The following is a 58,823-nucleotide window of genomic DNA, read 5'->3' as shown; positions in this document are numbered from 1 at the left end:
ATGAGAAGGGATACTTCCTACAAGCTTTATTGAGTAAAGTAGGTTTTAATTAAATCATAATCGTATTACGCAAGTAAGATTCAATATTCAATACTTATTATGTTCTGATAGTTCTCAAATAGGTCCCACTTTTTTTGGATTGTCAAATTTCTATGGTAGGAAACGAAAGCATTAAACCTTTTCAATCATTTAGGTTTGGGCATCAGATTTCTGTATATGTTTCGATATGAATGGTGTCCTCCAATAGGCAAAAAGATGATCTGTCTTCTGTGCTTGAAAGATGCCGTCGACTCTATTTTCAAAAAAAATATCTACTTACCGCAAAGAACGGCCGTTGATTCACAATCTTGTACTAGAATTATATACGTAAGTCTTGAATACATATCTCGTTAGAGTTTATCTTAACCAAGAATTAAGGCACACAATTGTCAGTCGTAACAATATGGAGAAATTGTATTGGTTTGGTTGGGTTTATACATTGTCTCACAATATTTCACAAAACCCTACTATATAATTATAAATTGAGGACATAACTATTAGGTAACTAATAAATATAATTATAACAAAAAGGTATAAATAAGAACATTGACTGACAAAAATACGTGTCGATCGGCTGAGTATTTTTATAATATTTTGTATCATCCGCATCAAATTGTATTATAATATAATAATGTATTTAGTCGTTTGTTTATGTATAAACCATATTTTCCATCATACATCTCTCTCATATGATTAGTTTATATGACAAAAACTTATGCACTTCATTAGCTATCTACTAAACTATTTAGTAAGTATCATTATTGACGTTCATAACAAATCGAGCCTTACATTTATTATTTTTATTTTTTATTTTTCATAGCATTGCTCTTAAGTTATTGTCAGGCGCTCATTTTTCTTGTAGCGGAACTAAAATTCATTTTTTGCATGTATTTTGCGTTTTACATTTATTTTAATACGAAAATACGTTAATTATAACGAAATATTATAATATTTTAACATAAAATTGTTTTATCTTATAATATGAAATATAACTGATTTGAACAGATATTGAACGAATGTTCTTCTACTTTTCAATGTTTAGTTTATTTATATATTTTTTTTAAACTGACTTTCACTTGTCGTTCACTTCTCTAACAACCCCTCCATTGTATGCGTCGTTCGAACACAAATAAGCGGCGTAACTGATGATGATATTTTTCCCCTGACCAAAGGGGATGTGAGGAAATATTTGAAGAAGCGGGAGGGCTTCGACTTTTGTTTAAGTATTCATTGTCGTTTGTTCAAATGTTCAATTTCAGTTTTCTTTTTCTTTTGCTTTATAAATGAACTACGATTTCTGTTTCACATATTTTGTTTATTGATGTAGTGTGTTTAGGCTTTGTGTATTGTTTATGTATATAATGTATAAAATATATTAAAAACAAAGTTCTGATTTATTTTTTAATCTTAAAAGGAAGCGAATACTTGTTGTACTTGTTATAAAAAAGGCTTACTTGGAGTAAAATACTTTAGTATTAGTCTCATTCGCGCCGACAGCCGCACGCGCAGGCGCCGACACTCCGTCCTTTTTTATAAACGGCAATAACTATTGATATTGCTTTTAATCAACAATAAGTCACGTAACCGCTGTGTTTAATTATTAAAATCATTATAAAGTTGCCATCGTCGAAGCAAGTGTCTTAGAAATAGTGGAAAGTGCAAAATATAAGGTAGGTTTTAATACTAAAGTTAGTTTACAATTACTATAATACAAAGGATATATTTATTTACATTATCTTTTAGGTTTATAATACATACATTACAGGCGAAGATATCGTTTTAAATGACCTATTCATTACATTTATATTTTAGGTTTAAAATGATCCTAAAATAATCACCAGGAACGTCCGCGCGCCATAGCCAGCTGAAGATAGGTAAATTAGATAATTCCGCCAATCAGTTTTATTGACTTTCCGTGGTTTAACAATACTCATTCAAAGTTTCATGTAAACGATAACAGTTAATATTTTATTATTTCATATCACTCAATGTCAAGCGTAAATATAATTATTAAAAAACCAACCATAATAAGAATAATTTCATAACAATTCTATGAGAATTTGTATAATGTAATTTGTATAAGAAATAAGTGAAGTCAACCCCAACACAAATATCTCTGACTACTTACGGCGGCTGTCTCATATTAATGTATTAACGTAACGTATTTATTTATTTATTTATTATAGTACTTGAAATAATCATTTCATTGACTTCAAAGTATTCATAACAAAAATCTACTTTGAAGAGAGTGAGATTAATGTACTATAATCTAAATTTAATATTAATCTAATTGCTATAATAACGACTATTATGTGAATTTATTTGTCTCCGGCAATACTTAATGGCCCTTATTGACGGATATTCATTGTCCATAATTAAAATTGCGACAATTAAATATCATTATTTTCAATCACACCGTTTTGCAACGCTTTAAATAAGTGTTTTACAATAATCGAGTGATATTAAACCTAAAAACTATTAGTTGGCAATATATATTTACTATAGTGTATATTTAACTAGTCGCCATAAATACTGTTTCACATAAAACTTTTTTACTTTCTTCAATATAATTAAAAAGATGAAAATATAAAAAAGTACAAAATAAAAAATTACCTTGTATTTTAAAATCTTGTTTTGATTTTGCCCTATTGCTCATATTTGTTCGTGTTCATTATCAAGTTACTATATGGAGTGGGCTGTTAAAAAAAAGGTTTGATGTGACCGCTTTGCACAAAATGGGTATGGGGCCGTCGGTCATATTTCAGACACTTCAAAAGCTTGGTAACAGCTGTATGTTCGTATTCCGTACTATCAACAGATACAACATTTGGTCTGCCGAAGACCAGAAAACATCGCGGCGGCCGCGTGCTGATCGAACTACAAAAGCTGTTTATGTTGTTCACGATTGAAGAACACTCCAATAAACAAAATTATAAAGTGTACGTTCACCGTTCTAAAGAAGCTGCTCAAGTTTCAAAAGGTAGAACGTGGTCATCATCCTGCGTCAGTGATTTTTTGGTGGGGCTTGCATTATCATGGAGTCACATAACTGTATATTTGTGGAAAACGGGTGCAAATTTCAGCCAGTGTATCAGGATGCAGTTTGATTATGTTGTGAAACCTCTCAGCAATACACTTTTTAAATATTTACCGTGAACTTTCCAATGGGATTCTGCCCTGGTCGCAAAGGCACTGGCCCTCATTTAGGCCAGACCTCAACCCTTTAGACTTCAAATTACGGTCGTTTTAGAGGATATGGCTTGTTCTAAACAACACGGCGACATTAACTCTCTTATAAAGTCTTGGGAGCAAGCAGTGGCGTTTCCAATTTACCTTTATCCATATTACATATTTATATTATATTATTCATTATTTTTTTTTTAGTTTTGCAAAATATTTAGGTATAAATTTAAATAATATTACATTACATTATTAAAAAAATGCATTTTCATTTGTGACAGAGCTTATGGCTGGACTAGGAACATTTTGGCTCGGCATTGTCCCCAAGTGCTGGAAAACAGATTGATTAAACCCGATCTTTTAAAAAAGCCTTTTTTTAGGTTTATACTATTGCTCTGATCCGTCCAACTATCGCCCAAGATCTGGGAAATTATTTAAAGAACCAGAAAAAATGGTTCACAAAGGTGGCAGGTATTCAAACTAAACATAGCTGATCGGTCGTTCTTGCAAATAGGTTCAATCTAGTACAAACTGACAGGTTAAATAAAAAAACAAAGTTTTCAAAGGGTTTAGCACTTTATTCAAAAACCTTTACGCGTGCTTTGGTTTTGGTTCACAAATTCTTGCCATGTGTAGCTTAGTATTGATGTTGGCCGGACCATCAACAGAATAGAAAGGAGGGGCAAATATGGAGCGTTAACCAATTCCAAAGGTCTGATAAATCTTTTGTACTCATGTATAATTAATAAATTGGTATCGCGCACGCTGGTTCGTATAACTTCATTACATTTAAGGTCCCTTGAAAATAATACTGATGACATGAGTTCTTTATCACGATTTGTAAAATACCGCCATACTTGCAAAATTGCACGAAGCGATTCGTACAATTTTTATATTGTTGCTATTCATATCAAGCTTTGTTTTGCAAAATTTATAGGTTTGGTTACGAATAATCTTCAACGAAAGAAAGAGAACTAAACTAAAACTTTCCAATTTCTAAGTTGAATATGTTGAATATAAATGGTAAGTTCGTCTATTGCTTATGACTTCAACTGTCACCCAAAAGCGTACTTTTCGAAGTTTTTACAATTATAGAGAAAAGGAAATGAAGACAAAATAATGAATTCCTTTTTGTTTAGTTTTGCTCAACTCGACGTTTCGTTAGTCGACTATAATGTATCGGGCTATAGTTAAATCATTAAAGTAAAGAAATGTTCGGTCTTTTAGATAAACCACTAAATAGAAGTTGAAACAGAGCTGTTAAAATTGTTTGGTGCTCGCACTGCTAATAAAGCTGTGATGATGACAACAAGTTTTTCGAAAGTCTTAAGTGACTTAAGTGACTTACAAAATAGTAACAAAAATTTGACGATTCTGTGATTTTTTTTCTGGTAATGCGGTCCAGTTATCTTGTCTTCTTTCTTTCGTCGATGTGTAAAAGAATATCATCAGTCATTCACAACAACCTGCTTCTGGGAATCAGCCCAGCATTCTATCATTGACATCTTGATCTTGTAAATTAAAAGTCTTATGAGAAGTTCTATCAAGTCGTTATCTAGTGAGTAGAATACAATCTAGATGCCATTGCCATTATCAATTTGTTACAGAGCAAAATGTATCGTGTGAAGGTGATTGAGGTGGCACAGGAATACCAAAAGAACTCTGGATTGTCACCTGATGATATTGGAAAGCTACGTGAATGGCTGATGACTCAACCCCACCTACCGTCCAAATATATCACCGGTACGTATTTCCAATATCTATTAAATAATAGAGTGTGTGTACTTATGTACACGCTTTAGAAGTTATACTTCTTTGGCGTATGGAAAAAAATACTAAACTAAAATGCAGTAGTGATTAACGATAAATATTAAAATTTATCGAAAATATTTGATTTAAATAAAAACACCATTATTATTCACATTTATTGATTCACACTGTTCAATTGTACTGTTACGAAACACGTGTTCTAAATATAATAATACTAGAATATACAACTTGAACATAGTTACCGATTTTCATGCCACCGTGCGGCATAAAAATTCACTCTCATCATTTTTCTCCATCGCGCCAAAAGAAGTTAAATTATCTGATATTATATTAGTTGAACATATGTTAGTTTTTACTTTAAATTTTTTACTGACCAACACCATTAAGAGATTTAAAAGTCAAAATACTGATTGTATATAATATATATTATTTTACACATAATTAAACAATGCACATTAATTATAGCTAAGAGTATTTAAAAAGGCATTCTTTGTTTTGTGTTATGTAATGTTTATTGATATAATCTAGGTTATGATGCAGGTGTGCAGTTTAAACTACCAGTTAAATATGAAATAAATAAATATCTAACTGATACCATATTACCCCTTGCCGGTCATGTCTTATTCTTACTGTTTGCCAGCAAGAGTTAGCATCTCTTTGTAAAAGGATAACTAATATTTATTGTTTTACTGACTGGAACGAGTTTGTCTGCGTGGACATCGTATTATTGAACGTAGGTACTTATTAGCATTTAGCCGAAGAAGTACATTCCAGAGGTTCTGACTGAATAAGAATGCGACTTACAATAACAATACAAAAAAATATGCTTGATCTTGACAACAAGATAACAGTCTCCTATTAAACACATTACTTAAGCATTTAATATTTTGATATTTATCATGATCACGTACCTCACATCTAGTTGGGAAACCTTGGACTCGGGTACGTGCCATACCTTTAAAAGGGTAAGTTCGTGTAATTTTTGTTATGTAGCTTCAAACTATTTAACAACATAATATGTCGCCATTTCATTTATGCAAAATACTGTTCATACACTTTCAGCAATCTTAACAGGTATTTATTTAGGTTAGGTTTATATAATTGTGTGATTCGACAGACTTGGATCTAATCCTAACGTACCACTGCTGCGAGAACAGTGCCGAGGTGAGCAAGCAGGTGTTGGACTTGCATTTCACGCTAAAGACCCTTTTCACTGCTTTCTTCAGCCGACGCGTCCTCGATCAACGCCTGCGCACTGCACTGACAACTGCGTATGTACCTATCAGACCGGCTCGGCTGTGTTAATCAAAGGGGAGTCTCTTCAATGTTTGGTCACGGTTACAGTCTGATCCAGCCGCTGCCCACACCTTCAGTAAACGGCTACAGAGTCATATACTGCCGTCTGCTCGACACTGACTCTAAAAACTTCATCTTTTGTGACATCGTCAAGCTCTTCTTAATGGTATTCGAGCTGTGGCAGTACGAAGAAGGAACCTGGCCAGGGTTAGTACTGTCTCAAAGACCGCGAATAAAATACACACAATGCATGGTAACAGATGGTAAAGGAAAGTTTCTTGAAACAAAATTAACCGAATAATCACTAAATATTTGTTATAAGTATTAGATTGAAATTAAATTTCAGTTTCGTAATATTGATCGATATGGACCAGGCAACGTTGGCCCACATCGCCCAACTGGACATCATGAGCGTAAAGCAGGTGCTTTACTTCTTGCAGGTTAGATTTCATAATTGGCCATTGGTCCTTTTATTGAGTAAGTCTTTTTAAACATACTTGGCCGTATGGACCAAGAGATTATAGCTGTATTTTTGTGAACCGAAGACATTGTTTTAATAAAATAGTATATAATCCTTGCAGGAAAGTATGCTTGTGAAGCTAAAGGAAGTTCACTTCTTGAACGCAACACCTTTGATCGACAAACTGATGATGCTTATCAAGCCCTTCATGAAGAAGGAGCTGCTTGACATCCTTCGCATCCACAAGCGAGATTCGGACACGCTAGACCCTTTTGTTCATGCTCACTCTCTTCCCAAAGAGGACGGGGGTGAATTTAAGAGTAGAAACGCGCTTAAAGGTATTTACAGAATGTAACATTTCATATGTCATACCTAATTCGAATAAGAATAATAAATATTTTCGGATTACGAGAAATAAACTAACTAGAATACATCTTACACTCAAATCACATATTGATATGATAGAGTTTTTATGAACTATTTTCCTCAATTGTGAATAAAGCACTGCTATTTACCGATTCCACGTCAATGGAACTGAGAAGGAGTCTCACAGTCTTTATACTCACCAAGTGACCGTGAAACGAAGAGTTGTCTATTATTGATATTTTATTACTTACAGCACTTAGGTCATCGTCAACTTTATGCTAAGTACTTGTTTGCTGCTTAAAACTTTCTATTAGGTATATTATAGTTTGTATCTTTACTTGATTCTACCGATAAAAACGAAACCTACTTATCTCTTGTTACTTTACTTTAAGATCCAGTATACTTTCCTTAAGACGACACATACATACTTATTTCAGTTTCTGGAAGCATCTGGAAACTTGTATTCCACAACTCTTCTGTTTAAGGTTAACTTAGTTAATCAGTCTTTATTGCTACAACTTTAACAATTTTATTAATATGTATATTAAATAATAGAATTGTTTAGTATTATTTTAATATTTCAGAAGAGCAGTTAAGTCGAATCGAGGCAAACCTGGACTTTTTCGAAAAAGAAAGCAAGAAACGAGTTGACGAGTCTGCTCGGCCGGGCAAGAAGATCACCATCGAACATGTGTTCGGAACACAAGGCAGCTTCAAGAAACTCGATATAGATTGACAACGATCACAAATCATACGCCCATTATCTTTGTTGTTCTTTTGGGTGTTTATTTAATTTATGGGCGAAAGGTTTAATTATTCTAGACTAGGAAGTTTTAAAACACTTAAATGCGCAAAATGTAATATTAAAAGAATAAAATAATTGTTTTTTTATAAATGTTAAAAAATCTGTTTGAGGAAATCATGTAAAATACGCGAAAAAATTCTCGACGACTGTAATATTATTATGTATGACTTTACTTCCGTGTTTTATTTCAATTTTATACAACAATTAAATGTTGTTAAACCTTACCTTACATTGGCTATAAACTAGTTAAGATTCAGACCAGAGTTAAAAGACAATCATATATTAGATTATAGCTTTTGCTAGCAAAAATAAAATATAACGCGACACACAATACGAGTATTAGGCAGGCGCGGGCACCATCAAGTGAACTGTCGCTCCGTCGCAGGTGCGAGTGTGTGAATTTCAATTTGCAATTAGACAACGAAATCGCACTTGATTCATGAGCTATTTTATGAAAATTGGCAAAATTCTATAAAGTAATTACTATAATGGACTCTATAAACGCTTCGTCGCCCATACAAACAGATTTAAATGCAACAATTATTTTGAATCATTCATCACACAAGGATATTGCTATTTCCAACTCTGTCACATTAAGTTTGAGACTAGTTTTGTGTGAAACAATAAGCAGCCTAAAGAGTGGTGTTCGCCCTATATAAAGTATTGGCGTACCGCTGTCCAGTTGTATTTCAGTGTCGCAATGAAGGTTCTGGTGCTGTTGTTTGCGTTACTGGCGGTCATAGTCGCAGCTGTGGTAAGTAAATGTACTTTACTTAATCATGAGTAAGTTGCTTCAAATAATTTATCAAGTAGATGATGTAATAGTGATATTATATAGTGGAGCAGGTATAAGGTTTTTAAAAGGCTAATGTGTGCAGGGCGGCATGAGTGTGGGCCGCAGCGCGGGCTTACAAGGTCCCGAGCCGCCCGCCGGATGCAACGGCCGGGGACCACCACCGCCGCCACCTTCCAGTGAGTTGGTTTTACAAAATGTATTGTAGACTTTAAATCGCCTAATGCCGATAAGCGGTAAGGTCTTCGACATACATCAGTTAAGAGTCTGAGAGGTTTCGAATTGCTTTCAGACTCAACGGGCTAAATGCCGATAACCGAGACATCTTCTGGCTGAACACGCACGCTCTCGACAACGGATACTGAATAAACTGTTTAACTCTGTCGCTGATGTTTTCTTTAAGCTCTCATGCGATTTTTGGTTGAATACAATTTAATTTATTGTTTGTTTAAACAAAGGAAACAAATTATTCATATTTATGATATAATCGTAGATTGCATTACAAATTATTCTTATATTCTGTAACGAAACAAAATTAATTGTGGTAATTAATAATATTGTTTAAAACCTGCCTAAAATGATTCAGAAAACGTATAAAAATATAAAAGTATGAAATGGTAACATTGGGAGAAATAAATAATTCTATTTACATATATTTTCATCGTGGACTTCTAGATGTAATTTTGTTTGTTAAGAGTCATAACAGATAAACATCAATTTATTGCCAGAGATTCGCAATCAATTAACTATGTAAAGGTGTATACAAGTTTCACACTTAGTACACTAACCACAAATTATGATCCATAAAAATTAATAGATTTAAGAAAGACATACTTATTACATGTCTAATGAGTACTTGATTTACGTTTCTTTGCCCAGTTACCGATAGTCACCGCTATGCTATTGACACGAAACGAAACAAAATACGTGTTAAGTACAAATTAATCAATTCTGTTTAGAAATTTTTATGAACACATGTATGTTTCGTTTATTTTGTTACGGTTTTAAAGACATTATGGAATAGACGGAGTCTTAGGTCGAGCTATTCCAGCTGTTCTTCCTGCTGGAGCGCGTCTCGTTCGGCAGCGATGCGCGCGTGTTGCTCGGCGATGACGCGGAACAACGACGCGTGTCGCGCTGCCGCCGCCGAAACCGCTGCGGATTGCCGCGGCACGTACGACTCTGAAATTTATACATTTTGAGTAAATGAACACAACACATAATAATCTTATAACTAATATTTCCTTATTTATTGGATTACGTAATGCATGAGAATATAGAAATAGGTTAGCATTTACCGTCAGGATGCGGGTGAGTTGCGTGTTCCTCGGCGATGCGAGCGTAGAGAGAGAGATGCCGGTCTTTGGCGGCGGCCACGGCCTCGGAGTCTTGGGGCAGGGCGGGTAGGGGATCACTCAGCACTGGGTGAAATCCCTGTCGGTCGGCCACGTAGTCCACGGTCCGAACACGTTGCGCCGGATCCACGTACGAAAATGTACCTGACATTAGAAGCAAAGCTAGGTCACATAATTATTTACTAATATTATATCAATAGTGTTTTACTCTTTTTTATTATATAAATGAATTTAATGCGTCGCGACGATGGAATGGAAGCGTTAGGTATGATTTTTATGTCCACCGAAGCGTCAACCTTCACTACAATAGTAATGTATTTATGTATAATATTAGTAATTAAATTATGAGTAAGTAATAAGTTAAAAAGAAATTATATCTTGTTATAAAATACAATCTAGCCAGAAATAGTTGAATATCAATATCAATAGAATCTTTTGATATAGATAATCTTTATAAAGCAAGGATTGAAAAGGTCACTCTTGTGCCGAAAACTGGACGCAAGAATTTATTCAAATGAATCGAATATACGACGACATCATCAGAACGGGTTTTAGGTCGAGAGATGCTCTTAAACTCTTAATATTTAGCGTCCATTAAATCATACTTTTCCGGGCAGATATTCTCCAATACACGGGCTGGATACAAAAGGCAAAGATTGGAGAGTGGAATATAGGGTTAATATATATAATTAACTAACTACAAAGAGCAAGCACCTCTTACAACGCCACTGCCATCGCTGACCTCGGCATGCTGTCGGTCTGTATGTCCGGGATAGCGTCCCGCCGTGTACGAGAAGGCGTAGGGTCGCGGCGGCGGCGGTTCTGTCGTCGTGGCATCTGCTTCAGCGCGCACAGCGCTCAGCGCCACCGAGCATAATAATAACGTCGCTGCTAACATCTGAAACCATCAATATTTCGTTTAGACCAGAGGTTTTAGCCCATTGTTAAAGGGCAATTGAATGTTTGAAGGCATTGTCCGAGGCGCCACGGTCGGAATGTGAACTTAAAGCTGACGTCACTCTTCCGTATCGAGGACAATACACGAGGTGGTCTTCAAAAGATCCAATGCCGCTTCACTGCGTACTTATCTTTGATAATAATACAAATTTTCAAAGTCACAAACAATGTTTGCGTTACATAATGTGTGCGCTATCTGTGAAGCCTTTTGAGACAAGGTACAAACGAGATATTCATTAGTAATAAGTTATTGTATACCCACAAATAAACGTTTCGCAGGAAGATCCTGTTCGCATCAATGATCTAGAGGTTTCCGCACTTCGGGTCGATATTACGCATCATCATACATTATTATCGATAGATCTCTCGCACGATGACATCAGATCATGATTGCTACGTCTTATACTTTGAACAGTTTAATGAAAATCGTGTTTATTATTAAGTTGGATTAAATGATTTAATAACGTTTAACAATTTGTTTATAAATATCTCTGGGATCACACATTTAGTCGGTTAGCGCAATTTATTACATATTTGTGTGAAATCCTTTGGCAGTGAGAAGGCTAAAGTACTTTTACTTTTTCTTTGAAGTACCAATAGCGCATGTATTTTTGTGATTTGACTCGTATTCGATAGAAATATTTTTAATCAATGTACATGATTTGTCGGCTAGAGCATTACGGAGCGGTGTGTGAGCTCAGCGAAAGTGCAAAGCCGCCCTTGACCGGCTCCTATCACTTTCATCTGGACCTTGGCCCGCTTGAGCAGCGGCTCGTGTACGCAACCCGATCGCTCGACCGCTGATACTCACCGATACACCCGCTCCTAATGCTGCAGCTACTTGTATATCACACTTATTGTATTTCATTGAGTTTATTATCTATTAAATGGAGCTTATTATAGTAATTCAGACATTTCAAAGTCTCAAAACCCAAAGATAAAGTGGTATCCTTATACCAAACATTTTATGAGATTTCTTTCTTTTTGTCTTTTTTTATCCTATTATTAGAAGGAGGCAAAACGTGTGTTAGCCTCCCACCAACTTCCGCACATTTTAACCCTCCCACTGAGGCATTGTCTCCACTCCTCCATTCGCCTACAACTGCTTAGTTTTATCATTCAATTATTAAAAATATTTCATATGCATAATTACAAAGTATCAGTAATTCATAACGAATATATATTTCATCATATTTGCGACGGATAGAATACAATCTCATCGCTCTTTACACTCATATTTGATAATTAATATAAACCAAATAAAGTTAATAAAACCGTACAAATAATATTAAAATATATATGTTTAAAACATATCAAATAGCTTTTTGGTTATTTAAAAAAAACTAGTGTAAGTTAAAATATTAAGATAAGATATTGGCACAGTTGAACTGTCATTTTCATACAAAGGTCTATCCACATACACCGATCCGAGATACCATGAATAGCTTGTATCCACAGATGGCTATTACCGTCCGTCGATTGGTTATTGGCACAGTTTTATCAATATTTGGATTAAGAGGTCTGCCTCAGATGGTCAAATATGGATTATTTGATATGTTTTCGGGTTTGGGCGTAAAAGAACAGTTGACCTTGTTCAGGCGTATGTTAGAAGTGAGATGTGCTGCTAATGTGGAGGAAAGGTCGCACTGCGTGCCTTACGTAACTCATTTGTCGGATCTAGTTTTGGTTTGCTCTGTGCGAAATCTCGACGATTTACAATAAGTTCTTCAGTTTGTTACGATGCGAAAGGTCGAAAATATTATTACAATTTTACAAGTTTTAAATACTTAATTAAGCAATTAATACTGATTACTACATTTAGTAACAGAAAGGGTTATATAAATATTTCAGTTTGGTATATTATCGGCGAGTTAGATCAGCCTTGTGCAATCACAGCATTCGGTATTCTGATGAGAGGCACGTCTGTGGGAAGTCATTCCTTCATATTGTTATCTTAAGTATTGAAAGAACTTGAAAGTTAAACTTAATTTTAAATAACATTTTTACCAGTCATCCAAATTTATCAATCGAGCAAATAGCAAGCAAGCGTATGCGATAAAAAATGATTAGTCGAAAAGAAGCTGTCAGATTCTTGTGTAAGTGTAATGAACCAGGAGTCAAATAATTAGCTATTGAAATCGATAAAGCGGAGTCTATTAATACATAACTGATGAGCACATTTTATCTCTAACTTATTTTCTTTCCTCTCGCTCAGATATTACAAGGAATCCACATGGAATCTTTGAATGGCATGCATTTCAATAAAAACTTATATTATGTATATAATATAAGTTTATATTATATTATATATATTTATATGAGTATGATAAGAAACAACGGTCAATATTGTAATAAATTCAAAGGAAGTCAGTGAAAAACACTAAATCAATCTGAACTATATAAACTTTAAAACAGAAGGTTTTAACAATAATCTATTTGCTTTCTCTGTCAAATTCATGTATTTAATTCCTCTAAAAAATGGACCATTTAATTACTCAATAAATGAACTTCCTATTTCAACTCATTTACAACATTAATTCATTTCACACATTTTCGTTTAAAACTTACTTTTGCGAAATTGATACTTAAAAGAGTCTCTACAGAACCTTAAGCTTTTGTAATTACAAGCTTAGAAATATTAACAAAGCAACAAAAATATTTCACGTAAAATCTTGAAAACATTTGTAAAAATTATCTCACCATAATCTGAACGGAGCCCGATCGTTGTCGACACACAAAACAAACTGCTTTAAAGTGAAGGTAAACAACTAGGAGAACTATGTGAACTGGCGATTGATGAACGAGAGCCGCAGAATGGCAAGCTGTGAATGAAAGATACTATCTGTCCGTCGCAGCCATACTCCGACGCCATATTGACAGTTTGAATAGTTTCTAATTATGTTTAAATTAACAGTCAACAGGCTAAGCAAGTATAAATGAAACGTGATCGATCCAATCATTTGCCTAGCTGTTTTATCAACTGGCCCTTAGTTTAACGGCTAGGCTGTTAATTGAACGGCTGATTAAGCTAGTTGGCTGCGACATTTACGCGTCTTAGTACTACCTCGTCTCGGAAAGCACTTTTTCCCGACCGAAGATTGGCCGCTTTGTAATACATACAATTACAAAGTGTGGAAATGTACGATTTAATATTTAGATTATGTATCCGTAATGGAGCCAAATGGAGTAGATCCCATATTTATTTCTCGTCTGAGGTCTCAAGTCGGGAGTCGGGACCCTACTATGCACCTCTGGCTCCTCTAGAAAACATCGTAAAGATCTCACCATTTCTAAAATCAAAATATTACGATTAATTTCAAGTAGCTGAGCGATATCTAGCAAAATATTGCAAACACAATATTGCCGTATTCTTGTGGTAGGCGTATGATTAAGCTTCTGAAAATAATCGAAAATACCTTTGCAGGAAATAATTGCATGCTATAATTGATGAAATAATAACTTAATAAAAATCTAAGATTTTATTGATATCATTGTAATATGATATTGCATCGAAATATCCCGTGTTAAGAAGCCTACGCCTTCCGGATGCAGCGCAGTCGGCCATCGTGAATTCTCTACGCCAGTTGTAGCGCTCTGTGCTCTCGCCAGTATTGCCTTTCATTACTTGGAATAACGTTGCTTTTGGTGAACGATCCGATAAACATGGGTAAATAAGTTTTTATTATTCATTAATTAAAACTCAATTATCGACCTGAAATCTTTTAGATTGTGATTGTTGTGATTGAAGGTATTTCATAATAGCATCATTGATAATGCCTAGAAATCGTTAATCATAGACTGATCTGGTTTATTTATTTTCAGTTTTATTACTAATAAAACGTACAGTCAATTTTATTTCAAGGTATTATCAAAAGTTCTGAATGTACAATTGAGGTCGCCATGCTGAACAAAATGAACATTTGTGTCTAGATAAAATATTATTCGTGTACAAGAGAATTAATGTGAAACATGTAATTATTATTATCGTCGATTTTCGTAGGAAAGCCAGTGGGTGACACGAAACATCATTATGATTATAGTTAACCACTGTAAAAATAACATACACGGTAACGTCAACCTCAATCATAATTTTATTTGTTGCATTAAGCTTTTATGTTTCTGGATCATATCGATACTACTTTGCCCCCCCCCCTTTTTTTTAAATATTTTATGATTTCCTTTTAAATAGAGGGCCTACTTCTTAGACACACTTATACATTTAAGCAAACATACAAACAACGTTTTGAGTCTTCAAGTGTTAGATGCTGCAGCTCTTGCTAGCTGCTCCACTCTTGAACCGTCACTAATAAAAACGATTGCAAAGTGCATGTTTGTATTTCTAAATCTATTTTATTTTCTTTATTTGATATTGCACATTTTTTTCTCTTTTATCATTGTAATATTTGCCTCTAAATGTTGCACAAATGTGCACACTTGTCATTGATGCATGCATGTATTGCTTTTGTATTTCGTGCGATCTTTATAACTGTTTGTTAATGTGCCTTAATGTGCCTTTTTAAAATAAATAAATAGATTTTATAATTAAGAATGAGTAGTTGTTTTTTTAATTTCAAATATAACCAAGCCAATGCATAAGGATCATGACGCAAAGGATTTAACACAATTTTAAGCTATTAATTATGATTACGATAAAGTCGATAATGTGGCGTACATTTAGTAAACTGATTTGTTTTTGTGTTTACACGAAGTAAATGTTGGGAATATAACTAAATTATAGGGGTGAGCGTCGATGTTATCATGGCACATGTCATTATACAAATAAGTACGTCAAAGAGATATAATATCCATAATTCATAGATATCAAATGTTTTTAATTATTAAGTTGTAACGAATAAACTTGTTAAAGATATCGTATAAAAGGGAAGCGAACGAAGTTTATAAATGGGAAATAAAGTTATAAAACAGGTGTGGATGAGCAGCAATCAAACATTTCAAAACTCGAGACTCTAAGCATCAGCTGTTATTGCTGAGGCTATTACTACGTGTAACTCGACTCTTTTATTACTAGTATTTTTACGTATTCACATTATGTACGCAGAAGCCGAAACCCAGGCATCGTTTACTTTTCCACCTGAAGGGCCGAGAGAATACCACGCCGTGGGGGAGTGTACTGTCGGAGGAGCACATGCCTTCATTTTGCGGGTACGTAATCGGAAATCTCTTATAATAACCCAGAAAATAAGATTTCTGGGCTGAAAAGAGCGTGCCGTTGTTGTAGATATCGCGCGTGTTCGGTTTGGCACCGCTGCGGTTCGAGGCACGCGGCGAATCTTGGGCTGTGCGGGTTTCTCCCGCAGCCTCCCTCTACAGTTATATACTGGTCACCACACTCGGTTAGTCTAGTTCTAAGAAGTACTGGAAGTGACTAAAGTGTCTATATCGAGCGCGATGTGGTGTCGTAGTGGCCGGCACGGTGTGTGGGCTGTGCGCAGAGCTGCGTGCGGGAACGGCGGCGTCACCGCGCATGGCATCGCAAACGGCGCAGCTGGTTTCTGCATGCGACGTGTTGGTGGTGACTCTAACAGCGGCAGCTGCCGTATACCATGCGCCCGAGCGGATGCGTATCATAATCGCTTTTATGGACACAATCGCCGATGTACGTATACTACACGCACTGTCTCCGTAGTCACCTATCCTTGAAATGGTTTTATGTTGCAGGTGGACGAAAGCATCGGGGCGCATTTCTCGCGAGCGCGAGAGCGGCGTGTGAGCGGCGTTGTGCTCGCTATACTCATCTTTTTTACTCTGCTCGTTGCCGACGATTTCTGCTTTTACGCTCTCCAAGCCAAGAAGATTGACAGGCACTGTGAGTGAGCGTCGGTCGCGTACTGGTCGGCTATTTCGAAATACTTAATTATTCAGTTATGCGCTTCACAGGGGAGATAGTGCGCAACTACTGTGGATTCTACCTATTGTGGTTCGTCGTTATCGTTCTGGAGTTGCAGTTTGCCTTCACGGCGCTGTCGGTGCGTGCTCGTTTCCGAGCCCTCAATGATGCGCTGGCGCTCACGGCCGACCATCTCTGCCGACCCGGTATACATACTCTTCTTATATAACAGAACAGCAAATCGACTACATTGTGAAATCGGTATTACAAAATGAAAACATTGCTGAACAGGAAACTACTTCCCAGTAGAAAAGTCCCACGATCAGGGGGCGCTGAACGTGTTTGCGTTCCATGTGCGTGCGCGAAGCCGGCGCAATAGCGCGCCTCCGTCCAGGCGAAACCACCTCATCGTTCGAAGAGGTTTTTTACACCTTTACCGTTACGTTTAAATGCTGGATTTTAATCTCTTACGGAACTGAAGCTTAAAGAGGACTGCAATTAAAATTTCAATTTAGATCGCGGTGGAGGCGGACAATTACTGGCGGTACCGGCGGGTGAAGCTTTGGAACGGCTTGCAGTGTTGCAAGGCGCACTATGCGAAGCTTTACACCGACTGGATGCCGCCTACGGACTGCCTTTAGCGCTGCTGCTGATATCCACACTGATGCACCTCATCGTTACACCCTATTTCTTCATAATGGAGATCAGTAAGCAGCCGATCCTTCCCCCGGTCGCACCTAAGCCTCTTTAAACTTATCTCTATCATTTATGTTATAGTCGTGTCGGTGCACCGCATACACTTTCTAGTGCTACAGTTCCTGTGGTGTGCGACACACGTTTTGCGTATCCTGGTCGTCGTGGAGCCCTGCCACTACACCATAACGGAGGTGATCCTCGAAGGTTAACTTTAAATGTCTACGTCAGACCGTTGGGTCATCTACACGTATGTGCAGGGTCGTCGCACGGCGGAGCTGGTGTGTCGGCTGCTTCGGGCGGCGTGCAGCGGCCGAGTTCCGATGCTGGGCGGACGTCTTGACCTTTTCTCGCGACAACTGTCGTTGCAATCAGTATGTTACTCACCTATGGGGTTTTGCACCCTAGGACGTCCGCTCGTTGCATCTGTAAGAAAATGATAAAATTAAGATTACTGTAGTAAGCTCACTTCTCTCCGAAATAAAAAATCTTCTCGTGAATAACCTAAAAGTTCACCTGATTTTTTTTAAACGTTAGATTATGTAGCTTATGCGAGTGGATGAAATCGCAAGCCGATTTATTGACATTAATGTCTGATAATGTTCTAAAGATATATTGTTGGTTGTTTGGTTTAGGTTTGCAACTGGAATTGCATTTACGTCTAGCGTTGAAAAAAGTTATTGTAGCTGTTGTGCAGGAAACCGATTAAATATGTACATCAAAATACAACAATATCTCTCGGATACGTTCCCTCTTGTCCAGAACTTATCTTTAAGACGTACAATATATCTGTTTGTTTATTTTTAAACATTCCATTTTTCTAAATAAACTATGAAATAAGTAATATATTATATGCTTACTTTACAGATTTTTGGCGCAGTAACAACTTACCTCGTGATTCTGATACAATTTCAGAGATATGATGCGTAAACTCCAAGCTCTAAAATTTGTGTTAGAAATAAGTTTCTGTTTAGGATTTAGTTATCGTAGATTATAAGTAATTTAACACGACAGCTTTTGAGTGTACGGAACTTATGAAGGACTGAAGGTTATTTTTTTAATTATAATTGATTTCGCGCCAATAGTTGCCCAACGCTGTCTGAATTGGGTACCAAGCTCTTCTTCCCTGACCCCTGATTGTCCGACAAGACGATCATGATTGTAAAACCAGAGAGCATCCTTTCTTTTAAGTTACAAGAAGCAGTCTGGCAGGAGGCTCACCTGATATTAAGTTATACCGCTGCCCATGGACACTAGCACTGCCAGGCGGTGGTAAGTGCGCAGCCGGAATCTAAATTAAAATTATATAATTTAACGTGTACTTAAGCGTTCAAATTTTTGTGTAAAACTTTAAAATTGTGGTATTGCTTTTAAACAATTAAATACGCCTTTAAATAAAAGGTTTTAATTACTATTTTAATCCCTGAACTGCCTTACCTGGTTAATTATGGCCGAATAAAAGTCAAAGAATGATTTTATATAATTAAAATAGATTATCCAAAGATTTGGCTTTTAGTAGATACTAATCTACAAATTTTAATTTGAACAGTTTTGCTTACTTTTACCGTTTTCGAGTTATTGTGAAAATAACACTAAACAATTTCAACCTTAAACGGGGATTGCAGGCACAAAAACACATTCAATCATTAAAAATATCGAAAATACAAAGTTAAGAGCCAATATTGTGATTAAAAATTTATTTGATAGAAGAATGGGTCACGATGGGGGCATGCGATGAATTTCAAATTGCATAGAACAAATTTTTTTGTCGAAGATTTGATTACCACAGGTTACTCAATTCGTAATGAAGTATATAATCAATCAAATGCTATTTTTCATTTGTCAATATCAAAAACTGTCACCAACATTTGTCAGTGTCAGCTGTTATTTGTAACTAACAAAAAATAAGTAGTAACTAGTAAGTACCCGAATTGCAAACGAGAAATCCTTATTTATTAAATACTTAATACATAGTTAATGGGCAATCAGATTTTTAAAATATTATTTATTTAAAATAGGGCTTTGGCGAGATGGCGACCCTACCGCTGGGTATCAAAACACAAACACAAAAGTTATGTAACCTATATAAACGAGCCATACGTAATTTGGAGTCGTACTATGATAGACGGTAAGCCTTCTTCGTTCCTTAAGTAATTTCTCTCCAAAACTTCAGTTGTATACAACCTATAAATGCTGCAATTCACCAAATACATTTGCAGTTATGATCTCCAAAAATATTGAAAATTGCTAATGCAAATGGTCATGTTCTTCCTGATAATGATTTACCCTGCATAATTTAAGAGGTAATTTAAATAAATATTGTATAAAGTGAAGTAGAGTAAATCAAAGTGGCAAAAAATATTAACATTTCATTATTGTATTACATACTAGTAAGTACATATTACTAGTAGTATTTATTAATATGTAATCTTTTGTACTTGGAAGACACGTTTAAAAATCATATTCATTCAATTTAAATAGAAGGTCTTTTAAATTTAGAAAGTATAAATATAGTAGCTTGATAATTACTTATTGTTATGTCATAGTATAATATAGTGCCTAGAACAGAGCCCATGTATAGCAACATTACTATATTTTTAGACATGTATTCCGTTTCCAAGCAGTATTGCTAAGGGAGAGATTTGACAAAATTGCTGCTCTGCAAGACCAGCGTGAATTTAACAAACGCCTCCAAGAAGAAGAAGACTCTCTTTTTGCAATCATACATCCTATACCGAAAAAGTGTAAGTTTTCTTAACACAATTATCTAGACATATTACTTGTATATAGGCCTGCCATCTGAAAAACCTGCTGCTCAGGACTGGACACGTAAGTTCCCCGGATTTTGGAGCTTTCACCCCGGACATTTCAATACTTTTTTCATTCAATTACATCTTGATTAAAATATATTTTACTCTGTACTTGATAGAAGGAAACTTTAATTGTAACCCTAGTAGCCAAGATCTGATGTCAGTCTTACATTAATTTGGCTACTAGGGAAGCCTCTTGCTTGCGGTGAAATACCTAAAGCATAGCTTTTATTTACATAAATTTTGGCAACAGGATCTGATCGAAAACCAGGTCTACAATTTACTCTAGCCCGGACGTCTTCCAAACTAGGACAGACCCGGACGGATGGCAACCCCACTTGTGTATAAAACCAGAAGCAGAAGAACAAATATCCTTCTGATTGAGATAATAATATAATAGTCGTACTGACTGGACTGCCATTTTCTGTCATTGTACAAAAGCAACAGCTCTATAATGCCAGAAAATGCAGTCTCAAGACAACAGGATAATTAAACCAAAGAGCGTACTGCACTTGGGTTAGTTTGGCATTATGTCATTCTGTCATCTGGCACAACCAAAGTATACTTTTGCAAATGTTTTGCAACAATTCAACACATTAAAATATTGATAGTGTATGTACAAGAGTAGAATTTATAGTTCATATATAATTTATTTATTTCAGTTCCTTTGAGTCCGGGTGGTGTTGCATATGCCCGTGTAGTGACTCCTCCCGACTGGGTACTCGACTACTGGCATCCCCTGGAAAAGGCGCAGTACCCTGAATACTTCAAGCGGCGCGAGGAACGTAAGAAGGAATTTGTAGCCATGTGGGAGAAAGAGTTCGGCAAGGAGGAGCCAAAAGACAAACATCATTAGACAGTTTTTTTAAGTTATAAAGTGTAAATCAAATATATTAGTGCTCATAATTTTTCTTTGTTTGTCGTTTATAATAAAGTTAAAATCAAGTTTACAATACTGAAGAACTAAAACTTGCGTTTAATGTTAGGAACACTAAGAAAAAGCTGTCAATCACTATTTTTTACTCCTCTGACCTAAACGGATCACCCTAACCAACTTTCGAAAATCGCGCAGCTTCCTAACCCTTATGCGCGCAAAATCTTAAGTCTCACGAATACAGTGACGTAAGTTGTGTTTTGTAAAAACACAATATGAATTAATAAGTGATATGATTGTCGTGGTACATAGTAGCTTTATAGTACGACATCCTTTGGCGACATGGCAGCATTACTTCGCTCATCAGTTATTTGCTAAAAACATTTCTTTTTGTATATTTATAATTATGCATATCTACCAAGATGCCTATTTTAAATTTAGTTGAACTAAATGTATAGTGAAATTCTTTAGAATTAAAGGTTGGTTGATCTGTTGACTGAAGAGTATGTTGGCTTGCTTATAAATTTTTAATGAAATTTGTTGCTAATCTGTTTATATCTGGTTATCTGGTCAAATTTTGCCACATATGGTTTTCATATTGGGTATCCAATCTCGCTTTTCTGTTAGTTGATTGATTGCTTTCTTAGCACCTCCTGTTTTTAGGATACATGTTTTGTACATGTTTCAAACTTTTCGAGCCTGTATTTTTCCCTGTCTTTTCGCATGTTTGTGTTTATTTGTTTGGTAATTTCAGTAATTTTTCTTCTAATTTGCTTTGTTTTATTTGGTTCACTAATTAGTTTATGTCTGTTTGTTAAAAGACTCTTTGTCGTATCTGATAGCCTGGGTAGTCCATTTTCCGGTTCTATTAATGTATTTCTGGTTGATTTTGCTGTTAGAACTTCTATGAATTTGTAGTATTTATCCTTCGTGTTAAGTTTGTCGGTATAATCCATGAAGTCTCTTAATTTCTCCTTCAATTCTATTATGTCTTTAGGCATTGTAGAGTAGAAATTGTCAATCTCGTTCTTGCTAGATTTTTTAGTAGGGGCATAAACTTGTATAATTGACAACCGCGTATCTTCGAATACCAATTTTAAAATAGCGACTCTTTCTGATAGGTGAATGTAGCTCTCTATGTTAGTTTTGAAGCATTTTTTTATTAAAGAGCCTACACCATACAGGCTAGGCGTTTGTCCAGTGTAGCATAATATAAAATCGTCATACTCTTCTATTCTGTCTCCCATATGCCTTATTTCAGACAGACCTATTATGTCGTATTTGATGTTTGATAGGGATTCATGTAATTCAATTATATTAAGCGATCGTATGTTGAGAGTGTTTTGACATTGTATGTCAAAATGTAGAGTTTTCGTGATGTTCTAGTCTTTCGTAGACTGTATACTAAGTGCGGCTTCTTGCGGTGACGTCACCTACTCCTGTGTACAAAGGCCACCAAATACTGAAGACGTTTATTTTACTGTATTGAAATAAGTTTCACAGTTCTGGGAATATTCTGCCCCCACCGTTGCGAAAATCAAGATAAAGTCTCGACAGTATTAGAAAAGGATGCACAGAATTACTGTGAGTTGCATTCACTTTCCAGTCTCGGTCGTACACAAGCAAGAGACGCACCTTATTTATTATACGTATTTTTTCTTTACATATTATTTAACTCAAGACAGAAACTTTATTAGGAAAGCGTAAGTAGGTAGGTACTTATCTTGCAGTCAAACCTTTATTATCTACTCGTAAGCATTGTTAACATAATACCCAATTGATATTCTCAGCTATCACCTTTTTAGATAACAGTAAGTCCCTACTCTTGCGACGGGGTGATAACCATCGGCACGTGTGCTTAATCATAATATTAATATAAGAATGAATAAGTCTTAAGTGCCTATTTATAAGTCCTGCACGTTGATATTGCGACTGGAGGCTATCTAAGCGCTTACGCGTATTGAATACATGTACCACGTGGTTTTAATTGCTTTTTATTTTCTTTATCCTGTCTCATTTATGTTGTTTGGTTTTGTTATCATACTTATTTTATTAATATGAAATATAATAAATATATGTATATAATATAAATACCTATAATCCAGGGTTATCCTAGATTATAAATAATTTTTACCACCAGACGTTCAACTTTTATCAAAAGGAGACCAACACCTCACACAAAAAGAAATACTTAGATATTATGTTTGATGAATGCGGAGTAACGGACAAAATAGATAAGCCTACTCAGTGTTACTGTTTATTCTTACAACGCAATGGATTGAATCCAAGAAGTCCAAACTTATCTCCTTGAGTGGACTAAAGTGCGACTTTATATACAACAAGCATGACATAGTTTGCATTGAAATTCTCAACGTTAGATTTTGACATCACTTCGGTCACAATTTCTACGCCGTGTCTATTTCTTTTTCAGCATACTTGAGTGAATCTTTAGTCAGGTGGTCCACATTCGAATAAATACATTCAGACGCTATCCGCTAATTCGTATTTAATATTTTTTTATAAAAGTGGCACACCAAAAACAAAATGTTACATTATAGATTATAATAGATTAACGTGGATAATGCTTATCGAGTAATAGCAATAAAATTTAAATAATTATGTATCGTAAACATTTATTGTTTGATCTGATAAGGTCGGGATATCGAAATTCAAAAGCAGGACTTATCGCGAATTTATGTAAGTATCTCATAGATATATAGAACATGAAACATTTTTGAAATACAGGTACCTACCGGCTGTTAGTGATAAAAGAACAGTGAAGCATTGATGGTGCTATTACACATATTTATCTGACAGTAAGAGATCGATAGATTATTAGAAGCCTTCTGTACCCAATTGCAATCCTTTATCGATAAATCAGTAATTCAAGACGGCAATTGTTCAATGTTAAAAAAAATTTAGGTGGACACTGGACATAGACGATCACGTTTTCATTTCACTGTAGACATCAATGTAGGCAGTTGACTGAGGTTTTATTAGCTAGCTGAAAAGAGCCCAATTGGATGTAGGTATTTAGAGGATTCAGCTTAAGCCTGGAACGTACCTACTCCATAACATCAAAGAAAAGAAAAGTTATATTTTTTACTTATTTGACCTAAATTTTCATCAATCGCATCCTCTTATAAGTCCCTTTAAAAATACTCAGTTCATGGAATACACGGTACTCAATTTGCCCCACGGCATGACGCGAGCAGTAAAGCGGCACAAGTGAGCAGCGCTGCAGACGCGGCGTTAGTTATCGCTCTGCTGCAGGCGTGTGGCTCTGGTCCCAGGCATGTGGCGTAGGCCATGAGATGCGGAAGTCGGCTTTGCTCATAGACGCCCCCGAATAGGCCGTGCTGAGGTCCTCGCGCGAACACACCGACGTCGTCGCCGCCGTGTGTTTCCGACGACAGTGGAACATCCACGTGCGACATCCATCGCGTCGACCCTTCATACGAAAAAAGTAATTACAAATCGTTATATTACCTCGTACGTCGAAATAGAAATTCTGGTGACTAACGGTAGTTCTGCTCGAGGGTGACATCGCTTCGTGGTCGCGTTCCGTATGCGCGGTGGCCCGGCCCGTTGGCGTAAGACAGAGTCATGTAGCGCACGCCATCCGCATCTCGCGTCCCGGACGGTCCTAAGACGTCGTTGCCACGGGCGCTGTATCCGTTGAAGGCCATGACGTGCGCGTGATCGGCCGTCACCACGAGTAAGTCCCGCTCGGCTGACAGAAGCTCGGTGGCGCGCTGGACGGCGGCGCTCAACGCTAGGGTCTCGTCCAATGCCAGCTCGGGTTGGTTTTCATGATGAGCGTGGTCGATACGGCCACTCTCCACAAATAAAAAGAATCCTCGCTGATTCCGCGAAAGCAATCGGATCGCAGTCTCCGTCAGCTCGGCTAGCGTAGGTTCTGTGCGATTGTCAGCCTCCATGTGATATTGCATGTGGCTGCCTTCGAAAAGCCCGAGCAGATATTCTGGACCATGCTCGCGCGCCTCCAAGAGCTGCTCACGGTTCCACACATAGCGGAAGGTCTCGTTACGACTCCTCTTATCGGCTTGCCACTCCTCAATCAAATTGCGGTTGTCGCTTCTTCTACCCCTGGTTCCTTCTTCGTCCACTACACTGGACGGTAGAAACTCGCGTCTTCCTCCTCCTAATATAATCTAAAATTGTGGGTAATATTTTTATGTGATAGATAACCATATGTACTATTTCATTATGTATTTAATGACGGAGTAATACCTTAAAGAGTTTTCCTGGCTCCTCGTTTACGAGCTGCGCAGCAATGTCGGGACACTGAGTCGAGTCGACGTTGTCCATGGTGACGTCAGTGTCGCTCTCCCAGTCGCGGTTGGCGGAGCGTGCGTACGCACCAGCCGGGGAGGCGTGTGTTACTCGTGCTGTCGTCACAATACCTTCACATATAGGAAAGAGTTCTACATTGATCATAAATAATTTATTTGATAAATTTATTTACAATCATAAGAAAATACATTTTTGCAACGGACTTGTTGCGCTGTCTCACCCGCGTCTCTGCCGTCGGCGAGCGCCCAGGCGGCGATGGAAGTGAGGCGAGAGCTGGGGACCTGAGAAGCAGCGCAATCCCGCCGGCGTACAGCACCCGTGACGCCTAAAGTGCCTTCGTTTGCTTTGGTGCCGCAGAGGTACGCCGTCGCCGAGCACGCCGAGTCCGCGATCTGCGCGTCCGTGCAGTACGTCTAAAAGCAAATTTTATTGAGGAAGCTCACACGCTTATAACAATTAGATCTCTCACTAAACCATCAAAAACTCAAGGTTTTACCTTACTGAGACCGACAGTGGGGAACTTTTCAAATGACAATTGCGCTTCTTCACCGGTCCTTCCAGCGCGCTGACCGAGCAGAGTGCGCGCAGCGGTTATCGTCGGCACCGACATGCCGTCCCCCAAGAACATGATGACATTACGAGCGGCTCTAGTATCCCCAGAGTACCCTTGGTGCATCCTGTCCTCGATGCCAGCTCGCGCCTCTGCCGCCCAATAGTCGGCAGTGTTTTCAGCTTCGCCGGCGACCTCGGCGGCGTAAGCCGGTACGCCGTGCTCGGGTGCCGCGGCGTGATAGCGGTCGGAGCGAGCTCTCACAAGGAGACAACATAGCAGAAGACACAAGCGGGTCGGTAACATGGCGAAAGTTGTGTTCATGACATTCACCCGCGCTTATAAAACTTTGGCGCTATCTTATCGCTTTAAAATTCAGGTATTATCATCATTGTATATGCGCGATCTCAGTATCGTGTTCAAAACTTGCAGGTTATTGCGTGACTTGATTTTAATTGCCCCGCATGCTGATATTATATTAAATAGCAGATGGTCAGCGGCGGCTTCAGTCACCTGTCCTCACTGACGACACCCATATTGCATCAATATTTATTATACCAAGTGTAATGAATTTAAGATTACTTGTTATTATTTTACAAATTTATTATTTAAATCACGTTTATTTTTAAATAATATTTATATTCAATTTACAAGCTACTTTATTTTGATGATTGTACTTGATGTAACGAATTTATGATGATATGTTATTACTTTACAATTTTATTATGTTTATAATTAATATTTATAATTTACAGTATAGATTATTTGATGATTGTATTTGTTTAATATGTTTTACTCGATGTAAGTTAGTTGATTGACTCGATACCGACAGTGACAAACATAATGAAGGGTAGTCTTGATACGATCTAAAATAAGTGAGGTTATTCGGACCGATCCGCTTGACGAAGACGGACGTTAAATTGTAAGCTGTGTGGTTGTTTAAGGATAAGAAGTGTTGGAAATATACTTAGTTATTGTTGTAACAAAGCAGGCGTTTATTATTATACACCGAGAATCGAATAGAGAGAATTTATCTCAATTCAGAAGTGGCATAAGACCCAATCTAAGTCTAGAAAACAATAACACCACAAATAATGACTCGCAAAGCCACAACTACAGATATTGAAATGAGACTGAAACAGGCTTTGTTGGAGCAGAAGAAATTGCAGGATCTCAATAATAGATTGCTGCAAGAACGCGAGGACAGTGAACGGGAATTCAGAATATTGTTAGGAAAAACAGTGAACTTAAATGTGAACTATCTGAAATACATATGAAATATTCAGATATTGTGGATCAGTGTGTGCATTTACAGGATTGACTCTTATAAACAGTGCTATGATACTCAGGAACAGGCTTTGAATTGCACCAGTGACTTGGAATTAACTTTGTCAGAGGCACATAAAACTGTCCAAATACTTGAAAATAAGGTTGCCATAGAAGCTAATGCCTCTCAGAGCTTGTTCAGTAAGTTAAAAAGCTGTGATCCAGGTATTGTAAATGAACTATGTAACAATATTGATCTGTGGGTGCAATAAGTCATACCCAATCGGTTCCCTATTCACAAGTAGGAAAATAATTTAAAAAAATTATGTCCGGCTTAGTAAATTTATTAAAAAAAAAAACCAACAAATTAATTAAAAGGAAAAATTATTTGAAACATCACTTATTACTAAGACAACAACATACATTATTAAAACAGAAATGGAAAACTTGTAAAGAAAATGTAATTGAAAGTCAATGTTCATATGTGAGCATAAGCGTAAACAATTAAATATTAAAATTAATCAACTGGAGCAATGTATAAATAATAATGTCATAATCATCATGTCATGTTAAAAAAAAATAGATTACCAAGTATCTGCAAGGCATGACATCATTGATTTATGTAATTATAGTACTGAGAGGTATGCATCTCTCACCAGTAAGCATTGTACTTGTGCTGTTGAGCAAGGTAATAAGTTAATTTATAATGACCAAGTTCCTTCACAGCTGAATAGAGATAATTCATCACCAAAGTCCCACGTGCCAGAGTTTTATCCTACAAGCAGTTCAAACACTCAAAGAAATAATAATACCTACATATTTTCAGATAGGTTAGGCCTTAGGGCATGGGCTGGGACAGTTACTGGGGTATGAGTTACCTCAAAATGTCATTATTTGTTTACCTGGAATGTCTTACCAAGGGATTGTAGATAAAATATTAAATTATCATTGTGTAGGTAGCAGCTCTTAATTAATATTATTGTGTGTTGACAGTATGGGGAATAAAAAAACCCACATTACTCAAACAATCACTAACTTTTGGAGTTTGGCAGAAAAAAAAAATGTAAAATAACACTGTGTTCTTTCTATATGCAAGATTATAAATTTAATCGACAGATTTATAATTTAAATCAATTTATGCACCATCTGACATGTCTTCATAGTGACGTATTTTTTTATATTTTGATTGAAACAAGTTTCTTATTAAACTACTAAATACTAAATTTACACTGACCAAAGATATACATTGTATCTTTCTTATAAAATAAAAAAGAACAAATTGCTAAGCTGTTATAGCATATAATTTTAAAGAAACTGTCAAATTGATAAAGAAATATGATTGTGATTATAATAAAAAGGTATCCGTGACACATAGTAAAACTGCCACGAAAAATGTACTTTTTACAAATTTAAACTAGGACCTAAGACAAAAGCCAAGCCAGTTTTATTAAGAATTGTTTATCAAAATGTACAAGGTTTGGCTGGCAATTAATTAGAATTAGAACTGTTTACAAAAAGTCGCGAAATTTAAGTTATTTACATGACAGAACATTAGCTAAGAAGTTATGAAACTGTTGTCATTGACAACTTCCAATTGTGTATGTATATTATATGTATACTATTCGTGGAGGTTCATTAATATTAGTAAATAGTAGTGTCAAATACAAAGATCGTAAGGATATTGTAAGTCTATCAATTGAATGTGTTATTGAATTATCTTGTGTAGAACTGGAGAATTATGTTATAGTATGCGTGTACAGGCCCACTTCCGGGGATTACTACAAATTTGAGTCAGTAATGGAAGATGTATATTTACGGAGACCTTAACCTAAACATACTTGAAAGTACTTCAGTAAGCACTAGATTTATTTCAATTTTTAAATGTTTGAATTTTGTAAACCAATTCTCTGAACCAACTAGAATCACCTCCCATTCAGCGACTTGTTTAGATAACATATTTTTGAGTGACAAATGTGTTTCTAAATCAGTAATAACAAACCTTACTTCTGACCATTGTGGTCTGATAGTTGGCTTCTCTGATAAAATATTAGATTAAGGCAAGCACGTTAAATATCAACCCTTCACAAAAAGTCGCATTGAAAGTTTTAGGCATAACGTTAATTCCAAGGTTTGTGCTGTGTTGTTAGATTACTCAATTCTAAATAATTCGGAGAGTCAATGCAAAAGATTTTTTTTAAATGTTATTCAAAATGAGTTTGATTTAGTTTACCCATTAGACTGCAAAGTGCAACAAAAATATCAAGTTTGATGACTGGGCCACGAGTGGTATTTATAAGAGTAGGAATAGGCTATATGAATTATATGCATTCAAAAAAAATATAATCACAACGCAGTGTTTATAAAATATGTCAGAAATTATTCCAAAACTTTTAGAAAAGTCTGTAAATATAAAAAGGCCTTGCATATACGTAAGAAAATTAAGAATTCAAGTAATAAAATTAAAACTACTTGGAATATCATAGTTTATAGAGAAACTGGAAAACCTTAAATCCCTTAATAATTCATTATTTTTAAAGGTAGATGATAAGAAGCTCAGAGATTGCGGATATTTTTGAAGATTTTTTTTTTCTTCACAAACACCTATAATTACGTTACACAGTTAATGACTATCTAGAAGATGAAAACGCTTGGAAATAGTTCTAATTATATTGTTATAATTTGTTTTGTAATCTTGGAAGTGTTGTGAACATGTATGTAATGGTGAATGTGGTAAATCACAGAACAGATTTGTATTTAATTTTTTTTACTTATGTAACTTAAATGACGTTGTAGTTTATGACATTTTCCTTTGAATTATTGTATGTAGATAGAGGGAGGGTAAAACTTGCTGAGTTTCTTGCCCGTTCTCCTTAGAACAAGGCCTCCTCTTAGTTTGGCGAACGAATGGCATAGTTTTGCTCTTTCGCGAATTTTGTAAACGTTTTTGATATTCATAAGCATACCCTAAGTCGTATCTAAATTGAATAAATAAATTTTGATTTGAGTTAGAGGCTATGTGTGCCTACAATAGCAAGCCATATGTGCTTATTAGTTAGAGGTTATGTGTGCCTACAATAGGAAACCAAGTGTAATTTAGCTACTAGAGGCTATGTATGCCTATCGAGCCACGTGCGCTTAGTCGTTAGAGGTTATGTGTACCTACAATAGGAAGCCAAGTGTGCTTCAGCTACTAGGGGCTATGTATGCCTATCGAGCCATGTGTGCTTAGTCGTGAGAGGTTATGTGTACCTACAATAGGAAGCCAAGTGTGCTTCAGCTACGAGGGGCTATGTATGCCTATCGAGCCATGTGTGCTCAGTTGTTAGAGGTTATGTGTGCCTACAATAGGAAGCCAAGTGTGCTTCAGCTACTAGAGGCTATGTATGCCTATCGAGCCATGTGTGCTCAGTTGTTAGAGGTTATGTGTGCCTACAATAGGAAGCCAAGTGTGCTTCAGCTACTAGAGGCTATGTATGCCTATCGAGCCATGTGTGCTCAGTTGTTAGAGGTTATGTGTGCCTACAATAGGAAGCCAAGTGTGCTTCAGCTACTAGAGGCTATGTATGCCTATCGAGCCATGTGTGCTTTAGATACTCGAGGCTATGTATGTCTCTGTGAGCGTGTAGTATGTTGGAGTAGAGGTCATGTGTACCTAGAAGAAGAAAAACGTGCTGAAATAAGAAGTTAAGTATGCCTATAGAATACTTCGTGCCCCTTAGGGCGCTTCAACGTTAAAGGATCATTATTGTATTTTGTTTTCAGTCAAGGATTAATTTCAAATAAATGAAGTTTATTTCTTTAAATACTTAATTTTGAAATGTTTTAAAAATATCCATATAGTTTCAGTACGTTTAGACAATGAATTGATATACTAACATGATAAAATGATATTTTATTTTTGAGGTATGAATACTGATGAAGCGATGACTCCCGAAGGCTCGCCTACTCGTAATGACGAACTTCAGAGAAAGCGTTCACGATCGTCCTCCAAAGCAGCAACTAAGTCTACAATAGGAAGCCAAGTGTGCTTCAGCTACTAGGGGCTATGTATGCCTATCGAGCCATGTGTGCTCAGTTGTTAGAGGTTATGTGTGCCTACAATAGGAAGCCAAGTGTGCTTCAGCTACTAGAGGCTATGTATGCCTATCGAGCCATGTGTGCTTTAGATACTCGAGGCTATGTATGTCTCTGTGAGCGTGTAGTATGTTGGAGTAGAGGTCATGTGTACCTAGAAGAAGAAAAACGTGCTGAAATAAGAAGTTAAGTATGCCTATAGAATACTTCGTGCCCCTTAGGGCGCTTCAACGTTAAAGGATCATTATTGTATTTTGTTTTCAGTCAAATACTTAATTTTGAAATGTTTTAAAAATATCCATATAGTTTCAGTACGTTTAGACAATGAATTGATATACTAACATGATAAAATGATATTTTATTCTTGAGGTATGAATACTGATGAAGCGATGACTCCCGAAGGCTCGCCTACTCGTAATGACGAACTTCAGAGAAAGCGTTCACGATCGTCCACCAAAGCAGCAACTAAGTCTAAGAGACACAAAAAGTGATCAAAGAAGAAACGCAAGCAGTCTTCCAGCTTCTCCCCTCAACGTCCAAAATAAGAAAATAATAGCCGAATGTAATGAATAATTGATAAAAACCAAATGTATAGATACGTTACAATTAGGTCACATGAAACTAAAATATTTTATAGTGTACTTATTTGAATTTATAAAAGCTTACCATGATTATATGAATGTAATGAATAATTGATAAAAACCAAATGTATAGATACGTTACAATTAGGTCACATGAAACTAAAATATTTTGTTAGTGTACTTATTTGAATTTATAAAAGCTTACCATGATTATATGAATGTAATGAATAATTGATAAAAACCAAATGTATAGATACGTTACAATTAGGTCACATGAAACTAAAATATTTTGTTAGTGTACTTATTTGAATTTATAAAAGCTTACCATGATTATATGAATGTAATGAATAATTGATAAAAACCAAATGTCTAGATAGGTTACAATTAGGTCACATGAAACTAAAATATTTTGTTAGTGTACTTATTTGAATTTATAAAACCTTACCATGATTATATACCGTGCGTCAGGAGATCGCACGTAGTCGGACGGCCGAATGTAATGAATTTAAGATTACTTGTTATTATTTTACAAATTTATTATTTAAATCACGTTTATTTTTAAATAATATTTATATTCAATTTACAAGCTACTTTATTTTGATGATTGTACTTGATGTAACGAATTTATGATGATATGTTATTACTTTACAATTTTATTATGTTTATAATTAATATTTATAATTTACAGTATAGATTATTTGATGATTGTATTTGTTTAATATGTTTTACTCGATGTAAGTTAGTTGATTGACTCGATACCGACAGTGACAAACATAATGAAGGGTAGTCTTGATACGATCTAAAATAAGTGAGGTTATTCGGACCGATCCGCTTGACGAAGACGGACGTTAAATTGTAAGCTGTGTGGTTGTTTAAGGATAAGAAGTGTTGGAAATATACTTAGTTATTGTTGTAACAAAGCAGGCGTTTATTATTATACACCGAGAATCGAATAGAGAGAATTTATCTCACAAGTCAGTTAGCAGACTAAAGAAAACAAATGGAACAGAACAGGCGTCGATAGCTCTAAGTTTAGTATACCTACGCTCCATTTAAATTGTAACGTTGATTAAACGACACGCCCCAGGTAAAGCGTCGAAATCTAAATGAAAGAATAGGCTTTGGTTGGTGCCTGGTGTTGGAGGCTACTTGTCAGTTGTCCATACAATGATACACTCTACATAGCATTACACCTACTACTAAACTTACTAAACAGATTCTTGAGTGTCGTGATAAGGAGTTCAGGGGAAGCCAGCTGTAGAAAGAAAGAAAGAAAAAAAGAAAAAGTAATTTATTCATTTAGGTACCTTAATGAACACTTGTGACCGTCAAAAAAAGAAAGAAGTTTAAAGTTTTAGAGTTTAGGAATCCGCAGTTGTTAGGTTCTTAGTTCTCAGCTTCCCATGTATTTAGTTATTTAGTACCCACGGCTTGCTTATTTTACTTACTGTACACTACACAGATACTTTTCAAACTTATTACATATATACTTATAAATAGTATTTTGTATTGTCTTTTACTAACATAGCTTTTACATATTTGAAGAAAAAAGATAATTATAAATTAACATAATTTTAAATTTACCTTAATTTGACCATACATTCTGTAAAGCACGCGAAACACGGTTAGCTGAGATAAGGAAAATACCTTTAAACTTTAAAATGTTATACAAATCTCCGATTTAAACATAAACATAAGAGTTACTCCTAACAAAACACACACACAGAAACATACAAAAAAAAATATAATAATAAAAATAAAAAAATTTAGCAGTGTAAGTTTTTAATTTTATTTTATATAGTAAATAAAATAAAATTAAAAATAAGAATAATTGTTAAGAAATAGATAAATAAATATTTTTGGGCGGATTAAAAACTATATATTGTGAGATTTTTTGAGTAAAAGTATGTGTTTTTTATAACTGCGACGAAAATTTAATTTTACTTGAAGATTTTTCAACGGAGGAGGGATATTATTCCAACATTTTGTCGCGCTATAATTAAAACTTCAACAAAAAACAAAGTCTAATACGAAGATCGACACTTAAGGAAGGTCGTATAACTATATTGTATAAAAAATTGAGACGAAAAAAGGAATTACGAACTACAGGCTGGCGCAATAGAACGTGCATGTTTGTTCATCTTTTTTCCCGGGGTATACAGTTAACAGTGCGCGAGCGGGGGGAACCGAGCGTGGTTGGATAGTGGCAGTCGGCAGACGGCAATCATGGAGTTTTAGTAACCATGAGTCACTTCGACGGGAAGCGACGCGCTTTTTGAACAGTCGTACATATAGTAGGGGAGCCCAAGAGGGGATTTCGGGATTTACTCAAGCGCGGCAGATTAATATACAGGGGGATACCTTGTACCCGGTTAAGTACCTCCACCAAATATGAGGCCCATATATAAGGCCGCCCGTGAAGGATACAGGATCAGATTAGTAAAAAAAAATTGATCATCAGACATTCACGAGCGCGTCAGATTAAGGTAGTGTGAGTTAATCACATCCTAAAAAGTGTATATTCCACTAATCTGACAATTTGAGAGTGACGTAAAGAGAGGGGAGGGCAGCAAAGTTGTAAAAAAAAAACGTCATCTTGACATTCTCGAGCGTAGCTAATTTTTTTTTTATTTTGAATGAAATAATTCAAGTATATTGAAAAATATATAATCTGACGATTTCCGCAAGCCGAAATAACAAAATTTCGTCGATAAAGTTCGTGCGATAAACGCGTGCAGCTGCGTGATGCCTACATTTCCTTCTCTGCGTTTCCCTCAAAATTAGATTTCATGTGAATTTGAACCGATTCGGACCGATAGATTTTGAGAAATTTTGAAAAATCTAAAAAAATAACAATTTGTTTTTTTGAAAGTGTTTTTTTGCAATAACTTTTAAACGGCTTTATCCATCAAAAAACTAATCCACCTTTAAGCTTGAAAAACGACGTCGATCGCCACCAAACTGGTCAAAATCGGTTGATTCGTTCGAGAGATATCGTGAACGAAAGAAAACCGAAAAAAGTGTTTCTATCACATAACTTCGACATTTCATATCGGATTATCGTTTTGATGAAATTAAATAATTAGAGCTTAAAAAATGCGTCGATCGCTGTCAACCGCGGGAAAATTGCTTGATCCATTCAAAAGTTATTGGGGTTTGAAAATTTCAAAAATAGTGTTCTATGAAACTTCTATCAGACTTTCGAGCTGGGAGAACTCAAACGCATAGAAATATTATTTCTTTGAACTCAGCAAGCTCATAAGTACAATTTTAAGCGCCCAGGAATGAAATTGCAGGGATGGCCTTTAGGGTGAACCGTTTTTCTAATATTTTTTTTGTCAGATCAGGCAAATCCCTCTAGATAATCGTCAGATTATGAGACAGTACGTTTAGAATATAAATATGAACCATATATATCTTAATCTGACGCGCTCGAGTATTTCAAAATGGCGATTTTTTTTGCACATTATAATAATAGCTGCAAGTTTGCGTCAGATCGAAATCGTCAGATTATTGAATGAGAGCTTTTGTTTTGGTGCACTTAACACCCCCTTAGAAAAACTGACGCGCTCGATTAATTTTTTTTTTTTCATTTTTAACCCTTACGTACAACCACCCCCATCATGCAAATGATCAGATTAACATACGTACATTATTAAAAATACGTAGGACATTGATGCTATCAATATCTGACGCGCTCGAGTATGTCCATGCAACAGTTTTTTTTTACATATTTAAACATCTATAGCCGCTTTCCCCACCGATGAAAAGGTATATATCACATAACATTTTTTTCTTCTTATCATCTAAGCTTTGCAACCCAATAGGTCTCCACGACGCTCGAGTAAATCCCCATTTAGCATCGTGGGCTCCCCTACCAATACATCTCTACAAGGCGAATGTATTGTTCTGAATATGGATTGAGATGACGAAATATGCACGTTCTATTGCGCCACCCTGTATTAATCTTTTTAAATAGTTCCCTAAGAGATTCGTAACGACGTAGATTATAAATGGCTCTGACAGCTCCCTTATGCTCTTTTGCTCAGTTTTCATTGCGTTAAAAAGATCAGTCATTTGTTAAATGTCTGATCTTTTTAACCGCATAAGCGGCTGAGCTCAGCAGCCCCGAAAGAGATGTTATGAAGTCCCATTGTAATGTTAAATAGTAAAAGGTTAATTATTATTTAAGGTTAGTTATTAGATATATTTTTAGTTTGTAATTGTATAATAGTAAAATTTCTAGCCTGATGATGAGATTATGCCTAGGAAAACCGGTTGATTAATAAAAGTTTTCCTCCATTCAACATGATGTCACATTCCCTACTTTTAACATTTGGTAACGTAAATCTGATACTCGTATATTTAGTTTTTGTATCATTAAGTGCCAATTTTGGACCCGAAGAATAGAGTTATTCACGACGTCACGATTTTGTGACCATCGATCTACTTTAAAATCAATAATGTGTCATCTGAAAATCTTAGCTTCTTTGTTTTAGAACGATTAGTTTTGTTAATTGTTTTACCATTTGATTCAGAAGGCTGTACAGCTTGCTAGTCAGTGGACTGTGAAATGTGTGTTTAAAATTAATATGTATTTAATGTCAGGTGAGTAACTGTATGTAATGTATGTATGTTTAAGCAAGCTGCACTAGATAACTAAATATATGAGAGGGTGAGACGTAAGAACCTAACATCCCTAAGGATCCCTAAGCCCTACAGATGTAGTCAGCCTAACACGTAAATAGTGAATACATAAATAAGTACGGGATGTCTCAACGAAAAGGCCTAAGGTAACAGACGGAGCCCTACGGGTAGGATCAAAGGTTCCAGGTGGTGGGATTATCTCAAAGATAATCCCAAAGATAAAGCCGGCTCACCACAGTAATTAAGCTTAAAGGAGTCTTCGCCACTTTGAGAGGGAGCGAGTGATGATTAAGACAGAGCGATATTCAAATCTCATTTTTTATTCAATAACATTATCTTAAATACTAATTACAACTATTCACACGTACATAATATTATTCTAGTGAGCTGTTGGTGTATCGCGCACCTTCAGCTGTTAAGATGTGGAACACACGTGATCCATATAACCAGTTGGCTGATGTTCAGATGATGAACAAAGGCGTTTGTTTAAAACTAATGCGATGTCCTCGATCCTATGTAATTATATTAAATTAATGAGTAAAGTATGTAAGAATATATTTGTTGCGTTAACCTACATCCGTTTGATTATAAAGTATAAATAGATGATAAAATGAAAATTATTTTTACGCTTGGTGTCAATCGCCCAAGTCTGTGTATATGAATGGTGACATTATTGTGAGTCCAAATACAGTACAGGTATTTGTCTGTATATAATTTCTATCATCCATTTGGTGCAGTTGACTGGCGGAATTGTTCACAAAGAGGAAATTATAGTTGTTATCATATATCTTTGGAATAATATACATATTATACCCAAATTACGTATTATAAGTGATCATTTCGTCTTATATCCTCAGTCTGTAACAGTACCTTGCTAGTCTCGAGTTACCTCATGTTAGGTACATCTATAGCCCCCATTTTATTATAGTTGATAATCACTTTGATCTCACAAGGACGTGATCCAAATTAAATAATACAATATTTTATCGGTTTATCCAGCTTTTGTAACGAATTATGTTCTTATATTTTTCGTAGCATAGAGAAATCGTGAGGCCGAAATACTATACTGTTATCAATATGTTTGATTGATTACGAGGTCAACTAAATAACAAACGTAATTTCGAGGCGGGTTTTACCCACCAACGCGTGTCTCACGGCTCTAAATTTGGGCGAATGGGCGAATCCCATCGGGTACACCCCGCAGCCCCTCCACCGAATTGGCGACTACGTTCTTGTTATGTTATAGACTATAGTCAATAGTGATTAGTCAGTCGCACTACGCCGCCAGCCGGACCGGATTTTTTGAGTTTTTGTGCCGCTAGAGATATTGACTTCATCAGGGAATCAGCCACAGCATTACAAAGATACAATGAATGTGAGTATTCTTTTATAGATGTTATCGTAAGTATGTGACATACAATATAACATGTATCTTTCTACAAGCTCACAAGGTTATACACCCCGATATTTGACCTTGTCAGATACGCTGTGTATTTGTCTGATGAGGAAATCTTTGTTGTTTTAGATGAAAACAGCACCGCTCGGCAAGTTCTGTGTAGTAGAATGGATCCAGGGCAGTAATGCTGGTGAGCGCGAGACTGTGTCGCGGGACTTAGTTCAGTTACAGCCTGAGCTAGGACCTAGCGCCTGCAGAGTCTATTCATTTACGGACTCTAACCAGTATTCTCCTGCAGTTTTGCACTTCCATAATGGTAATATGTTTAGTCTATATATTTGCGTATTGTTAAGACAGGGAATGTAAGTACGTGCTCCTATTTCACCATACCTCTTGCTGATTAAGACAAATCTTTAAGATTAGTTCCTTAATATGAAATTGGCGCATTTCGTACTGGCCAGTTTAATTACGATGTTAACCTCTTTGGTAAGGAATTCCAAATTCAAATTTGTATAGCTATTTACTCATGTATTTGTGCTTCGATGACCGTCATTCATTAAAGTAAAATTAGAAGCATTCAATGTATATTTATTTTTGACGTTCATAAGTGTACATTGTGTTACCTACATGAATAAATGTTTTTGATTTGTTGGTTTCCAAATACGAGTATTATTTCGAAACCCTTTGATTAGACTTGGCTACATTTATATAGATACTAGCGACCCGCCCCGGCTTCGCACGGGTGCAATGCTGATGCTAAATACACTACAGAAAATCTGTGAACGTTGTATATAAAAATGTGGGTTATCGATAAGAGATAGACATATACCATCACGGACTTTTCTGTAGACCTTTTCAATGTGTACATTATTTTGATAAAACTCGTAGGGTTCAGTCTGCGTTTGCAATGTAAGCGGAAAAAATGTAATTGTTTACGACATCACATTAGAAACCTCAAAAATAACAGTACTTCTCCACTATTTAATGGATGTTATTATACATATAAACCTTCCTCTTGAATCACTCTATCTATTAAAAAAACCGCATCAAAATCCGTTGCGTAATTTCAAAGACTTAAGCATAAAAGCGGAAAAAATTTAATTATTTACGACATCACATTAGAAACCTCAAAAATAACAGTACTTCTCCACTATTTAATGGATGTTATTATACATATAAACCTTCCTCTTGAATCACTCTATCTATTAAAAAAACCGCATCAAAATCCGTTGCGTAGTTTCAAAGATTTAAGCATACAAAGGGACATAGGGACAGAGAAAGCGACTTTGTTTTATACTATGTAGTGATTATAAAACTGATTTGATTTTAAAAATGCATTATTTATATTTCCCTAGACGATTCGCAGATAACCCAGATGTGGTTATTACTGTCAAGTAACATATCGGAGAACAACGCCAAGGTCCCAAGCGACAAAGCCTCAAGAAAGCGCCAAAGACCGCGTTCGCCAGCGTCAGTTCAGCGAGAGGGCAGAGGCCATACAGGTACAGGTACTCCTCTTGCAATTAGGGCTATATTTATAATTCAACAACCTGTGTGCTCTATGATCAGGGGAGTGGCAATTTGGAAGTCAATACTTAAAATTAATCTTTAACATATATATTTTTTTAATTTTAACAAAAGATCCGGGAAGACAATAAAAGTTACCAATGCCAGTGCCACTTTTGTGATGCATGAACGCCACGAGCTTTTTTTAATTTCTTCGAGATAGTAAGGAGATATCTCCTTACTAGCTTTTAGTTACCTGGACGATTCGGTCCAGGTAACGAAAAGCGTGGTAGAGGACGTCCACATAAGCGATGGGACATCATACTTAGAAACGTGTTGACAAATTTATGGCGACGCGGCGCGCTCAATGAAAGTGATTGAAGAAGAGTAGTAGAGGGCTTTGCCACTTGATAAGCAGATGAGGAGCTGGTGGACATTAGTATAAGTTCTAATATTCTAAATACTTTATTATCCGAATAAAAAGTTTTATTATTATTATTACAGACTTAGACCACGGCGGGCTAGGTCACTGGACGGACGAGCGTCGATACATCGTAGTACAAGCGGATGATTCTGTGCGTAGACAGTACGCGTGTGTGCCGAGAAGCTGGATTAAAGGGACCATCAGTCGAAGCCTGGCCTTCGGCGCCTCTTGTGATGTGGCTTGGCCGGCCGAGATAGAGAAGCTAGGCCCTTGGGCTCGCCTTGGCTACTCGCCCTCACCCATGTGGGGTCTGCGACGCGTCATCTGCGTGTACGCCACAGGTACCAAAAAATAATATGGAATAATTAATATTGATATAATATTAACAAACAATAACCTATCGAGCAAGCCGGATTTCGGTCTGGATTCTCTGAACAATGCACACCTTGAAGCAAATTGTCGAAAAGTGCCAAGAATATGGATATCCCCTATACCTGGCATTTGTCGACTACAGCAAAGCTTTCGACTTTCGAAGCTTAAATGGAGATGGACAGGACACCTGCTCAGAGGCCAGAGAGCAAAATGGTCGAAAAAAGTAACTCAATGGACACCTCGCTACAATACCAAGCGAAGGAGAGGAAGACTATTACAGCTACCGGTCCTCTTTGACAAAGACTTGCCAGGGATAGAAAGCACTGGAAACAGCTGGAGGAGGCTTTTGAGCCACAAAGGCAAGCTGTACAAGAGGACAGCTGCGTAACAAAACCTTAAAGAACTTTATATATATATATATATTTGTAAAATTTCTCTTGTTTTAGTTGAAATAATGGCTTTCATTAAAATTGTCATTTATATAGATAGTAAAGATGCCGTCTGTTTTATGTGCAGATAACTTTGACGTTGGCCAGGATTGGATTCGGAAAATGACAAATGGTCAGCCGATTTTCTCAGGTAATCTGATTTTTTATAAGAACAGGGGAGGGGTAAGTAAGCTTACCCGATACCAACAGGTGAGCCTCCTGCCCGTTTGCCCCGTTCTATAAATAAAAAATATATATAGAGGAAACGCTTCCTCTCGACCTTGTCATAGAATGGCCGATTTATGAATACTTAAATGATCCTAATCCTTGGGATTGATTTGCTCCAGTTCAAACAATTTGTATTAAAAACTTGGCGATTGAAAAGAGTGGCGGAAAATTTCTTGCCAGTTCTTCTTACCCGCTCTACGCCCTTGACTTGCGAACTGGTGGTAAATGTAAATTTACGATTAATTTAATTTGTTTTTCTTGACGTTCATAAGTGTACATGTTTACCTAAATGAATAAAGATATATTGATTTGATTATATTTCAGTTGACCATCGTCCGGAAAAGGTGCCCCGCATTTACAACTCTTCGCGCCGCTTTACCGGTCACCAGTTTACGAACACGCCACTTCCGTCAGTAAGAGCAGTCGGCAATGAGACAAACGCTTACCCTCCATTCTTGCCGGCGCCGTATAATACAGAAGAGTTTCGAAAGCTTATAACATCTTATAATTGTATCCAGACGCCCTTACGACCCGCGAATTCTGTACCAGATCATACGGTCACACCTACACCAGTTTTTTGCTCACTCGCTAAAATTCCCTATGTCCGACCTGTACCATCTACCTCATCACGTGCAAACTCCTCTTCTTCTACTATACAATCACCTAAAACTACATCTTTTTCTACTTCAGCGAGATATATGTTTTGTAATGCACCGTCTACTCATACATCAGAGATAAGAAGCCACCTACGACCTTCAGTACCTACCCCCCTGCCACCGTCTTATCTCGCACCAACCACCTCTATCCCGATTGTTGCGTCAACTTTAGAGCCTTTCCCACTGCCACCATCTAATCTCGCACCAACCACCTCTATCCCGATTGTTGCGTCAACTTCAGAGCCTTTCCCACTGCCACCATCTAATCTCGCACCAACCACCTCTATCCCGATAGTTGCATCGACTTCAGTGCCTGTCCCCCTGCCACCATCTAATTTCGCACCAGCCACCTCTATCCCGATACTGGCGTCAACTTCAGAGCCTATCCCTTTAAAACCATCTAATCTCGCACCAGCCACCTCTATCCCGATAGTTGCGTCAACTTCAGTGCCTATACCCCTGCCACCATCTAATCTCGCACCAGCCACCTCTATCCCGATACTGGCGTCAACTTCAGAGCCTATCCCTTTAAAACCTTGTAATCTCGCACCAGCCACCTCTATCTCGATAGTTGAGTCGACTTCAGTGCCTATCCCTCTGCCACCATCTAATCTCGCACCGGCTACTTCTGGGTCAGTCCCTAGTAGCAAATTACAAACCTTTACTTCAGCACTCTCTCTACTGCATGTCTCCGCAGCCACCGCTACTCCTTTACTTCCTTCTATTTCAGCAACCCCTATCCTCTCGCTGAATTCTGCTCCAGCATCTACTACACTAGCTTCTAGTGCCTCATCAATCACCCCCTTAATTCTTTCATCTTCAGTGGTGACTACCTCGCAAGCTTCTTCTCCTGTAGGAACCGGCGTTTCCTCTTCCATCGCTCACCCTAAAGCCAAATCTCCGAATACCACGACGCAGGCCGAACCTAACTCGTCACAAACTATTACTAAACGGCACATTCGTAGTGAATTCATTAAATTAATAAATAAAATTACTGTACTAGATGGACAATTGGAAAAAATGGGTAACAGAACCGTGAAAGGAATTCATTCGAGTTCTTTGAAATTTCAAGAATCTATGAAACCATTGTACGACTTTTGTGTATTAAAAAACAATGATGTCGCCGTAGAGGCAAATTAGATTTAGCTTATTGTTTTACATAGGTCCGATAGTAATTATACATAATACAATAAAATATGTGAAATAATGAAATGTTAGTAGCTATGAAAGGTATAAGTAGAAATTAAAGGGAAATCCGCGTCGTGCGATTTGGGAAATCGCCAAGCAATTAAAACATAAGGTCATGCTGCATGCACACATACCTAACTTTGCTTAACTTGGTTAGGGTAGGATACAATAAATTAGAGGTAAGGCGGGACCTTATATTTTTTAAGGTCCTTAGAGTAAATGTAATGCGGTAATGTTGGAGGGACTGCGCCTGCGTACGCCAAATGACCACACTCGGCGTGGTAAGCGATCGCAATCGCCGGTTGTGCCGAGGGCGTTTTCGTACTTACTTCGAGAAGCACCATTTACGCGTGTCTTGCGCATCCTAAATATCATCATCTTGTGAGACAGATGTTTTTAGTTGCACACTGGCTGAATTCATAAGAATTGAATTATTTATAATTAGTTATAAAATAGATTAGGTTTTAACTTTTAATGTGCTGTGTTTATATTATTATGGTTTCAGATTAGTTTTCTATTGTATTAGTATTAACATGCCGTAAAAATGGGAAATAAGAAAAATAAAATAAATATCAACTCGGAAAGGGATCGTCACCGTATCACCTCTAGGCGTTCAGTATTGGCTGTATCAAACTCCCCACTGCAGTCTGCAACGCACACCAAACGGAATCGCCTCGCCTCCGGAGCCTATGACGATCCCTTTCAGAGTTGATAAGTGTGCTTTGACCTTTGCATCCCGCGTGATCGAAATGTACAGCCTCGGCTCGACCAAAGATTAAAAATAAACTCTCACATTTCTTTATCTTTTTATTTCTAGACACACTTCCCTTTCCCTCTTACACTATCCCTTTATCCCACACGTCGAACAATATGGAACTCTAAAACCCGTACATCACACATTTAATTAACAATCGTCATAGAATAGATACATATTACATACTTTATAGGAGAATAATTTGTACACAAAGTTTATTATTATTATTATTATTTTACATTTGATTTAAATTATCAAGGCGTCGCTCGATTACCTACGTACGAAGTACGAACGCGCGAGCGGGTGCGAGGAGCGAGCTAGAGCTTGCTGTGCGCGCCCTTGCGAGGCACCGGCGCGTAAGGTGCGGGCAGAGGCCCCAGGCCTCTGCGGCTCTTGAACTCCACCAGGTCCGTGATGAGGGTGGGCTGCAAACGGCCGACTCGTTTAACACGGCTGTTCGCCGTTTGAACTCAATCGTAACGAGCTGTCAAACTCTGCTCACCCGCGTAAGCGCGTCCTCGAGCGCTCGAGTCGCGTCTTCGCCTTCCGCGTCCGCGTGTCCGGCCCCGCCTTCCGCCACGGACACCACGTGGACGGACAGCTTCCGCGCCTCCGGCGACGAGGAGTGGACGTGTCTCTGAAAGCACCCGACCGACGCGTCAAGAAGGGCCTCGAGGAGCGGGAGGTCCCGATGAGGACGCTCACCGAGTAGAAGTCGAGCAGCTCCCGCTTGGTGACGGCGTTCAGCTCGTCCACCTCCACGCGCGCCCGCTCGAAGTTGTACATCTGCGGACACGACGTCGGCTGAGCGGAAGGGCCTCGGAGCGAATCGAAAGACGAGAACCGAAAAGACGCGTCACCTGCGACGTGATCTCTCCCCAGACGCGGCCGGCCTTGTCCGACAGCCGTTTCGGTCGCTCCAGGCGCTCCGCCGCCAGCGACGATCGGTGCTTCAGGAACTCCTCCTCGCTCATCTTCTCGAGGTAGTCCCGCGCGGAGTCCAGGAAGGCGACGATGCGGGAGTCGAGGTGGGCCGGGTGGCGGTCGCCCTGCACGATCACGCGCAGCCCCTGCGCGCCCGCCGAGCGCCGGACGCCGCTGAACACGATGTAGCCGAGCTGCTCCCGCGTGCGCAGCGCGTGGAAGCAGGGCTCGCCCACCACGTGCGCCAGCAGCTCCAGGGTCACGTTGGCGCGCGACGAGCGGCCGCCGCAGCACAGGTACACGGCGGCGCACGACGAGCGGTGCACGGAGTGCGGCCGCGAGCACAGGTACCACGAGCCGGCGTCCAGCTCCACCTCGCGAGACGGCGTCAGCTGCGCCGCGAGCAGAGGCACGGCGTCCTCCGGGAACCTGCGAACGAAAAGGTCAAACGGGGAACCCGGGAGGCGGAAGTCGACGGGCGCGACGGAGCCTCACGTGGCCTCCAGGTGCGCGGCGAGCTCCAGGGCGGTGCCGCGGCTCACGTTGCCCATCACGAGCGCCTCCAGGTGCAGGCTGCGGCGGACGCGCGACACGAAGTCGTCCAGCATTTCCGGCGTGAGGCCTGGGAACGCGACGGGGCTCGTTAGGCTTTCGGGTCGGGGCGGAACCCGCGGGCGCCGAACGGGGTGCGACACTCACGCCTCGCGGCCTCCAGCAGGTCTCGGCGCGTCCACACCTCGGCGGACAGGCACAGCGCCTGCGCGTACACGGCGTGCTGCGGGACCACGTCAGATTCGTTAGAGGGCTCGTTCGCTTCAGGTCGTCGAGGGTCGGCGAGGCGCCCACCTGGTAGGGTTGCTCCGCGTCGAAGTTGGCGAGGGCTCGCAGGTGCGCCTCCTTCAGGATCTCGAAGCGGCGCGGGTCCACGCGGAACGACAGCAGCGCCTCCGCCACTCGTCGGGCCAGCGCCGGCAGCCTGTCGTCGAAGCCCGCGGCCGTCACCTGCGCGGAACGAACGCGTCAACGGCCGTCGGAGGCGGAGGAGGGGCGGGGGGTGCGCCGGAAACTCACGTTGATCGAGCGCTTGGCGTTGGCCACGCCCCAGCGCAGCGAGGCCAGCTCGGCGGCGTACAGCCCCTGCTGCAGCGCGTCCCGGAGCAGCGCCGCCCACAGCGCCGCGAGGCCGGCGGCCGTGGGCGACGAATACAGCAGCGGACTGGCGAACTCCAGGGTGATGAAGGCTTTCGGCAGCCGGAACTCGTCATCCCGCTTGTACCACACGCGCATCAACGGCGTGTCCTGGAACGGCCGGCGAACGGTCATCGACTCGGAGCTCCGGGGGGTCCGGGGGGAGGACGTCCCGGCGAGGTCTCACCTTGACGATGAGCGGAGCCGCCTGGCCGGCCGTGGGGTCGTCGTCTTCGATCATCGTCAGCCTGCGGGGGATGAACTCGTTGGGCGGCGGCAGATGCAGTTCGGCGCCGCCTCGGGCCGTCCGCCATTTCTGGAACGGAATCGCAGTTGACGGACGGAAACGCGCGCTCGCCGCGGGAGTCCCGCACGCGCGGGCGTACCTGGAGAGTCTCGTCGTCGATGTCCTCCTGCAGATACTTGGTGCCGTACCAGGGCTCCGTCAGAACGCAGCGGTCGGCGAAACGCCTGCAATTTAACGTGAAATATATGCTTTAAACTCCACTAGAACTTCCCGCGAGATTCGGTAACGGATAAAGTCACTCGCTTGGCGACGACGGCCAATCTGACGCGGTCCGGCGTGAGCAGCTCGAGCGTCTCTCTGATGAGGTCCGGTCGCCACTCCGACAGCAAGTACTGCGCGCTGAGGACCTCCTCCGTCGGGTACTCCTGAAACGAGGCGGGCGAGATCGTTCGTAAGTGAAATCGCAAAGGAGAACACCGCGACGTGCGCGCGTTTGCGAACGAAAGGCACCTGCAATTGATGCGCGTGCGCGTGGGCAAGGGTCCTCGGCTCGAGCGCGTCCCGAAAGCGGAACTCCAAGGCCGACAGCTCGCGCTGCTCCTCCCACACCCACCGCTGCTCTCCAGCCTCGCGGAGCATCGCCAGGTACTGCGGACAGAGACGGACGCGATAGACGCGATCGCCCGAGCGGGGGCCGGTCGGCTCCGATCGGGTCCGATCGGGTCGGGCGGTCACCTCGAAGAGCAGCGTCACGACGTCGTCCGTGTGCTCGACGCCCTCCTCGGTGAGGTCCACTTGCACGCTGAAGAAGCCGAAGCCGCGCGCGCCCATGCGGCTGCCGCCCACCAAGCTGACGAACGAGAACACGTTTGGGTGCCGGGGCTCGTCTCGGTCGCCCGCGTGTCAGGACGGAACTCACCTGTTGCACCAGCCGCGAGCCTTGAGCGCGGCGAGAAGGCTGCCCGGCCCCTCGTGGCCCAGCAGGTGCGACAGGTACTGACTCGGCTGCGACGAGCGAATTGGGTCATATTTGATATTACCTCTGACGACGGTATCGTTCAGAAGGTCCACACCGACCATACGCGTACACGCGCGGACAAACGGACCAACGCTGAGAAAATATTACACGCAGACATGGAACAACTAAAGCCATATAAAATATAAAGTGAAAATTTTACACTAGTTCTTTACATTTATGATATATAAAACTAGCATAATGCTAACATAAATACTACCATATTCCAGACACTTCAAAAGAGTCAGAGAGAATCTTACAAATATTGTGTATGATAATGTGTATATATATAGTGCCTTTTAAAATAAATAAATATATATACACTATTTATATGTTGACTCATGAGTTCCGCGTTATTTATGTAATATTTTCTCCGTTTGTGAAACGCGTGTACGCGTATCGTAAGTGAATAAAATCAGCCTTCGTCTCCCTCACCCCGCTTTTGTAGTGACGACGGAAGTCAGGAAGGGGGAAGTCGACGGACAGGGAACGCAGGTCCTTGACGGGCTCGCAGTAGGCGCGCTTGCGCAGGCACTCTCGGGGGAAGGGGGACTCGTCCCAGCGGGGAGGGGATGCACCGCCCGCCTTCACCGCGCCGAACAACTCCGACACCAGCGCCTCCAGCTCGTCCGTCGACTCTGTCGGCACGGTCGAGGAGCGTTTAGCGAGAGATTCGGAGGAGAGTCGGCCGACGGCGCGACGGCAGACGCACCTCTCCCCACGACGACGAGCGCCATGATGTCGGCGGAGTACCACCGCGCGTGGAAGGCGAGCAGCTCGGCTCGCACGTCGAGGCCCTTCCGCCGCGGGATCGTCTCCAGCGTCTCCCGGTTACCTGCGGCGATGAGGCGCGTCAGTGAAGGGATGAGATCGCGGGGAGCGCGAGGCGAGATACCGACCGGTGCCGAACTTGTGGTACGGATGTCCGGGGTCTGCCGTGCTCTTGTTGAGCTGCTCGAGACGCCAGCCGTCCGACGCGCGGTTCTTCTCGTGCTCCGAGTCGACGGCGCTCAGCTCGCGGCCGGTCGCGCTCTCCGTGAACAGCGGCGCGATGAAGAACTGCGCGAAGCTGCAGAGGAGGGCGAGAGGTGAACGAGGATGTAAGGTTGCGAAAGGGGGCGAAACGTGTCGATTCGGCCGAGCGGTACGCACATGTCGAGGGCGGCGCCGAGGTGCGACGGCAGAACGTCGAAGTAGAACGTGGTGTGGTCGGCCGACGTGCTCGCGTTGGACGACCCGCCGTGTTCCGACAGGAATTTGCTGTACTCGTTCTCCTACCGAACAGAAGGCGAAAATATGACTGGGTTTTAACAGCGAACGATCGACATTAAAATGGTGCATCACCTGGGGATATTTCTCGGTGCCCAGAAACAGCATGTGTTCGCAGAAGTGCGCCAGGCCGGGCAGCTCCTCGGGATCGCTGAGGTACCCTGCCACAACACTTCGTCATTGCCCGGGCGTCTCGGACCTTCGCGGGCGAGCGGTCCGAGAGGGTGCGCCCGAGGAGATACGTACCGACGTTGACGTCGAGTGCGGCGGCCGCCTTCTCCGTCTCGGGGTCGCTCACCAACAACACCTTCATGCCGTTGCCCAGCTGCAGCCCTCTGCACACGGAGATTAAATGCATAGCCTTAGGGCATTGTAATCATTGGCCAAAACAGAATTTATTTATTTACGTGTTCATAAAAAATCATACCGGTATACTCTCTTGTCTTCTGGACTCTTGATGATTTTCTCATAGCGTCGCTGCACTCGGTCGACTCCAGCGGCAGGAAGAGCACTGCCCCCGGAAGATGGCGGAGTGGCCGGAGTGCCCGGGGCACGTCCCAATGCCGCCTCCGGCATATTGTGCTGCGCCCGGCTCGTTTGCCAACTGCAACATTATCATCACTACATAGTATAAAACAAAGTCGTTGTCTCTGTCCCTGTCCCTTTGTATGCTTAAATCTTTGGATCTACGCAACGGATTTTGATGCGATGATGGCGATTTTTTTAATAGATTGAGTGATTCAAGAGGAAGGTTTATATGTATATTGCACCCGTGCGAAGCTGGGGCGGGTCACTAGTTTATATATATTTGTAAATTATAACATACACAAAACGGACCAAATTCGAGTCTAGTTGCGGAAATTGAGCCCACCTACCTATATTTGTAAATAAAACTGCATGTTCACATTTTAGCATCTATTTAAAGAGTGACATATCACCCACTTCAAGAAATGTTATCAAATTACAATTACTCCGGTCAATTTAGACATCCAAGGTTACAAAAATTCGCACTTGGCTGAATATTGGTAGGATTGCTCAATACACTATTATAAAGGAAATGTGAAAAGTCCTCATCGATCCGGCACGTGCAAAAAAATTTACTGGGGTTCAAAGGTCACAAAAACGGGTTTTTCGCGATTTTCAGCAAAATGGTAAGTTTTATCATAAAATTAGCTCAGACAAAAATTGTATATCAGATAATTATCTATAAAAAATGTCTAAATACTTTTTTTCCTAAGAGCCACCGTTTTTGAGATATAACGATTCAAAAAGTTGAAAGAGTTGTAATCGTCATAATATGCACACGTTTCCACGCCACCTTTGAGGTAGTGTACTTAGCGCATTTTTTTAATGTGGTTTCCCCGGTAGGCCTATTCTACTGATCTTTTATGATTCTGTTTAATTTGAAACTATTGAATAACTGTAGATATTGACAAAGGTTGAAAATGATGAAAGGGGTGTAAATTACAAAAAATAAGAAAATTTATCCGTCTGAATCTAAATCATCATTAACTTCTGCTTTCTCTTGTTCTTGTTCTTCTTCTCTTCCTTCTCCTTCTTCTTCTTCTTCATCTTCTTAATTCTGGGTGTTAATAAATTGTGACACATCGCATGTCTCTTCGTCAACATCAAATGAATCTTTAATTGTTGGAATTCAACATTGGAGCATGACTGGCCTTGACAGTTTGTACATGCTACAGAACAAAACAGTCCAACTTTTTTGCAACCAAATTTTGCACTACATCCTTTTTTACAGTTCCAAAAAATGGTGTTGAGTAGTTTTTCTGGTGCAGGTGGAAGTAAAGTTTGAACTGGCTCTAATGAATTGTCGACCAACTTCCAACCCCAGTCTTTTGGGTCTAACTGATTACCAAGCCACACTTGAACTTGGTAATATACTCGAAAAAGATGTTGATGAGCAGCCACTGAGGTTGGAGGAAGACATGCTAACTGCACTTGTTTTTTATTTCGAGTATTTTTAACGAAACATGCATATCTGAATTTATCTAAGCACGTAATTTTTTTAGGAGCTCCATACATAGCAAGAAGAATTTTCATATTTTATATGTGTAAGTCACACTGACCGACAGAACGATATTTTTGCTTGTATTACGGCTTCAGTGATGTATATACGTGGTGTACTTATACATATTATGACGATTACAACTCTTTCAACTTTTTAAATCGTTATATCTCAAAAACGGTGGCTCTTAGGAAAATAAGTATTTAGACATTTTTTATAGATAATTATCTGATATACAATTTTTGTCTGAGCTAATTTTATGATAAAACTTACCATTTTGCTGAAAATCGCGAAAAACCCGTTTTTGTGACCTTTGAACCCGAGTAAATTTTTTTGCACGTGCCGGATCGATGAGGACTTTTTACATTTCCTTTATAATAGTGTATTGAACAATCCTACCAATATTCAGCCAAGTGGGAATTTTTGTAACCTTACCCCTATTTTTTAGTATAATTTGACCGGACTAAATAGAAGCGAGTGGGTACTTACACTTATACATGGCATATTTAAGACTTCCAACATAAAACTTTACTATAATCTAAAAATATAGAGCAAGTACACAAACAATATATAAAAAATAAGTGATTTAAAAATAATATAATTAATTCTCTTAAAGTGTACATTCATTTTGTTCTATTTTACCCCCTAAAGTATTATTAGCACCTTGGCCCAACAATCTGAGTTGGATATCTCTAGAAAGTGTAATATTCATTTACTTTATTTACTCTTTCCAATTCATCACACACACTTGTGCCTCCATTGCAGTTATCTGAAGCAGAGTCCATTTCTTTTGTTGGTCTTTCTTTCCACTCTCATTCTGTTCTTTAATTTTAGTTAGTTTTCCTGAAACTTTAATTAACTGATCCAATCTCTGATTCATTGGAACCACTTATAATATCAATGAGACACAATTTGGACCAAATGAGTGTCTAAGTCCAGAAATTTAGTCCACATTACTTTATCAATATGAGAACAGCCACTCTACCCAGTTAGCAGTCATCTTTGAAATTTACACAGATTACTGTTACTGTCATTTGTATTTGTGCAACCTAAACTAAGTCCTGTGAAATATATCTCTAATTTGCAGTTGGCAGTGGATATTTTTCCGTTTCTATTGACTCATTGACAATACTCCGTCACCACATTATCTTATTTCTCCTGATTTCTTCTCGGTAGGTACAACAGGTGTAGCTTTTTTAGAAAAAGCTATTGATATAAGTACGCCTTCTCTCCTTTTATATTTGCCAGTCAGTAAGATTTAACTAAGTAACACTGCTGGTGAATTTGTCCATGTCTTAAAATTTCATTTACACTAAACTTTAAAATTACATTTCAAGTTGTAAAAACACATTTGAGGTGTTTCCAAGTTTTTCTCAAACTTAATTAGTTCTAGAAAAATTTGCTCCCGTGCTAGATTGAAATTCTATAGGTATACAATCCACATTAAGACAAATCACATACTACACACACTGGTATAGGATTTAATCCATCTATTGCATTGTAAATGCCATTTAAATCATAACCATCTTCATATAAATAATTTATTCTTCACATCTTCTAAGAAATTCCTTTTCTTCATTATTTTAATGTTACCTTTTTTCTTACAGTACCTGCATGTTGCTTTGAAAAAACAACAATCTCCAACATGCAAATCACTACATTAGTAGCATAATCACTTTTTTTTTATTTATATTATAGCATTGATGCCTATATTAGTTCACCTTTAAAGTAAAATATGTAATGTATGTCAACATTAATAGTTGAACTATCATTCTGTTCACAAATATAATCTTGAGATCCTTCCCACCACTTTCTGAAGACAAAAGAGCATTCACATTCTGATATGATAAATTACCATGGTTTAACAGCAGATACTATAATTGTTCATTACTCATTTCACAAACTAATCTGACTCTATATACTCAATATGTTATAAATTATTAAAATTACAGCCTGTGCATTGATATTTTAAGGATGATGGAAATCTTTTAATGTCTAAAAAAATATTTTCAGTAATTTTGTTTTTGCTTAACCTAACCTAACCCAACAACACCTGTAATCTAAGTTCTTATCTACATACATCTAAATTCTTACCTTGTAGTAGTCCTATTAATATTGTGTCTAAAGGATATACTACAGAGTCCAGTTATGAACAAACGTCTCGTAGCCAGCTTGTGCCTTTAAGAAAAACTAAGTTAGTTTTTCAATAGCACAATATCGGACAAGGCAAATTTAAAGCGAATCCAATAAGATGCTGTTATTATTATTTTATTGTAATTATTTAGGGCCAATCAATAAATGTTAGCTATTGTTATGAAATTGAAGTTCGGATTTGATATATTATATTTATATACATTTATATTAGGTATTTTGAATATTTTCACAGAATATGAGTCTTTTTTTCTTTAATTTTATGAACTGGTAATATAGACCTTTAAGTCACAACTTATTTGGAAAATGCTCTGTACTTTGGAGTCACAACACTACACTTCACTCAATTTCGTCATTTAAATTGTATTTTTTTTGTCATTATAAATAGGCTTATAGGATGTTGGACCTTTTAGTAAAACGTTGAGTGGCGGCGGGCGGGAGGAAGAAACACAGTTAAATGCGTTGGTTGGTAGCACTAAGTTCAAGCACAGCACAAGTGAATGAAGAAACTTTGGCAATCGAAAATAATGTGGCAGATCGTTCCTTCTGCTTGACAGTGATTACATTGATTGTTTGAAACAATCCCAAGTCTTGCTAGGTGTACTGACTACTGCGCAGTATTATCCAGATCTCACTAAACACTAAATGTCAATCAACACAGTTTATTGTTGTAATGAAATCTCAACTTTCACTAGTTTTCATAACTATAGATATCATAATTATTATTAGTCATAACTTTAGTTGTTGAGGTGTTTATTATATTGGTCTAGACCAATGCTTTTACTTGCGCAAGTCAATTCGTTAAGCATGTAGCTACGAAGCACTGTTTGAGAAAATAACTATATCGTCGGCGAATCTGAAGTTGTTTAGATACTATCCGTTTGTTTCTATCCCTTTTTCTCCTGTTGAAGGTTTTTCATAATGCTCTGTAGAACCGTTACTAATATTTTAGGGGACAAAGGATCACCTTGTCTTACGTCTCTACATATTTTTATTTCTGGGCCAATTCTGTCTAACTTCACGCGGCTTTCGCTTTTTATGGTTTAGGAATTCTTGACTGCGGTTGTTAAGTTGCGTTAAAAAAAACTTCCTAATTGTTTGTGGAGAAGAGACATTTATACTTACAGAAAAATTAACCTATGCTTAACAATAGTGATAACATACTGTGTAATAACGTGCTCAATACACGCTGGATACGTACGAGTCAGGTCGTAGCTCGTGGCACGTGTCTACAAAACAAGTGTAAATGCGTGGCGCGACAAAAATTTGGTCCCTTCCCTCTGCCCTTCAGGCGATTGACACCCCCGCGACGGCCCAGGCCGAGGTTTGAGTCTCACAGGATACGCCCTTGCGCGAGTCGCGGGAACCCTCCCCTTTCCGGCTGAGCTAAGCTCGCCAAAACAGCCCGTGTCAAAATACTTATATCTAAGAGAGGTTTCCAAAAGGAGAGCCCCTGTCACTTAGCCTAGTGTCGCGGTCGACTTTTGCACAAGAATTTTTTTGACTCTTTGTACAGCCGTCTTTACCACCAAGGCCGATCAGGCTTTTTGAGTCTTGAGTCAGACTCTTAATAAAATCGGTTAGGTGGTTCCTGAGATATTTCGATTTTTATTTTTATTGGTTTTGGTCGGAGGAGGGGCAGGTTTTCGCTGTCGTGACCAGCGCCTCGTACTCGACCTGTTTAGTACGAAACCCGGGTATGTAGAGTCGGCTCTTCTTTTTTTTACAATTTTTGTTCGCAGTCCGGTTCCCAGTCTCCCGGCCTTCCTAGAGTAAAAAATCCCGCCCAAAACGGGCGACCCGTTCCGGAGCTACGACCGTTTGAAATTTTACAAATTGGCGGACAAAATGGCCGCCTAAGTGAAAAACGGCCGCAGTCCCGGCGTCCGTGCTCCGATCTGAACGCGGTTTTCTCTCCTAAAAAGATAATGCTTTTGAAAAAGTGGGGGGGATAGGAGTTCTTGTAATTTTTTTTGATAAATCTTGGGTTTCTCTAAGGCCGGTGAGTTCCTGCGGGTACAAACCTATATAAATTATATATAATATGATATACATTTATTTATTTTTATACAGAGAGAGTCGCAAAAGCGACAGTCGCTAGACGGGCCGCGGTGAAAAGGCCTAGCTGTTACCCGCCCTCGTCTCATAGCGAACAGTGGGCCCTGGTGGTTTTAGTGGGTATGGGGTCATCGTATTTTAGGACCTTGACCCCCACACTCCCCGCGCCACTTAACAACTTGCCCAGGCGCGGGCGCCCGTAATCGGGTTTCCCCAGGTTAAAAAAAAAAGGTTAGGTTAGGTTAGGTTTTTTTTTGTTTGTTCGCAAATTGTAATTATAATTTTTTTGATTATGTATTTGATTTTAAAGCTATTAAAAAAGGGTGGAGATGCAAGGAAGAAGTGGCTATTTGATACCTTCGAATAACATAATAAAATATGAATGTTAGTGCCGACCTGTAGATAGACAGGGTTGGGTGGTGGACGGCTCTGCTGGTCAATGCTTATTCTAATTACGCTTATAATGATTAGGGTATTAACTTAATTATAAAGTAAAACAGTGGTATATACAAAAAGTGAATTTGGGTTAAAACTATTTTAAACATGTGAAAAAGAAAGAGAAATATAAAAGACGATAGACATTAAACTTAAATTTTAGTTATGTTGTTAGATGTTGTGTTATGTTAGTTTTATTATGACTTTCCCGAATTAATTGACAATTTTAATAGTTTTAAAGTCTTTTACCTTTCTTTTAACCATTAATTACATATTTTGTTGTAGTAAGTTTAATAAATGAACAATACTTAATAGTTTAATTTAGCGAGTTACATTCGTCATTTTGACGGTAGTAGCAATTTTACTCTAGATGACCCACACAACGGCAGAAATCTCATTTAATAAACTATGCCATGAAAACCGGTATTATTGTTACTGAATTATGACGAAATAACGTTATGCTTAGACGGATTTCTCACTTTGCGGTCCCGGTAACACGACAATGACAAAGGACCCGGTTTAAGAAAGTGAAATGAACTAATTGATATTTTGAAGATAGCATAACACGGGATCTTTGTAATATCATTATATTTACTCTACTTTCGATTTTACTTAGTGAATCAAGTGAAAAATTAGAATTTATTTAGTGAATCGGAGGTAATTCTCAGTTACTCAGATCGATCGAGATCGGCGCTAAGTCTGGCCTGTAATTAACGAATCCAGATTCATTAAAGCTGTCATTAAATTATTGAAGATAATGACGTCAGTAATACTGGTGTCATAGATTAGTTTGTTGGCATCTGCCATTTCATTTCAACATTAGAGTCTACACTTTAAAGGCTAGTGCTTGGTTCGACCGCTCAATCGAACTGAGGCTCGCACCAATCAGTTCCTGTATTTATAACAACCACAATTTGTAATAAACAAGCATCGTAACATTTCGGGAACTCGTTCCACGACCGATCCCGAATAGACCACAGAGTCTAACAGAGTCATAAGAACGAGTGTCAAAGATTACTACTTATATATTTATTGTTATTAAGTCTTTAATATTTAAAATTATGATAAATAACTTTCCATAATAATAATTATGACTATGGAGTCATATCATAGTCATTATCGATCATTGAATAGTGATTAATTATAAGATCTAGCAACATTGACAAGTTAAATGAACTAGTCATATTAACGGTTTTATACGGATTTGACTTCGATGTCATTAAATGATAATGACAGTGGCAGCTGACACTAACACGCCATTGCTGAAACATAAATAATAAAGACTATAAAATTACTACAGACTATCATATTATAAAATATGAATCCCAAACATTATTAATATTTTTCGTAACAATATATAAATTTGCGCCGATATGAACTTTATGTGTGAACTCAATTTTTATTGTAAATGTGAGAGCGTTGTGATCAGAGCCTGTCACATCATGATCCACTCTCCACTCCTCAATATGTGCGAGAAGGTCATGAGTGACGGCGGTGATATCAACACAACTGGTATGCCTTGTGTTTCCTCTGCTAGTGTCGAATGTGTATTCTCCGCCCTGGTTCACGACTTCCATGCTCAAACTATCAAGACTCGCCTCGACTTCCTCACCTCTGTTGTTAGTGGCATTGCTGCCCCACCATGGGCTGCTCGCATTTACATCCCCTCCTATTACTACTTTGTCCTGGAGTGTCTTAACCGCTTTTTCTATTTCTTCCAGAACCGGTCTTATCGGTTTCGGTTCGGGCACCACGTTCCTTGTTGTGACTTCTGAATATTGCAGTATCTCGATGGAATCATCGAACACTACAATTGCCGCCTTCTTGGGGCCTTAAACCGTTCTGCATTCTGGTACACATCGGCCACCTTATATTCCTTCATTTTTCCTTAACAAAAGTCAATATAACATTAAGGATACAAGATAAATATCTTTATGTTTCATTAACATTTTTATGTTGTAAATTGTACAATTATATTATGAATAATGATGAAAAAGAAAAAAAAAAAAAATAAAAGAAAAAGAAAAACACTATAAGTATCAATAAAAAAAAAAAAAAAAAAAAAACTAACTAATATTGTATTGTGAAATAATATTACAAAATTTGATATTGTTCTAATATTTTCGTCTTGATAATAGATGGCGCCAGCTGAGAAATAAATTTTCTCCAAACGCGATATTGTTACATGGCACAAACGACATAAGACGTCGATGATTATCTATTACGTCTTCGACGGTTAGGTTAGGTTAGGTTAGGTTAGGTTAGGTTAGGTTAGGTTAGGTTAGGTTAGGTTAGGTTAGGTTAGGTTAGGTTAGGTTAGGTTAGGTTAGGTTAGGTTAGGTTAGGTTAGGTTAGGTTAGGTTAGGTTAGGTTAGGTTAGGTTAGGTTAGGTTTTTTTTTTTTTTTTTTTTTTTTTTTTAAAGCACCTAATAGGCCTACCTTCCCCGGCTACTTTATCGCCGGGGGCGTTGTCTAAGCTACCCATCCGTCCTTTCTCACATTCATCCTCTAAATAATTGAAAACACAGCTTTAATTTTTATTAGGTTTTGTACAAATAATTTCAATTTCAACTTTCTTAAAATATTACTTTACAATATTCCAACTTATCTAATTTTCTTTCCATATCTATCCTGAGACGTGGCCCGCGAGGCGGGCAGCTTTCACTTATCCGTGAGTATCCTTATGATACCCATTAGCAAGTGGGCGCCGGCCGCCTCGCGGTCCCCCGCCCCTCCCTTACTTCCATTAAATTTGGCGGTTCTTTTTATTATTTTTAAGCAAAATTCCTCCAGTTGCGATCTGTAACAGGCTAGCATGCCGGGCAGTCCTTCAAGACTGACCACCATGCCTGTCATCTGTTCCAGGTCGCATCTGGAGGAGGCAAAAATGGGGCACTCTATAAGTAGATGCGGGATGGTTTGTTGCACCCCGCTGTCACACTCGCATTCAGCTGTCTTTTTTAATTTGAAACGGCACAGGTACTCGGCAAAAGGCCCGTGGCCTGTGAGTATCTGTGCCATCTCAGGACTGAATCTCGCTACTCTCAGTTGCTTATGAGCGCTCGCAACATCTTTTAGAAAAATCTTTGTTATTCCGCCCGTAGTCCCTTCTCTGTATCGTTTGTCCCATTCTTCTATTGTTTTCCGTCTTACTTCTTTCCTTATGTACGACAGCGGGTACTCTACGTGGACTGCTTTGACCTTAGAGGTCTCCGCAGCGGCCCTCGCGAGTTCGTCCGCCCTCTCGTTCCCCTCCGTGCCGACGTGCGCTTTCACCCAGTGGAGTCTTATGTTTTGGCCCTTTTTTCGGCTCTCCACCAGGTGGCTGCGGATCTCGACTACTCGGGGGTTCCGAGAGCGTCCGCCCGCGATGGCCTCGGAGCGAGGACCTCGAGTCGCTGCAGATGTTCACGTCAGTACCCGCTGCCGTCGCCTCCCTAACTGCACCGACGAGAGCCGCTAGCTCTGCTTGATACACGGTGCAGTAAGGGGCCATCTTTATCTTCTTCCATTTTCGTTCTCTACCTCCCTCCCATTTCGTCCAAGCCGCTCCGACTCCCTTCTCTGTCTTGCTCCCGTCTGTGTATATGGCCGCTATGTTTTCGTTTTGTATTTGGCCAGGGTCAATTGTGATGGCGAAGCTTATATCTGGTCTTTCCGCAGGATGGGGTTGTTCTATCGCAGGTACGGCACGCTCAATCCGGTCTCCTTCGCGTATAAACGGGGGATGACCCCCTTCTGGCCTCAAACATCGCGGCGGCTTCTTCCACCCTGAGGTCGAGGGGCAGTATCCCCGCCAGTAGCGTCGCGGAATTTAGCGATGCCGTCCTGTATGTTTTTGCGATCTTCTGTCCGAAGGCCCGTTGCACCGTCTCCAGAC

General features: G+C 39.0%; 7 protein-coding genes across 10 annotated transcripts; 4 read left to right on the top strand and 3 right to left on the bottom strand.

Moving 5' to 3' along the window:
- Positions 1 to 1,527: 1,527 nt before the first annotated feature.
- LOC110998432 (clavesin-1) lies at positions 1,528 to 8,088 on the top strand. The gene is made up of 7 exons (XM_045631142.1): positions 1,528 to 1,709; positions 4,827 to 4,962; positions 6,107 to 6,260; positions 6,334 to 6,492; positions 6,632 to 6,725; positions 6,867 to 7,083; positions 7,696 to 8,088. The coding sequence occupies exons 2-7, from the start codon at positions 4,833 to 4,835 to the stop codon at positions 7,845 to 7,847; spliced, it is 906 nt and encodes a 301-aa protein (XP_045487098.1). The 5' UTR covers positions 1,528 to 1,709; positions 4,827 to 4,832; the 3' UTR covers positions 7,848 to 8,088.
- Positions 8,089 to 9,409: 1,321 nt separating this feature from the next.
- Positions 9,410 to 13,870, bottom strand: LOC110998440 (cuticle protein 16.8). The gene is made up of 4 exons (XM_022267100.2): positions 13,722 to 13,870; positions 10,779 to 10,962; positions 10,008 to 10,208; positions 9,410 to 9,891 (listed from the first exon to the last, which is right to left on the bottom strand). Exons 1-4 carry the CDS (start codon positions 13,722 to 13,724, stop codon positions 9,752 to 9,754), a joined length of 528 nt encoding a protein of 175 aa, XP_022122792.2. The 5' UTR covers positions 13,725 to 13,870; the 3' UTR covers positions 9,410 to 9,751.
- A 721-nt stretch (positions 13,871 to 14,591) lies between these two features.
- Positions 14,592 to 18,844, top strand: LOC110998448 (gustatory receptor for sugar taste 43a-like). The gene is made up of 11 exons (XM_045631220.1): positions 14,592 to 14,688; positions 16,081 to 16,184; positions 16,261 to 16,375; positions 16,445 to 16,638; positions 16,701 to 16,848; positions 16,920 to 17,075; positions 17,161 to 17,289; positions 17,385 to 17,576; positions 17,647 to 17,756; positions 17,823 to 17,990; positions 18,430 to 18,844. Exons 1-11 carry the CDS (start codon positions 14,685 to 14,687, stop codon positions 18,490 to 18,492), a joined length of 1,383 nt encoding a protein of 460 aa, XP_045487176.1. The 5' UTR covers positions 14,592 to 14,684; the 3' UTR covers positions 18,493 to 18,844.
- A 567-nt stretch (positions 18,845 to 19,411) lies between these two features.
- On the top strand, positions 19,412 to 21,278 carry LOC110998391 (NADH dehydrogenase [ubiquinone] 1 beta subcomplex subunit 9-like). The gene is made up of 4 exons (XM_022267044.2): positions 19,412 to 19,480; positions 19,581 to 19,690; positions 20,164 to 20,306; positions 21,035 to 21,278. The coding sequence occupies exons 2-4, from the start codon at positions 19,593 to 19,595 to the stop codon at positions 21,226 to 21,228; spliced, it is 435 nt and encodes a 144-aa protein (XP_022122736.1). The 5' UTR covers positions 19,412 to 19,480; positions 19,581 to 19,592; the 3' UTR covers positions 21,229 to 21,278.
- Positions 21,279 to 23,862: 2,584 nt separating this feature from the next.
- LOC110998382 (membrane-bound alkaline phosphatase) lies at positions 23,863 to 26,440 on the bottom strand. The gene is made up of 5 exons (XM_022267022.2): positions 26,060 to 26,440; positions 25,784 to 25,976; positions 25,501 to 25,673; positions 24,770 to 25,421; positions 23,863 to 24,697 (listed from the first exon to the last, which is right to left on the bottom strand). The coding sequence occupies exons 1-5, from the start codon at positions 26,435 to 26,437 to the stop codon at positions 24,432 to 24,434; spliced, it is 1,662 nt and encodes a 553-aa protein (XP_022122714.2). The 5' UTR covers positions 26,438 to 26,440; the 3' UTR covers positions 23,863 to 24,431.
- A 10,873-nt stretch (positions 26,441 to 37,313) lies between these two features.
- LOC110998486 (uncharacterized protein PB18E9.04c) lies at positions 37,314 to 43,677 on the top strand. 2 transcript variants are annotated; one of them, XM_045631219.1, is made up of 6 exons: positions 37,314 to 38,056; positions 38,207 to 38,393; positions 39,433 to 39,585; positions 40,088 to 40,348; positions 40,896 to 40,958; positions 41,360 to 43,677. In XM_045631219.1, the coding sequence occupies exons 1-6, from the start codon at positions 38,051 to 38,053 to the stop codon at positions 42,829 to 42,831; spliced, it is 2,142 nt and encodes a 713-aa protein (XP_045487175.1). In that variant the 5' UTR covers positions 37,314 to 38,050; the 3' UTR covers positions 42,832 to 43,677. The 2 variants fall into 2 exon arrangements, with proteins under 2 accessions (XP_045487175.1, XP_022122866.2); XM_022267174.2 differs by having other exon boundaries at positions 37,315 to 38,056; positions 39,433 to 39,579.
- On the bottom strand, positions 43,669 to 53,004 carry LOC110998472 (insulin-degrading enzyme). Of its 3 annotated transcripts, none has more exons than XM_022267154.2 (23): positions 52,857 to 53,004; positions 52,394 to 52,477; positions 48,704 to 48,880; positions 48,523 to 48,611; positions 48,352 to 48,437; positions 48,160 to 48,281; positions 47,907 to 48,076; positions 47,720 to 47,842; positions 47,443 to 47,645; positions 46,912 to 46,997; positions 46,728 to 46,842; positions 46,503 to 46,640; positions 46,296 to 46,417; positions 46,132 to 46,216; positions 45,933 to 46,061; positions 45,629 to 45,856; positions 45,404 to 45,559; positions 45,257 to 45,332; positions 45,053 to 45,179; positions 44,494 to 44,986; positions 44,339 to 44,419; positions 44,136 to 44,270; positions 43,669 to 44,058 (listed from the first exon to the last, which is right to left on the bottom strand). In XM_022267154.2, the coding sequence occupies exons 3-23, from the start codon at positions 48,850 to 48,852 to the stop codon at positions 43,951 to 43,953; spliced, it is 3,021 nt and encodes a 1,006-aa protein (XP_022122846.2). In that variant the 5' UTR covers positions 48,853 to 48,880; positions 52,394 to 52,477; positions 52,857 to 53,004; the 3' UTR covers positions 43,669 to 43,950. The 3 variants fall into 3 exon arrangements, with proteins under 3 accessions (XP_022122846.2, XP_022122837.2, XP_045487174.1); XM_022267145.2 differs by having other exon boundaries at positions 52,732 to 52,863; XM_045631218.1 differs by lacking the exon at positions 52,394 to 52,477.
- Positions 53,005 to 58,823: the final 5,819 nt, after the last annotated feature.

This window comes from Pieris rapae, chromosome 14 (assembly GCF_905147795.1).
Source record: "Pieris rapae chromosome 14, ilPieRapa1.1, whole genome shotgun sequence".
In the NCBI taxonomy this organism is placed as follows: Eukaryota; Metazoa; Arthropoda; class Insecta; order Lepidoptera; family Pieridae; genus Pieris; species Pieris rapae.
This window is presented reverse-complemented; position numbering and strand designations above follow the sequence as displayed.

Coding starts and splice junctions, on each gene's coding strand:
- LOC110998432 (XM_045631142.1), top strand. CDS start 4,833: ATGTATCGTGTGAAGGTGATTGAGGTGGCACAGGAATACCAAAAGAAC. Junction 6,493..6,631: donor GAAGAAGGAACCTGGCCAGG/GTTAGTACTGTC, acceptor ATTAAATTTCAG/TTTCGTAATATTGATCGATA. Junction 7,084..7,695: donor GAGTAGAAACGCGCTTAAAG/GTATTTACAGAA, acceptor TTAATATTTCAG/AAGAGCAGTTAAGTCGAATC.
- LOC110998486 (XM_045631219.1), top strand. Junction 38,394..39,432: donor AGTTTTGCACTTCCATAATG/GTAATATGTTTA, acceptor ATATTTCCCTAG/ACGATTCGCAGATAACCCAG. Junction 40,959..41,359: donor TGGTCAGCCGATTTTCTCAG/GTAATCTGATTT, acceptor ATTATATTTCAG/TTGACCATCGTCCGGAAAAG.
- LOC110998472 (XM_022267154.2), bottom strand. CDS start 48,852: ATGCCGGAGGCGGCATTGGGACGTGCCCCGGGCACTCCGGCCACTCCG. Junction 46,217..46,295: donor AGATTGGCCGTCGTCGCCAA/GCGAGTGACTTT, acceptor GTTAAATTGCAG/GCGTTTCGCCGACCGCTGCG. Junction 44,059..44,135: donor TCGAGGACGCGCTTACGCGG/GTGAGCAGAGTT, acceptor GGCCGTTTGCAG/CCCACCCTCATCACGGACCT.
- LOC110998440 (XM_022267100.2), bottom strand. Junction 10,209..10,778: donor TGGCAGTGGCGTTGTAAGAG/GTGCTTGCTCTT, acceptor TTCTAATGTCAG/GTACATTTTCGTACGTGGAT. Junction 9,892..10,007: donor AACTCACCCGCATCCTGACG/GTAAATGCTAAC, acceptor TATAAATTTCAG/AGTCGTACGTGCCGCGGCAA.
- LOC110998382 (XM_022267022.2), bottom strand. CDS start 26,437: ATGAACACAACTTTCGCCATGTTACCGACCCGCTTGTGTCTTCTGCTA. Junction 25,674..25,783: donor CGCCGACGGCAGAGACGCGG/GTGAGACAGCGC, acceptor CTATATGTGAAG/GTATTGTGACGACAGCACGA. Junction 25,422..25,500: donor AGCCAGGAAAACTCTTTAAG/GTATTACTCCGT, acceptor CCACAATTTTAG/ATTATATTAGGAGGAGGAAG.
- LOC110998391 (XM_022267044.2), top strand. CDS start 19,593: ATGGCGACCCTACCGCTGGGTATCAAAACACAAACACAAAAGTTATGT. Junction 19,691..20,163: donor GAGTCGTACTATGATAGACG/GTAAGCCTTCTT, acceptor CTATATTTTTAG/ACATGTATTCCGTTTCCAAG. Junction 20,307..21,034: donor ACATCCTATACCGAAAAAGT/GTAAGTTTTCTT, acceptor TATTTATTTCAG/TTCCTTTGAGTCCGGGTGGT.
- LOC110998448 (XM_045631220.1), top strand. Junction 17,076..17,160: donor CGACCATCTCTGCCGACCCG/GTATACATACTC, acceptor ATTGCTGAACAG/GAAACTACTTCCCAGTAGAA. Junction 17,290..17,384: donor CCACCTCATCGTTCGAAGAG/GTTTTTTACACC, acceptor ATTTCAATTTAG/ATCGCGGTGGAGGCGGACAA.